The 69,267-nt window shown below is 32.7% G+C and overlaps 10 protein-coding genes, 1 non-coding gene and 1 pseudogene across 20 annotated transcripts in view; 5 read left to right on the top strand and 7 right to left on the bottom strand.

Annotated features, from left to right (window-relative positions):
• Window positions 1-228: 228 nt before the first annotated feature.
• On the bottom strand, window positions 229-3,080 carry LOC114190999 (strigolactones hydrolase CXE15-like). Its single transcript, XM_028080115.2, has 2 exons — window positions 2,283-3,080; window positions 229-669 (listed from the first exon to the last, which is right to left on the bottom strand). The coding sequence occupies exons 1-2, from the start codon at window positions 2,957-2,959 to the stop codon at window positions 360-362; spliced, it is 987 nt and encodes a 328-aa protein (XP_027935916.2). The 5' UTR covers window positions 2,960-3,080; the 3' UTR covers window positions 229-359.
• A 3,801-nt stretch (window positions 3,081-6,881) lies between these two features.
• On the bottom strand, window positions 6,882-16,999 carry LOC114185869 (FAD-linked oxidases family protein). Of its 2 annotated transcripts, XM_028073813.2 has the most exons (18): window positions 16,696-16,994; window positions 16,242-16,344; window positions 15,790-15,890; window positions 14,764-14,812; window positions 13,820-13,912; window positions 12,244-12,358; window positions 12,094-12,154; window positions 11,783-11,819; window positions 11,648-11,709; window positions 10,774-10,870; window positions 9,817-9,891; window positions 9,639-9,747; window positions 9,028-9,137; window positions 8,742-8,804; window positions 8,168-8,247; window positions 7,896-8,026; window positions 7,706-7,749; window positions 6,882-7,318 (listed from the first exon to the last, which is right to left on the bottom strand). In XM_028073813.2, the coding sequence occupies exons 1-18, from the start codon at window positions 16,914-16,916 to the stop codon at window positions 7,199-7,201; spliced, it is 1,671 nt and encodes a 556-aa protein (XP_027929614.1). In that variant the 5' UTR covers window positions 16,917-16,994; the 3' UTR covers window positions 6,882-7,198. The 2 variants fall into 2 exon arrangements, 1 of the variants encoding a protein (XP_027929614.1); XR_003604911.2 differs by lacking the exon at window positions 6,882-7,318 and having other exon boundaries at window positions 7,896-8,021; window positions 16,696-16,999.
• A 3,374-nt stretch (window positions 17,000-20,373) lies between these two features.
• Window positions 20,374-23,682, bottom strand: LOC114176874 (SPX (SYG1/Pho81/XPR1) domain-containing protein / zinc finger (C3HC4-type RING finger) protein-like protein). Of its 4 annotated transcripts, none has more exons than XM_028062095.2 (7): window positions 23,525-23,682; window positions 23,083-23,276; window positions 22,028-22,272; window positions 21,678-21,926; window positions 21,418-21,555; window positions 20,894-20,952; window positions 20,374-20,818 (listed from the first exon to the last, which is right to left on the bottom strand). In XM_028062095.2, the coding sequence occupies exons 1-7, from the start codon at window positions 23,581-23,583 to the stop codon at window positions 20,710-20,712; spliced, it is 1,053 nt and encodes a 350-aa protein (XP_027917896.1). In that variant the 5' UTR covers window positions 23,584-23,682; the 3' UTR covers window positions 20,374-20,709. The 4 variants fall into 4 exon arrangements, with proteins under 4 accessions (XP_027917896.1, XP_027918048.1, XP_027917968.1 ...); XM_028062247.2 differs by having other exon boundaries at window positions 23,372-23,665; XM_028062167.2 differs by having other exon boundaries at window positions 23,083-23,293; window positions 23,372-23,665.
• A 4,485-nt stretch (window positions 23,683-28,167) lies between these two features.
• Window positions 28,168-30,435, top strand: LOC114164283 (Sterile alpha motif (SAM) domain-containing protein). Of its 2 annotated transcripts, none has more exons than XM_028048927.2 (2): window positions 28,168-28,507; window positions 29,462-30,435. In XM_028048927.2, the coding sequence occupies exon 2, from the start codon at window positions 29,473-29,475 to the stop codon at window positions 30,259-30,261; it is 789 nt and encodes a 262-aa protein (XP_027904728.1). In that variant the 5' UTR covers window positions 28,168-28,507; window positions 29,462-29,472; the 3' UTR covers window positions 30,262-30,435. The 2 variants fall into 2 exon arrangements, with proteins under 2 accessions (XP_027904728.1, XP_027904807.1); XM_028049006.2 differs by having other exon boundaries at window positions 29,473-30,435.
• A 9,109-nt stretch (window positions 30,436-39,544) lies between these two features.
• Window positions 39,545-42,006, top strand: ANT1 (aromatic and neutral transporter 1). The gene is made up of 3 exons (XM_028085491.2): window positions 39,545-40,091; window positions 40,511-41,158; window positions 41,518-42,006. The coding sequence occupies exons 1-3, from the start codon at window positions 39,876-39,878 to the stop codon at window positions 41,899-41,901; spliced, it is 1,248 nt and encodes a 415-aa protein (XP_027941292.1). The 5' UTR covers window positions 39,545-39,875; the 3' UTR covers window positions 41,902-42,006.
• A 1,816-nt stretch (window positions 42,007-43,822) lies between these two features.
• On the bottom strand, window positions 43,823-44,247 carry LOC114176455 (small ribosomal subunit protein eS28 pseudogene; annotated as a pseudogene).
• Window positions 44,248-45,709: 1,462 nt separating this feature from the next.
• On the top strand, window positions 45,710-49,804 carry LOC114185149 (SWAP (Suppressor-of-White-APricot)/surp RNA-binding domain-containing protein). 2 transcript variants are annotated; one of them, XM_028072704.2, is made up of 4 exons: window positions 45,710-45,897; window positions 46,290-47,377; window positions 48,025-48,302; window positions 48,739-49,804. In XM_028072704.2, exons 2-4 carry the CDS (start codon window positions 46,332-46,334, stop codon window positions 49,524-49,526), a joined length of 2,112 nt encoding a protein of 703 aa, XP_027928505.1. In that variant the 5' UTR covers window positions 45,710-45,897; window positions 46,290-46,331; the 3' UTR covers window positions 49,527-49,804. The 2 variants fall into 2 exon arrangements, with proteins under 2 accessions (XP_027928505.1, XP_027928513.1); XM_028072712.2 differs by having other exon boundaries at window positions 45,724-45,897; window positions 46,324-47,377.
• A 3,480-nt stretch (window positions 49,805-53,284) lies between these two features.
• Window positions 53,285-57,369, top strand: LOC114194501 (putative glutamate carboxypeptidase AMP1). Its single transcript, XM_028084771.2, has 10 exons — window positions 53,285-54,383; window positions 54,808-55,050; window positions 55,254-55,406; window positions 55,544-55,615; window positions 55,843-55,930; window positions 56,093-56,176; window positions 56,290-56,378; window positions 56,474-56,587; window positions 56,705-56,839; window positions 56,924-57,369. Exons 1-10 carry the CDS (start codon window positions 53,442-53,444, stop codon window positions 57,101-57,103), a joined length of 2,100 nt encoding a protein of 699 aa, XP_027940572.1. The 5' UTR covers window positions 53,285-53,441; the 3' UTR covers window positions 57,104-57,369.
• A 168-nt stretch (window positions 57,370-57,537) lies between these two features.
• On the bottom strand, window positions 57,538-57,610 carry TRNAR-CCU (transfer RNA arginine (anticodon CCU)). Its single transcript has one exon. It is a non-coding gene; the product is annotated as a tRNA-Arg (tRNA).
• A 14-nt stretch (window positions 57,611-57,624) lies between these two features.
• LOC114194509 (uncharacterized) lies at window positions 57,625-60,906 on the top strand. Its single transcript, XM_028084784.2, has 9 exons — window positions 57,625-57,867; window positions 57,946-58,146; window positions 58,250-58,391; window positions 58,727-58,797; window positions 58,992-59,022; window positions 59,125-59,192; window positions 59,291-59,397; window positions 60,332-60,431; window positions 60,529-60,906. The coding sequence occupies exons 1-9, from the start codon at window positions 57,720-57,722 to the stop codon at window positions 60,621-60,623; spliced, it is 963 nt and encodes a 320-aa protein (XP_027940585.1). The 5' UTR covers window positions 57,625-57,719; the 3' UTR covers window positions 60,624-60,906.
• Window positions 60,907-62,513: 1,607 nt separating this feature from the next.
• On the bottom strand, window positions 62,514-64,387 carry LOC114179263 (uncharacterized). 2 transcript variants are annotated; one of them, XM_085665158.1, is made up of 3 exons: window positions 64,028-64,387; window positions 63,726-63,880; window positions 62,514-63,534 (listed from the first exon to the last, which is right to left on the bottom strand). In XM_085665158.1, the coding sequence occupies exons 2-3, from the start codon at window positions 63,856-63,858 to the stop codon at window positions 62,684-62,686; spliced, it is 984 nt and encodes a 327-aa protein (XP_085521284.1). In that variant the 5' UTR covers window positions 63,859-63,880; window positions 64,028-64,387; the 3' UTR covers window positions 62,514-62,683. The 2 variants fall into 2 exon arrangements, with proteins under 2 accessions (XP_085521284.1, XP_027921333.1); XM_028065532.2 differs by having other exon boundaries at window positions 62,516-63,534; window positions 64,018-64,387.
• A 2,245-nt stretch (window positions 64,388-66,632) lies between these two features.
• The window catches only part of RBL15 (RHOMBOID-like protein 15), a 9,264-nt gene continuing 6,629 nt past the window's right edge, over window positions 66,633-69,267 (bottom strand). For 2 of the 3 annotated variants that reach the window (XM_028074438.2, XM_085674004.1), the window contains exons 9-13: window positions 68,884-69,062; window positions 68,045-68,093; window positions 67,892-67,948; window positions 67,377-67,451; window positions 67,041-67,286 (exon numbers count right to left, since the gene is read on the bottom strand). In XM_028074438.2, coding sequence (XP_027930239.1) covers window positions 67,281-67,286; window positions 67,377-67,451; window positions 67,892-67,948; window positions 68,045-68,093; window positions 68,884-69,062 — 366 coding nt within the window. In that variant the 3' untranslated portion in view covers window positions 67,041-67,280. Of the gene's footprint in view, window positions 67,007-67,040; window positions 67,287-67,376; window positions 67,452-67,891; window positions 67,949-68,044; window positions 68,094-68,883; window positions 69,063-69,267 lie in introns of those variants that run through there. The other variant, XR_003605083.2, reaches the window with a different exon arrangement.

Here is a 69,267-nt window from a genome sequence, read left to right on the forward strand (position 1 = left end):
CATAGATATTCTCTAATTGAAAATTTCCCCTCCAGTCTAATATAGACTAATGTGTTTATCTAATTTTTAATTTTTGACCGGGTTAGAAGAAAAGACATGCACACATTTAATTAATTTGGAAATAGCAAACCTTAAATTTATTATTATAAGGTTAATTGAAATCTTTAACTCCCTATACAATTCAAAAGTAATAGCACTAACAGCTAAGAGAGGCACTACAATCTCCAATGAGAAACTAAACGTACACCCCATAAAATTGACGGATACAGTTCCTTCCCATAACCACTTCACTGGGATAAAAGCAATAGAGAGTAATTAACCTAATTACGTAATTATCTTTGAACCCATGATGGGTCCAATCAAGTAGAAGTTTGAAGCATGAATCGTTTAAGGATTTGGATGACTTCTTGTGCAAGATGTGAAGAGTAGGAATCATGCGTGAAAAACCCATGCTCGCACCCCTCAAACTCAAGGTATTCAATGTTTTTGCCTTGCTCTTTTAACCTTCTAGCATAATCTTCTGCTCTATCCTTAAGCAATTCATTGCCACCAACTATCACCAAAATAGGATCAAGTTTCACTTCTTCAAGATTCGGGCTTCCAGCTCCAAACGGATTCGCCAATGGATGGTCTCTCGATTCTCCCAAAGGTATCGACAACCTCCAAAATCTGTTCCAAATAATAATAACCATTTATTTATTTTTAATAATGTTGGATAGGCATAACTAAGTGTTTTGTATTGTTTAATGTTAATGTTGTACACGTCACTACGTACTACACATCTTCTTTACTTCTTAATAAGAAATACAAAGTATTATCGTTTTCATATAACTTTTAATATAAACTGTTTATTAATTGCGTCTAACTTTTTCATACATTGTATTGGTCATTACGAGATGGTAACATAAAGAAGTGTGGAAAAGGGTTTAGCCAAGTGTCACCACTAATCAATCACTTTTGCCATCTTAATTTCCGAGTGTGCGGATTTTAAAACCTAACATTTCGTATTATAAATTGTAATTATTTAGCAAATAACATCTATTATATACTCTTTTTTTTCTTACAAAATCATTAAGATCTTTTATGCGAGTAAAAATTTCATTCAAATAAAAATATTTATAATATGATGAGATAAACTCTTTAACATTATTCACATATAAAATGAACAATTGTATAGTTATTTATAATGTGGTGACGTTATTTTATTTAATAAAATTCATTTGAAAACGTTAAATGTTATGTTTCCAATTTTTACATATTAAATATACAATGTCATTACTAAATTTTAATAATTAAATATTTTATTTTGTAAATGTATTCACGTGTTGCTAATAATGAAATATGTTAACGCAAAATTTATTTAAGTGTGGCGAAATTTTAAAACACTGGTAGCGCAAGTCTTAATCATCGCATATTCCTTTCCCAACAAGTGTGGTGAAAGTGGGTCCATGCATTCATAGGCATATTCATTATAACTCTGAGCCAATTCACACACAAGTGGAACCACTTCATACCATTTCTTCATTTAATTACTTTGCACATCATGTAGTAGTGATTATGATGCTATTACTATGCTTAAAAAGTGGCTCATTTCCAATAACTTGGAAATAACACAACCCTAATACTCAAACCACAAGATTGAGAAAAATAAAAGACTTTGCACAAACACAAAAGAATTTAAGAAAGTAGGTTAATTACTCAAATAAAAAATAAACATGACACTCAAGTAGATAGAAAGTTATAAATGGCCACCCTACTTGGTGTGGATTCGAGTAAAAAAATATAGAGAAAAAAACGAATATAGTAAGCTACGTGATAGAAAATAGAGAGAGAAAAATAGGATATATGTAAAATAATAAATGAAAGTAAGTATATCATCCAATAATAAGAGAATCTGTCCAAAGCATTCCAAACTTTTAGGTCCCTAAAAGGTTTATTCAGTATTTATGCAACTTTTTAATAATTGATTTGTAATAGTTAAAATCTCATCAAAGAAAAGATCATTTTCATTTCTTTTACAAGACTCTAAATTTTTTGGTATTTCATCAATTTAAAAATGTTATATCTGAGTTTATTCGAAATTAATCTTTTGATATATACAGAATGGATTAGTTAATCTGTGAAAGTTTTATATTATAGATTAAAGTTTTGGTAAGGAAAAAGAATGAAAAGTGATATATATATATATATATATATATATATATATATATATATATATATATATATATATATATATATATGATTAGGTTGGAATGAAGGGAGAAAAAAGTGCTTAGCCTCACCTGTCCAACAGCTCCAGGTTCAACATGTGCTCTGGTGGACCTTCCTCAGACTTGGTCCGAACCTCCCCGCCAAAAAACGGCGCAAACAACACGTAACCTCGTACCCGAACCGGGTCCATCTCACTCGAACCGGACCCCAGCCGAACCGCGAGGTGGTGCGCAATGTTCCCGCCAGAAGAGTCTCCAACGATAAACACGCGGTCAAAGTCAACATCACTACTGAGCCAGGCGTCCCCGGCGTTTTCATCTTCCTTCAGCCTCAGTCCCTGCCTCTGGAGCCACCTGACGGCCTCCACCGCGTCGTCCACGGCCGACGGAAGGCGGTGTTCCGGGGCGAGGCGGTAGTCCGGCGAGAGGACGACGGCGTGGAGGCCCGAGGCGAGGCGCGTGCAACAGTTGTGAATATGGGGCCACGTGCGTGAACCGAAGCAGAAGCCTCCACCGTGAAGGAAAATCACAATAGGAAGCTTGGTGGTGTTGAGTGTTATGTGTTGGGGTTTGTAGAAACGAAGAGAGAGATTGAATCGCTTGTGGAAGAGATAGTCGTTGAAGGTTACGGAGTGATCTTGAACGGCTGAAATTTTGAATTCTATATCGTTTGAACGGAAAATAGAACCGTCGCTAAAGAGTTGGAGAAAGCCCAAACAGTCCTCTACTACGTGGGGGAGAGAACCCATTGATTCTACTGATTCTGTGTTTTGCAATTTGCTTTCTTTCTGTCCATATATATATATATATGATGATAGAGAGGGATATAGTTAATGGAAAGTGGAGATACGATTTGGATTGACGCTTAATATGATTGGAACATCCTCTGTTTGGGATAAAATAGTAAAGTTAAAATTTCCAGAAAAAAGGAGATAGTGGCTAGTGATTCGGATAGACATGATTATATAAATATTGATGTTCATAAATCGCATGCCGAGCAAATTGGATGTGTGGATGTGGCGTTAGGAATCCAAGTTTAAATTTTATATTCTTTAGAAATGAGAAAATAATTCAAGTAAATTTAAATTTTATATAGATTAGAAATGAAAAAGTAGAGTATTATATAGATAAAAATCTATATATTTATTGTTTTAAGGTTTTGGATTCTTAATAGTGTCAATATCTTATATGATTAAATTCAGGTCTCGTTGATATTGTGTCTCTCCAATAAAACTATAAAGCATTTCTCTTTTATGTAACAATAGAACTCTTCAAAGAATGATAATGTACTGAATGAGAGGCAAATACGAATGAATGCAGTGATTTTGTTTGAAAATCGATGTAAAACGTCTTGTGTAGTGATATCTGTCGTACATATCCACTAGAACAGTGATACGTGTTCGATGTTGTTTTCTTGGGAAAAGGCTGTTGTTTTTGGTTTTGAGTTTAGTTTTAGGGCACAGTGATTAAAGGGTTGAAGAAGAAAGAAATGCGAGGTGTCGATAGCAGAAGTGTGAGGCTGGAAGGAAATAATAGATAAATATCAGAAGGCAATTAAAAGTGGTGGTGATTGGTGGTTTGGTTTGGCACTTGAATAATGTGGTGTTAGTGGTGGGCCAAAACCAACACATGAAAATGGCTTATCTTTGCTATTAGCCAATAACCCATTATAATACATTACATCTTAAGATGTGTTTCAAAAATCTTAATCACTTTCTTCTTTTAACTTTTTCCTATACTCAATCACATTAACGACTTAATGCTCACATTAATCCCTTAATTGCGCTAAGGTATGATTTTCGTTTACCGGTTTAATGTAATTTATTATGCTCACCTTTAATTTTCTTTAATGTCTTCCATCTAAAAGATGTTTGTAGTAATGCGTTAACCAAGAGATACATTCTACTTGTAACATATTTTGGTTTTCTTCCTCCATGATCCACAATTGGACAATAACTTCATTAAAACTAATTTTTTTGTTTTATGCAATTCCTTGTGGGGTTTAAGTTTTCATAAGAACCTACTCATACTCCTAATTTGCTGCTATATCTACATGCTCCTCCATTAAAACGAAAACAGTGACTACATAGTTCAACCCCTTATTTAAGCTCTTGTTTAATTTTTACCCACTCTATTTTGGATTGTTTTTAACATTCATACCACTTAGTATTTATACTTGCCAAAAATAACACGGTATAAAGAAAAGAGATTTGGTTATATTTTTTATTTTTTTTTAAAAAGGTATATTTTGGACCTTTTGTTAGTAGGTAGCATTGTTCTGCATCAAGGGGTTTATTTGTTCGTCATGTTATCATACTTAAATTATCCATTTTAAGCCATGAAATGTGTGTCCATTAGGAAGGCAACCATGATTGTTAACTTTACGAGCAATAGACAAGGAACAAAACAAATAAAACATTTTTGTTTCTTTCTTAAGTATTGTCAGAGAAGGAAATTATCCTCAGATTCTGACACTGTTATGATTTAGATATGTTTCAAACAATTATTTTCTCTATGATAAGCTTAAGTTTTCTTCTAAAATCATTGTTCACTTGAAGTTCTTTGTTGAATTTATTGCGTTTTATTTCATAATCAATAACTAGTTGGCATGAGTTTTACTCCTCATTAGTGATTTACTCATTTTATTGTAGATAGATATGTGTTATGATTCATCCGAATCAATAATCATCTATTATTACCTACAAACTATACGGATATAGTTTTTTTCAGATAAAATTCTGTACCAGGAGAACAAGTCTGAAGAGAATCTTCAACTTTTAAAGCCAACCTCCTCAAATTTTGTTTTGTCATGTTCTTTCTCATCGTTATCAATGTCTCTTCTCTTCTTGTCACGGCTCACCCATTCCATTGGTCAATGGGCCATTTTCTGAGTCGCAATAAAAATAGTGTTCTACTATTTTAGTTGCATGCACCACACCTTTTCTAAAAAACAAAAGAGAAGAGGAGGAAGGACCAAGTAGGTGCCTCTATTCCTTGTGACGTATGGACCCTATTGGAAAAGTGGAGGGAGATGTGTCTCTATTGGAATGAAAATCATATGCTAAAAGAAAGGTATAATATTATTAATGATAAAACACGAGTGTCAGAGTACAAGGAAGATGAGTATCAATTGGTGACATAGTGATAGAATCATTTCTTCAAACACCTTATCCTCATCTTATTATATACAAGATAAACTTACCCAAATAGATTAGTCTGAACCATTTTGCGGTTCTAGTTGTTAACCTTAAAATTGCTCATCATTTATGCATAGTGATACAAATCCAAAATTTTCAACTTGTGTAAACCAGAATAATGCAACTCTAAACAAGGTATAACTATCGTATGTCATGATACTGCTAATATTATCTCTTACGTTATCTTGATTCTTGGACATGATTTTGAAGAATTAATTTGTGTCACATACATCATTCTAAATCTACATTAAGTAGAAAATACGTTCATGTAAATCTTGTTAAGAATAATACATCACAACTTAATGAAGTTCTACATAAATTTTCCACAATAGTTAAAAATATATTGCTAACAACTTTTTAAGTTTTTACAATTTGAAAACATCACTTGTGAACAACTATTATTAGTATAATCGGGGACCCTGTGTTGAAACATGTAAAATGTAATATTAGATATACAATTTTTTTCCACTAACACTTCTAGGAAAAAAAGTTTTTTTTTTCACGAGCTAAAATAGCTTTATTATAATAAAACAAATGGATAAATATACTTAAAAACTTTTTAATTACGGGGTGCTAATTGTAATTCATAGAGCCTAATGTCCCCCCTCAACTCACCTTTACCCCCAAATATCATTAAATTTACAGTTTAAAATATGTTCAATTGTTAAATGGTACGAGACATTGTTTAAATTAGAAGAGATTTTATACGATTTTCCCCTTCCCTTTTAATCGCAATACAAAAAAAGTATTTTTAAAATTATTTTTATCTATAAAACGAGTCAGTGAATTATGTACAATGGGAAGTTCTTTCTTTTGGCATTTTCTTTTTCTTTTTGCGTGGCCGTAAAGATGAGATTTGAAGTAAAAAATAAGCTTAGATAGTGAATTACATATATTTCCTTCTAATTTTGTATGATGATATTCCTCGGATAATAGAAACGAAAATCCGTTTGAGTTCTTTACCCTGATTAAAACTTTAGACTTTTTATATACATGTAAAATAGTTTTGTTTCTTGCATGTAAATCATTCACAATAGCTTTGCCAAATTGAATGTCAGAGCATATCACAATATTCTTTAAAAGTGTAATATATAACACGTGCGTATTGTGGTAATTATATAACTATCTACCACCAACTCATTTTTATTTATCCAAATCATTTACCTAAACTGAGAAACTTTTCACTCATTTTAAGCTATTTCAACTCTTTTTCATCAAATTCAAACAATCTCGTTTCCCCCTTTATTTCTCTTTCTTTCATTTTCCACTCCCTCATTTTTCATCCTCTCATTCAAACAAATGCTCTTTAAACATCACTGTGCAAAGGAGAGAAAAAAACTATACGAATTAAAGTTAAATTTCACTTCATTTCATTTGTGAAAAAATGAAGTTGTGTCAATGGAAAGGGGAGAATGACTATGTACCATATATATCATATGGTCTGAAATGAGGGGAGGGAGTATTATCAAGCATATTAAAGTTAAATTTCACTTCATTTCATTTGTGAAAAAATGAAGTTGTGTCAATGGAAAGGGGAGAATGACTGTGTACCATATATATCATATGGTCTGAAATGAGGGGAGGGAGTATTATTAAGCATCTTACATAGAAATATTGACATACGAGAGGACATAAACTCCAAAAATGGCCAGAAAATAACGGGGAGCAGCATGGCCTTATATAGTAAAAAATAAATTCTACGGATATGGCTTGATGCTTAGAAGCAGTGATTTTGATAAATTTATCCATGATTGTTGTACCACGAACTTACTTCTTGGAGGAACGGTACTACTAGAAACAAACATGGGGAGGAATGAGCTTTCCTGGATTCATGATATTGTTGGGATCCAGGACTGATTTTATTTTTTTCATTGTCCTCAATGCTTCCACTCCGAGTTCTTCTTCAAGATACTGCATAAAGTACACTTTCAGAGCGAAATTATAATTATAAAATATATGGAATACTACATTTGAAAATAAAATACGCTCTTACAGAACCATAAACCATCAAAACAAGATTGTCTCTCGACAATCTTTCTGGGTAAATTATGATTCATAATAACAACCACTGCGGAAAACATGATCGGCTTATTTCTTGTTTATCTTAATATAAAACAAGGCATTCATTCTGCGGCCGCCGAGCAGTCAGATTACTGTCAAAGATTGTTTTCTAAAGCTAATAGCCTAAAGACACCATATAGTTTTTAAGATTTATTAGATTAAGCAACATTCGGAAATTTCATAAGTAACGGAAACCACGCGTAGATCTTTAAAGAATCACAGATATTAGTGCAGTACCTTCATTTTTCCAGTGCCAACACCGTGTTCACCAGTACAAGTTCCTGTTTGGAAGAACCATAAGCGAATTTCAAAATTACAACGGCTTTACTGACATTATGACTTTTAGAAGAAAAACACAGAATATTAAAAGGCACCTGAAATACAGACTAACAGGCAACAGCTAGAGTCAACAAGTTAATGATAATACCTTCCAATGACAAGGCCGCATGAACCATAAATTGGTTGAGTCTCTCTGCCTCCCGCCGCTGTTCTTCTTGGCTAGGATCAAATAGAATAACAGTGTGGAAATTACCATCACCAGCATGAGCAATTACTGTGCTGGCAGGGGGACACAATACATACACGCATTGATCATTAGTGTGTTTGATCATCCACCATCATCAGGTAACATGAATTATGACCAATAGAATTTAAGTCCAGTATCCAGAATCAAATAACTCTGATCATGATCAGACTTACCAAACTAGTGGTGATGCATCCAGCTCCTTTTTAGACCTTGAAATTAAATCACCAAGGTGAGATAAAGGAACACATACATCCTGCGGGTGTTAAATTACCACCCCACAAAAAAGAAAAGAAAAAGGTCCTCAGAAAAACATAAATGCAATGGGAAGTCTAGAACAGGTGGAACTCTTCTCATTCAAAAAACTTGGAAAATCCAAACATATTCAAATGCAAGTTTAAAAACGCTTCATTTCCCATGCTTTCTCTTTCAGGTCTTCACACAAGCATTCTATTCATTTGACCTTGGGACTAACATGAAGATTACAGAGAGGCCAGGCAGCTCAGCTAAATCTTATAAAAAATTATTGTGTGAAAGAAAAAAATTGCTGTCATTCTATTTCCCCATCAACAAGTACGTGCACTGATATCCACATTGACTTGGTTTGATATGTATATCTTCACTTGAAATCAGATCAATGTATATATATTTTTATAATATGAAATTCTTTAGTTGTTTCCTATCAACTAGCATATAATTAAACACTGTAAAAAATAAATTAAGATGTATAATATTTCATTACTAACTCACTGAAATCATTGCCTCCAGATCAGGTTCCATTGCAAAGCAAGCCCAGAGTGCCTCTTTCCTTACCTGTACGAGAACAGAGCATATTGACCTAAATGTACAAGTGAATAGTAATACAGACTAATTGATAATGAGGTCAGCCTCAGTGAATAAGACAGAATAAATAGAGTAACATTGAAAGATGCTATAAAAGAACTAAGTTTACTAGCTGTGGATGGATTTGAACAAACATTGGGTTCAGGGGATGGCAGTGGAGGAAGCTAAGCATAATAAAGGAATAAACTACTACCTTCCAAAGTTCTTTTTTTGCTTCAGGCTCTTCTGCAAATACAAAATCTGAGCCATTGTGCTCAGAAACAATTTTCCGAACAATTTGTGTTTGCTCACGTGCATATGCCTCTGAAAAAAAAAAATATATATATATATATACACACACACACACACCAAGTTAGGTATTACATTTATGAAAGTATAGAGCATCCAATTTAAAGGGCAGTACATTATTGTTGACGTGAATACTGTAATTAGCTTATTCCATAGACAACATTCGACTTTTTCTCTTTCATACTAAGCCATAACTATTACATTTATCATGCTACAAGATTTGTTTTGCCCTTGATATTTTACAGTAAGCCACATATGGTGGAAGAACACAAGGCCATAAGAACCTCATATTGGAATCCCATATTTCATATGTGGGAGTAAAATCTCATACCTTGCAATTGGATCCTAACATTACCAAATCTTCCAAGAAAAATCTGAATTTTCTCATACATTTGAAGAATGTGATTTGAAATGCTATGAGTTTTGATCTATGATATTTAATATATTCAAAAAATATATTCTATGCCAAGCAACAATTTGAAATTACACCAATAAGAAGAATATGAAAGGACTAACCTGTTCCTATAAATTCAAACATTAAGGTTGGACATTCAGGCAAATTTTTCCCATTAGCAATATTGATAGCTTTCACTTGAACTTCATCCAGTAGCTCTACCCTTGACACCTAACCCCCATAAACAGCAACTCGTAATTGGATAGAGAGAAATATTGATATTCCAATCCAGAATCCTACCTGTACACCAGACCTCATTGTGGCAATAGCAACATCTGCTGCATCCTTCACAGAAGGAAAATTGCACATTGCAACCTGTGCATTTTGATTAGTCAAATAACCCATATGATTCTGATCAGATACACATAGCAACAAATACAAATGTACTCTTGCAGAATAAAACATATATGAGTTATCTGAATAAATATCCCCTCATGCACCATCTAAATAAAAAGTCACCGCCAGTGAAAATAAAGAACCATGGCTCAAAAGCATTTTTCACCCTATGGTCATATGACAATATTGTTCAAATAAACTGACTTCTTGTTTTATATCTCTAATCGCCAATTCCAAAATTTTATGAAATACAACAGGCAAGTACCAACAGACAATAAGTGAGAAAATGGAAATTCAACTCATAATACAAGTGGATCAGCTGCTAAGATTTCCTAAAAGTTGAGATTGATATGGAAAATGAACCCACAGAAACTTAATTTAACAGAACAACAACGTGAATAATTAAACTAAATCAATAGTTTTATTACTTTTATATAACTTTAGGTAATTGAAAGAGTGAACGTGTACTCTTCCAAGACCTTGGACTGGCCCAAGAGCTTGAAGTGGCCATGTACGAAAGTTGCAGGAGGAAGAAACACAAGGCAGTGGAAAAGGTATAAAGCAATTTTCAGAGGAACCTTTAGTGGGGGTAAGGGGGAGAGACGTCTAAATATTGGATGCTGCACTATTTAATCATGAACTGCTGTTTGTAAATTAAAAACATCCCAGGATAGAAACTAGAAACACAACATTACTATCCAAATTTAAAATTTAGAAGAACACAGCTTGCATTGATACATATCAAGGATCAAAACCAACATTAAAAAGAGAATGTAATATACAATTTAGTATGTTCATCCCAATAACAAAGTTCAATGGACCATATCAAATTTGAGAAAAGGATTAAGTTAATCAATGTACCACTGAATGCTGAGGAATTTTCTGAAGCCGCAGGGTTACTTCTGTTATAAGACCAAGTGTTCCTTCACTTCCAATCATCAAGCGGGTCAAGTCATACCTAAAATATATAGTTTGAAGGAAAAATTCAGTAGCTTAGCTTGCAATTACACAGTCCCAAGAGGGATTCTTTGAAGAATTTTGCAATGTATTGCATGGGAGTTGTGTTTCTTGCTCCATGAGAAAAAGGATATGTTTACAGATGTTAGGATTTCACAACGCCTGATGGTATGATCAATGTAATCATTATTAGGCTTGGATATTCTTCATATTACAAGCTATTTCTAAGATTTTGTTAAACCTTAAACCCAAATTATAAAAGTTGAAGCAGTAATAAATGTTTGGACATATGATGGCATAAGTGAAAATTTTTCAATGCAGTTTATATCCAGGTTTGACATTTAACTCTGCAGATTTTCTGATTCCTAGTGAACAAATTGACCAAGCATATTCAAGATGAAGTGTCTTGGCGAATTGTTTTGCTAATGACATTGTTTTGAGGATGGGTGCTAGAGTTGGAGTTGCAGGGAAATGCTTTGGAGACCGAGAATTTCAATTGAGAACATCAGACAAAATTTATTGATTTTATGTCATCAAATACTAGAAAAGTCATCATAATCGACGGAGGGACTGTTAAGGATGTCAAATATCGTATCCAAGAAGGATAAATGATGTAGAGAAGTGTCTTGGTCAATTTATTGTTTTGTTGATAGAATTTGCCAAATATTTTTCTCTTTCTAGTTCAATCATACTAACCCAACCTCTTGGAAAGCACACCAAAGAGTAAAAATTATAAGTGAAATGAATTAATAGCTAAAGGGAACAAAATGAAACAGACCCTGCAGCACTCTTCCTGGCACGTGATGCAGTCTTCACAATGTCTCCATTGGCAAGAACCACCTGGAATACACATTGCACAATAAATAGAGCATCACATCAATACATTAGAAACCAAAAATTGGGATTAACAAACCTTTAGACTGATGACATTATCGCGCATAGTTCCATACCTACAAAATTTTAAGGGGAACCATTATGCTCAGTAAGATGGAACATTTTTATAGTTTTTTTTAACAGTTTTCATAAGATCAGGAAATGTTGAATTAGGGAATTGCATCAACATTAAGCTTAGTTATTTTAAGCAATAAGCCTCAAGTAAAAGACCTTCAAACCAAATATTTGACCTTATAAGGAGACGAGTGGCAACAACCAAGATGAAACATTTAAACCAGCATGTACCAGTGTGTTCCAATGACAAATGATAATATGCATCAGGGTGACTACCTCACAGCTAATGAACCAGAGCAACGTGTAGCACACATGCCTCCAATGCTAGCACCAGGACCTGCTTGTAACAAATAAAAATTTAACTTAAAATATTAAGCCTCTTTGACCTTCAACTATCAGAGATATCCTGAGTCATAACCAACTAACCTGGATCAAGTGGAAAAAATAGTCCATAAGGTTCCAAATACTCATTAAGCTCCATCCATCCAATGCCAGGCTCAACAACAACATCCATGTCATCAACATGTAATGCTTTCACAGTCTAGATTATACCACTACACAGTGTAAGTATGACAGATAAAGTGAAATTCACTTATTTGCATCCCACTTAGTACCTATATGCACACATGATTATATTCTGTATTCTGCATGTGTAAATACAGGATTAAGTGTACTTACACAACACAGTGTAAGTATAACAGCTAAAGTGAAATTCACTTATTTGCATCCCACTCAGTACCTATATGCACACATGATTATATTCTGTATTCTGCATGTGCAAATACATGATTAAGTGTACTGTCTACATAACGGTGCAAGCCAATAAACAATATTACTCTAATGATACTACAATAATCATCAAAAAAATATACAGTTGCTGAATCTAACAAGAACTTCTGTACTCCAAATTCAATTAATTAGCAAGAAATAGATGCAACAGAATGGCTTTAGAGTTTTGTGATGATGATGCAAAAATTATTTCCATAATTTCTAATAACATATAAAACAATAATGCATTGATTAATGTGTTCGTAGAAAAACCTCTAGCATTCTACAATGGTGATGGTCAATGCATATTACAGTTCAGCACAACATTAAAACTATGTATTCCATGGGTTGACAAATATAATTCTTAAATTTTACAGAAAAGGAAGCATAAAAAAATAATATTTGAAAATATATAACAATTTGGATTGTCTTGAACCCAAAATACCAAAAGTTTTAAGCTATTAGGTGAGTGCACATAAATGGTTTTACATGGCATCTCTGACAAATATTATGATAAGGCAAGAAGATATTTAGGCCACAAAGAAAAAGCATATAACCTCTATGAGCTCTCAACTCTACCCTAAAGGCAACAAAATTAAGAATACATCTGAGATCAATTCAATACAAGCCTTAACTTTTATTTCAGAGGGGAAAAATACTCCTTAGAACTAAATACAAGTGTGTAAAATTGCTTCCTGTTTTGCAGACTGAAGACAACTCCACAGGCAGGTACAATAATGCACTTTCCATAAAAAAAAAAAGTCAATTCTCTTTGTATTTAACCTTATGGAGAATGGTCGGGTGAGTGCTTATAGTCTTGCATCAAAAAGAACATGCTCAATTCCAACAAAGGACGTCTTATTTGTTCACAGGAGGAGTAGAATTTTTCATGAAGGATGAGAATGAAATGGAAAAGGAAGAGTAAGATTTCTTCCAGAAAAAATGAGAACCAAAAGGGCAACGTAAAAATTGAAATCTATGGATTTAATACCCATTCCAAGCCAATAAAGGTGTCTTCAACTTTCTACAAGTCTATTGTGCCTGATTTAATCTCAAACATATCAAAGACAAGTTGTCTTCAGCAACTCTAAAGCAGACATGGGGCCAAATTGGCCTTACAAGAGTTTTGCCATAGTCCATTAGAATCAAATATATACTTCATAATTCATAATTATCGCATACCACTAATAATTATATGCAGATATTATACTATCATAATTGAACATGCACATACTTTCATTAATGACATGTCAATGCAAACCCCTCCATGAGGGGATAAGGTGTGACCCTCGATTGATGTAGCTCCACCATATGGTACAATAGGAACCTGTTCACCAAAAGTTATTTTAAATGAAACAGAGAAAAAATAAAAAACTAAATTACAGATATTAGTTTCTCAACATCACAATCATTATTTATTATTAACTTCATTGATCAAAAGGCACTCTACTAGCCTGCCATATAACTGCGTGATTTAAAATTTAAATTGTTAGGTAGTGGTCATGGCATGTCTTTTTTGTCTTTATAATGTAAGTTCAAATAATATGTCTAACTTAGCAATAAAAGAACTCAATACTACTAGAAGAAGCAGATGACATGGTTTAAACCATTTGCAGATGCTTTAATACAAGTAAACCAAAAGAAATGATAAATGTAGTACAAAAACATTGTGCAATCAGATGAACCATCTTGATGAATTAGTTGGGTGGCTAAAAAAAAAGAATTATACTTTGGATTGTGACCATTGGATGAAGCAGTCCAATGAGACCCATTATGCCTTCGAAAAACTGCTGGGGTATCACAATAGACATATATGGTTGCAACAAAGATAGAGAAGATAAATTCATAATTGAATATAAGGTGAAAGAAACATATATGTATTTGATGAAAGGATTATAGTCTTGTTTGAGAACTAGACAAAAAAAAAAAGACTGGACCAATTTCGTTATGATGAAAACAAAAATAAATTCCAAACACAACAATTCAAGTATGAAGGGGCAGGAGAAATAAAGGTTTCTTTTTAAGGGAGAAAAATAAACACAGAAGTTGTGATGAAAAAGCAGGGTCAAGAGATATATAGATTTGGTTTGATCCAAATGCCTTTATTATGAAATGTTAAGGCAAAGCAATAACCTAGAACATGCTAAACAACGTTTGTTGAGTTAGAACAACTTGAACCTTATGAATGTTACATAAGTTGACGACCTTAGATACCTCCTCTTCAGATCTGCAAATAAGAGTACAGTGCAAGAAAATAAATACATGCGGATGCTTTAACTTCTACCACAAGAATGTATCCACAATATTTTAAAAACCTCTCCTACTCTCCCTTGTTCAAGTATTAACTATTTAGAAATATGAGAAGTCTTTTTGATATATTGTAATTGTATGTAAAAAATGATAGACAGGTTAGACAAAAATTTTGAAATCAACAATATGACACATCAGAAAGTCATTACATCTCACATAAGCATTTGCACGTAACAAATGTCCTGAAATATCTTAATGAAATGGGATATTAGACATAAAAGCCCTAAATTCATGTAAATAAAAATATATAGCTCTGCAAGGGTTCAGAGGCCTGATGGAAATGAACCAATTTACCAATCTGCAAATATCCAGATTGACCAATGTTGTGCAGAAAATTATTTTAATAAAGAAATTAACCTCGTTATACCAGAACTGTCTGTTTTCAAACAGCATTCAGCATTCAGGTCAAACGTAGAAAAAATAAATACTTGTTTTAAGGTAGAAAAACACCACAAGCAAAAAGTTATAGCATCATGGCTGCATCAGCATATGATATATCAAAGTGATATTCAGGATACAGGCATCTAACATCACTGGGTCCAATTGCTCTGATGATCACCTACTATATTATAACTGTCACAATGTTACAACTCCACTTGAGAAATACAACACACTATCAGCATAGCTTAGCAGCAAGTATTTTCAATAGTTTTATTTTGATAATCGTAATGGAAAGAAAGAACAACATAATTTAAGTCTCTTCAAAACAATAATATTTGGAAGAACACTGCAACAGAAACTTCCAAGGTCTTTCTCAATGCAAGTAACAAATTGTGATATAGTTAAAATTTAATAGGGCAATGCAATCACTGCAACATTGCAAAAACAATGATCAGATGAACGACGAAGCAAACAGAAATTTCACCCAAAGCTTCAATTTCGTGTATGTCTCACCTTGGATAAACGATCACATCTGGGATATTAACAGCCTTGTGAAAGCTGTTTTGTGGTTTTCCATGGATATATCTTTCGTCATAATCAACTGATATGTTATCCTGTAGGAATGAAACATTATAACAATGCAGGTTGACAATCACAAGGTAGAAGTTCCAAAACAATTGCTCATTTAGTTTGACTTCATTCAGAACACACTAAAAGTATTCGTGAGCGCTAACTAACAACCAACCAATGAAAAAGTAAAACTAGCCTGCCTTCCAAAACACATACCAAGTTTCACAAATTAGAATGTAAGTTGTAACTAAACCACCAGACAAGAAATAGCAAGAACTACGAGAAATTTTCAAATATAATTGATCATCAAATTATAACCGACCGAATGATTTCAAAGCCTGTCTTTCCTATGAGCACATTTACAGAATATTAAGAGAAGCCAACATATGCTGTACCTGACAGATGATTTTCAACTCCTCAAGAAGCTCCCTCGGAAATTCCTTCTGCGATCCCTTAACAACGTATTGCGTGCTACCTTTGCCCCCAACATTCACACCTCTAACATCCGTGATCAAACAATTACTTGATTAATCGAGACTATTCACAACTAACTAGTAACTACTCTTTAAACCATTACAAAAACATAACAGTTCTCGTATCCACACGGAAGTATCAGAATCAGTTCATGCATGCTTAGAAGTTCCTAGTAGCATATCCTTCAAAATAAAAAACAACTACGGCCGTAACTCTATAATCTCTAAAAAAAAGACGAGAGAGTAAGCACATATAATATCATATCACTAAATCATGTTAGGTTTTCACAGCACACGTGTCGTCTGAATTCATAAGCGACGAACGAGTAATAATCGATGAATTCAAATTGAGGCATTAAATTTGGGAGAAGAGAACCTGTCGGAGTCGCAGAAGGAGGGACTGAAGTGTGGATGAAGAGCAAGTGATCCAGCGGAAAGAGCGAGAGCGAAAGGAAGCAGAGAGGTTGAGCGTGCATTCCTGGTAGAGTCGTTGTTGAAGACGGTGGGTGCGTATTTATTGTGGAGAGTGCGGTAGCGATGGAAGAACTTGGAGGAAGAAGAACGTAAGCGAAAGAACCATGACGAGAAATTTGACATGATAAGGGTAGTTCTATCTTTTCTCCCCAATTCTATTTCTAATTTTTAGCTACACTTTGTTTTTTTGTCTATTGTCTTCATCGGATCTATGTCTGTGCTGCTTCTTACTAATGATGAAGTTAATTTAAGAAAATCAATCGTTAAAACCAATCTACATTTTCACTTATTGAATTTATTTTACTTCTTATAAGAAATAAAAATTCATAATATTCTGGACAAACAATGTCTAAGCAACAAAGAATATAATTGTTTACATTCTGTCATCTTCATCCAGAAAACAAACTGGTGACATTTTCGTATTAAACAATTAGATTCTATAAGAATTTATAAAAAATAACTATCATGTTCAATATTAATGTTATTTTAGAATGAGTTAATTAATAGGATGTGATAATTGGTGGCGTGTTTTTTATTTATCTCATAAACAACAATATTTGGACAAAAGTAACCGAACATCGTTTTCCTTAAAACTAACTTTTGTAAATTACAAAAGATAACTAAGTTATTTGGAAGATTAGTCTTTGCAAATATTTTGTAATAACTGTACTGAATGACCTATCGGTACATCGGCCTAATGGGCCAAACCCAAGAGGTCACAGGCTGCTAGTTACGGATAGACCTTGTAGCAGAGTTTGAGGCGACCGACCCATCGATCAGACGAGTTAAACACCTTTGATCGTTTGAAACTACTCACCCATAAAAGATAATCCGTCAGGTCGTGTGACCATCGGTCGGTCGGTCAAGTGGAAAACTTGGATCAATCAGCCAGATTAATTCAAAAAAACAAGTCAGTAATCATGATTAGAGCTGTCAAAATGGGTTGGAATCTGCAAGCTAACCCGGCTCACCACGGGTTCGGATTAGGTTGAAATTTTTTTACAAATTTTAATACGGGTTGATTTTTTACCCGGCTCATTTAGAACCCGACTCATCCGGGTTGAACCCGTGGTGAGCGTGGTGAGCCGGGTTGGCTCACCAACCCATAGATAAAAGGATTACACAAGTGTTTTTTATTAAGTTGAGTTTTACATTTAGGACATGTTAGGTTTTTTTTTCCAACACATAAATAATTTGTATTTTTTTTTATTTTGGTTTGTATTTAGATTGTATTAAAGTTTATTTAGATTTTAATTAGAATTATAATTTAGTTTTGACTTAAAATAAAATAAAAAAAATTATATTTTTTTTAATTAAGTGAACCCGTGAGCCAACCCGTTTAACCTGCCAACTCGTGGTGGATCGAGCAGGGTTCAAATTTTTTTGGCTTGCTAAAAAGTGAGTCGGGTTGGGTTGGCTCACTAAATCATAACCTGTGGTGGGTCGAGTCAGATCGGGTCGAGTTACCCGTTTTGACAGCTCTAATCATGATTAAGAGACCATTGAGCCGTGATTAAGGAGCCCTAATTACAGGTCCACACCGAAAACTATAAATAGGGACCAAAGTAGGTTTGTGAGGATTTTTAATTCGCATTTATTGCAACAGTTATAATTATCAACCGATTGAGGAAGAAGGAAAATTGCGTGGAGTGGAAGACATAGCAGGTTACTCGGGAAGAAAGCATACAGAAGAAAGAGGGATAATTTGAGTATTAATAGTAGGTGCTTGATCCCTACACCCGAAACAATAACTAAAAAGACAATTACATGAAATTGAGAGATTAAAATTTGAGATAATGAATCACGATTTAAATAATTTTCTTAATGGAACAATTTATATGTAAATTTTCTTAGTTCAAGATTCCAAGTATTAGATACAAAACTTACGCTATATATTTTATAAGAAAAAAGAATGATATATATAATTTTAGAGAAACACAACTCTCTCCATTATAATTAGAAATATATATATATATATATATATATATATATATATATATATATATATATATATATATATTACCAATTATAGGATTTGACTTTGATCAAGATGAGTCAAAATAAAAAAGTCACACGATAAAGAAAAACTTGTAAAAAAAAAAAATCATAAAGTCAAAATTTCTATTAAAGTATTATAGATTAAAGTTAACTTGAACTTAAGTCAAGTCAATCTCAAAATGATAAACATAGATCCAAGTAGTAGTTCTTCATACCCTACCCGTTAGATAAATATTATCCATATTACCCAGACACTCATGGATATTTACAAAATTATTTAAAAAAATATTTAATCATAAATTTAAATAAAATACATCATTGTCATAAATTTTAAATAAAGTTCAAATAAACTCAAGTTCATTCAAGTCCAAATAATTATAAAAGTAAATATAAAATAACATCAACACAATAAAAAAAATTTAATTAGTGTTTAGATCAACAAACTCACTTTTTCCGATTGATTCTTGAAACAAAACCAGGTAACTTTTTAATGTTTCTACTATAAAAAGAAATTATTAAAGAGGTTATAAAAACAATTTATGGAGTGAGTATACATAAATTATACATGTAATTAATCTTAACAAACCAAAATTGTGTTCCATACTATTAAAATAATAAAACTCATACATTAGTAGTTTTCGATGTATACGAAACTCATGAAATAGTAAAATAATAAATAAAAATGCTATTAAAATGATAGAAGTCATATGATAGTAATTTTCAATTCATACGAAACTCATTAAACATTAAAATAATAAATCAGAAAATCAGTTAAATAAGAAAATCACATGAAACCATATTTTTCAATCCGTAGGAGTTAATAAAATTCAATTCTTAAGAGTTAATAAACCTCAATTGTCACATACTATTGTCACATACTAAGTATTTTTATTTGGTTAACTTTATCATTTAACAACAAGCATCCCATAAACGTTTATATAGGGTTTGATGTATATGCCTAATTTCAAAGAGAAGAGAGAGAAGAATGTCAAGGGTGTTTATGCGGGAAGAAAACAATGTACCAATACCTGAAACTAGAAGAATGAAGATAGAAGACAAAATGTATAGCTTAAAAAAAATTAGATCAGAATGTTTAACAGATACAAATTTAGATTGAATTCATGTCAAATTGATCAAGTTATGGTGTGGTGTACTGTTACTCTACTTATTTATTTTTTATTTCTATTCTTCCGCTAGAAAATGCGTCTCCTTTCTTATTCTTTAAGAGAGATTTTTCTTTTCAGAGATAATATTTCTTACCGTTGGTTGAGGACTTGTTTTTCTACGTAATTTAAAGCTTTAGTTTCATTTGCTAGTGTGGAAACAACGCAAACACATATTGTGTGAAAACAGGTGGAAAGATGGAGAGCAATCAAGTAATACAAGTTAGGCAAGAAAGAGATTAGAAACCGAGTGACTAATTTTATTGGTATTATAGTTACCTAAAATTTGGTCTTTGAATCCTAAATTCAATTATAAAGGAATTTTAAATGCTATAATTAAAGTTCTAAGATTCAATTTTAACCCTAAACAAACTAATAATCAAAACGCTGATAACCTCTCTTCATTACTCTAAGAAATGTTTATATCAAATTTCAAGTTTAAATATAATCAGAATAACATGTACTTGATAACTTCCTTTGATATGAAAACAAAAAATTGACTGTCAATTAGACTGTTACAGGCTTTGCCTTAAATTTTTGAAAAGTGACAGCTGAGGATGCCACTTTGTCTTTATTTACTATTTCCCTCTTCATTCTAATGGCTAAGGTATTAGGAATTAACTATATAAATCCTACCTCACCTAACAGTTCAGTCAAGGCCAAACGCAAACTCAAAGTCTTGTAATTCTTCCAGGGATTTCTGTATCTGTTAACAGTATTCTACTCAGATGTTTCCATTGCTCAAGTATAAAAGCCTAGCGCAATCCAATTGCATATGTGGACTGTAAATTCCAGTATTCCTTGGATTGCTTCAATGTCTCAACTCGTTCACTAGCTAGCCTCTCTCTCCAGTAATCTCTGCACCTGCAAAAAAAATCTTGAATATGAATGCGATGCCTCTATGCACATAAGAAGAAAGATAATGTTACCATGTAATACCTTCTTTTCACAAGTAGATCAAGTTCTACCATACGCACAGCCTTAGAATAACCGCCAACCTGTATTAAGAAGAGCATTTGTCCTTTACAAAAGTATGTTTTCATAATTCAAAATTTTAAAATATAAAGCAAATCAGAATATGCTTTAGAGCCCCAAGGAATAGGATAAATGACATAATCACTACACTTTTGTCATAAGGAAGCCATAGGGAAAAGTGAAAATATTCTATGTTTTGAGAAGACAAAGAATAGAATCTGCTGATCAATGTTATCCAAGATAGGCTACTGCGCATCTACTTATCTTATAGTTACGTACTCTTAAAATGAAGATATTTATGAGTTTGAAAAACCTATTTATACAGTTATTTGGAAAAGGAAAGCAAGGTCCATAAAGAACCTTCACCAAACTGACACCTATGGAGTTGCATAATTGCATCATTGACTTCTATGCTGGCTTTAATTGTTTACCAACATGAGTTTTATTTTTTTAATCCGATATATCAATGCCGAGTAAAAAATACACACCTCTCTGCATATAGGACACTTCGACTCTGGACTGGCAGCTTTAAGGCCTTGAAAAATCATCACAGAGGCAGCTGAGCAAGCACATGACTTACAGAAGATATGACCACAACTCAAAGCATAAGGGTTGAAAACAAGATCCTATCATATCACAATCCAAACATTTATAAGAAATAATGATGTGTGTGTGTGTGTGAGAGAGAGAGAGAGAGAGAGAGATCTTTTCCCTTATTTTCTAGTGTAGCATACAATTAGGAACTTACCAGACAAATTGCACAAGTTAGAGTATACTCGAGCTTAATAGAATCAGGAAGAACCAATGTCATTACATCTCTATTTAAGTTTAGATCACAAGAAAAGTGACCATAGACTCCATCAAGCTCACAACTATCAAGTCCAGTAGAATTCAGATAAAAAGCACCCAATTCAATTATCCAAGGAGAGTGCAAAAGTTCAATGTGTTCAGCATGCATCCTAGATTTGAAGTTCTCCCCATTAACAGAGCAGTGTACCTGACGCCAAATAGAAAAGGATAGAGTGAACCCAAAAACTAAAACAGAGAAGTATAAATGAAAAGAGTTAACATTAGGCAATCATCTCAGATGTTGCATACTTTATCATATTTCTTAAGTATTTTCCTCATTGCAATAGCATTCATGGCAATGTACTCAATTAGAATCCTCCCTTCTTGAGTAAGGGTTTGCCTATCACTTCTAAAGCACTGCCGCAAACGCAATACATATCTGTGTAGTCCTGAAGAAATGTGAAGATGAAGGAGATGCTGAACTCTTGAACTAAAGTACCCCACCACATCAGATGCTTCCTTCATCAACTCAGAGAAGAACTGTTGGTCACATACTACAAGTGGAAAACAAAAATGTTCATAATTAGACTACAGAAAGTAATACACTTCAGTTAAATTGAAAGAGACATCAACATATTCAATGAGTACTTTGACTATATCAAGTTATAAATCTAGTTGAAAAATATATAAGTAAACAATTTCACTCAAAAAATTAGAAGAACACAATAAACATTAGAGGAGGGTCAACAACACATTCTCTAACATACTCTTCAAGCACATTTTCTCCTATTATATAATGCCCTTACTAAAAACTACAAAATGAAAAATGGGGTTTATTAATTAGGGATTTCAAATCCATACAAATTGGTGATTTCCAACTAATTTTAGCCAATGGTAAATAGTGTACTAGAAAAAACAGAGAGTGTTGCTAACATTTCTTCGACCATCTTAATGAAAGTAACTTTCAACCTTATAAACAACCATGGACAGCATTAACATCCTCCCACAGGCCATCCCTATTTTTTAGAAGCTATTCTCATTATAAAAAGTTAAAGCCAGTAATATCTATCACTTGTTCTTGGATCTTGAGAAAACAGGAAAAACATGAAATACAATCACTCTCATTTTTTATTCCTTAACCTAAAGATCTATTGTATTAAATATTCCACAGTCTCAACAGGACATCAACCCTCGATTTGGTCCCTGCTAACGACATGAGCATGTGCCCTACCTCGTAACCTAGCATGACGCCAGACAAGTGTGTTTCACATGACCATATATACAACACACACAAAAACGAGAACTTGCAACTCGGGGTGGCCCCAAACACGAAGTAAAAACTCAAAACCAAAAGAAACACTTACATGGGCAAGACTGACACTGACACAGCAGGTCCTTATCTGAAGAGGTGTCTTTCTTGCAAGTCTTCAACACTTTTTTCAACCTGCTGTATTCAACGTGAGCACATTTCTCGCCCAAGAACCACTCCCGCTCTTCCTGCAGGTACTCTCTGAATGCACACCCGAATTTCATCTCCCCCTTTTTCCACTTCCAGATCCTAATCGAATAAAGAAACTTCACATAACAATTAATCAATTAATTAATCAAGAACAGTGATTCTGGAAAATACGTCTGGTTAATTCTACAACGTACCAGAGCGAGCTGATTCGACTATGTGTGAGGAAATTGAGAGATAAAAGATAAAAGATAAAAAATAGAATTATGATATATAGCTATCGGTGGTGGGTGAGTAACCGGGGAAGAATGTAACTGGTGGCGAGATAAGCGGTGGTGGATTTTGGTTACCAGGAGTTTCTCCGGAGCAAGACGAAAAAATTTATGCTGTGAGTACGAGAATCAAACATCGGAGGGATCTTGTGCCGTCTCAGGCTTCATCCAGAACAAAGCAACGTGAGTTTGAAGCCACCGAGACCCGCGCATATTTCGGAATTTTTGTTTTTTATTTCTTTTCCTGGACCACCGAAACAACCATCAAATATCTCTTACGTGGTCTCCAAGTGTTTTTTTTAATATTCACCAATAAATATTTTCCTTTAGATATTTTACGGTAATTTTCGATCATTTATTAGTCATAAACACCGGTTGTAACTTATAACATCTCAATTAGGCTGGTCAAAAGAAAACAATAAATTTGAGATATGAAACTTATCAAAAAATATTAATATTAAATCATTTTTAAAATATTAAATTATATAAATATTATATTAAATTTATTTTTTCTGTCAAAGATTCAATAAAATACTAATTACCTCTTTTATTGAAAAAGATCTTCAAAGTTATGGCAGCACAACAAAACTGAAAAAGTTAAAATTAGATTTCTAAAATAACCTCTTTAATTTTTTAATTAAATTGCTAATAAATTTATACTTTATTTAAAAAAAATATATTACTGTAAAATCTCAATAATTTAAGTGTTAACCCGTGTCTTGAAGTATTGGTTATAAATAATTAATATACTTCAAATTCTATAAAAGTATACAGATAATTATAATATTAAATAAATTTCCATCTAACTATCATAAATTTATTTTATTTAAAGAATAAAATTGTCCATAAATAAATAAAACTCAAATTAATAATTTATTTAATGTCTATCTATAAAAGGTTAAAAAATAATTAAATAATAAAATAATTATATTTTAATGTTGCTAAAATTAAAATATAATCAAGTGTAAGAAAATAAAATTAACTTAAAGGAATAACAAAGTTTAGTTTATAACAAAAAAAAAAGATAAAAATCTCTTTGAAATTTATAATTTTTTTAAAAATTTATGTGATTAAAATATTGCATTTTTATGTGAATTGTTTTTATTTTTTTCATAATATTTTTTGTTATTTTTTCAAATTATTTTTCTTTTTTATGTTTTAATTTTATTTTAATTTTTAATAATATAAAAATATAATTATTTTATTATTTAATTATGTTTCAAATAAATTATTAATTACAAATGTATTTATTTATAAAAATATTTATCTTTTAAATAAAATAAAATAATATTTACGATGATTAGCTCAATATTTATTCAATATTAAATTTAATTATATATTTTAATAAAATTTAAAGCACATTAATTATTATTAATAAATACTTTAAAACAAATATTTAAGAAAATTTAATATGCATTAAAGTCTATAACAATTCATAATTAATTGTAATATTAAATAAAATATAACCATTTTATTTTATTTAAAAGATAAAAATATTTATAAATATTCTACAATTATTATAATATTTTAATTTAATATTTACCGATAAAAGTTAAAAAATAATTATATTTTAATATTATTAAAAATTAAAATATAATTAAATATAAAAAAGTTTAAATTATCATAAAAATTAACAAAAAATAGTATTCAACATTTAAAAAATTTACAGAAATAATAATTGAATTTTCAAAATTCTTATTTTTATTATTTAAAAATTTTAAAAAATACATTTATCTTTATAATCAATTATATATATTTATACTATTTTAATTAATAAAATTAATTATTTCAATTTTTAAAATAAAAATAATAAAATCAATACATATTTATTACTCTTTAACCGTGCCTTTGAACCAATTAACCCTCGCCTTAAAATAATAATTAATGTTCTCATTATTAAAAGGAAGTAGACTACTAGCAGCATCATTAAACGAAGTATAGTGGTTGGGATTATATAATAATAACTTCTCTTTTCAACGTGTGTATTGAATGCTTTTAATGATGCTTATTGAATGCACTAATTCCGTGTTAGTTTTTTATTCTGGGGAGTAAGATGTATTTAATGTTATTAAATTCATATGTATGAAAACTAAGACTTAAAGTATGTATATTTTAGTAGAATATATTAATATATTAATATTGTAATCATTTTAATTATAAATTTTGTACTAGTTTAATTTCTTTTTTTAAATATCAAATTGATTTTATTTATTTATTTATTTTTAATTTGTCTAATTTTTTAAAAGTTGATGTAATTAATATAATTTTAATATAAATTTTAATGAAATTTTTTTATTCATTTTAATAAATTTAACAAAAATAATCGAATTCTATAATTTTTACAAAATAAGATCAAATTAATACTAAAATAAAGTTGAATAATTAACTTAATACTTTTAAACGAAAGGTTTAAATACTTTTTTGGTTCTCATTTTTGTACTATTTGTTGTAGATGGTCCTCATTTTGACATAATGTTTAAAATGGTCATCATTTTGACCCAATGTTTAAAATGATCATCATTTTCGCAATTCGTGTTTTATTTGGTCCTTTTTCTGTAACGATGTTTAAATCATTAACGGAGCATTGTACAAGTGACACGGTTTGCATTAGGGTGTGTTACGCATACTGTACATATGACTAATTAACGTTCATTTTTCTTTCTCATAAGACTTCACCATTAACTGGAAAGATGATGGATTGATATATTTCTTCGTAGGTAAATCTCCTAAAGCAGGTTGATATGAAGTCCTCAACATTGACATTGATGAAAATATAAGTACACAATGAATCTGAATGCTCAACATTGCAGCTGTAGGAAATGGCTTCTGACTGTTATCCATTGCTGCCAGCCATATGTACAGTACACGTAACACACCCTAATACAAACCGTGCCACATATACAATACTCTGTTAATGATTTAAATGGCGTTACAATACTCTCTCAATGATTTAAACGACATTACAGAGAAGGACAAAATAAAACACGAATTGCGAAAATGAAAATCATTTTAAACATTCGGTAAAAATGATGACCATTTTAAACATTCTTTCAATATATACAATATTATTTTATTTTCATTTTCCCAACACGCCTATAAGATATATAATCTCATATTTTTATTGTCAATTAAACAATTTAACAAATTATGATAAATAATAGAAATCAAATTCCACATATATATACTTTAATATGAATTGAGCGATTTAATTTAATTTTTTATATAGAAAATGATTTTTTGACAAATATTTTGGTGATAAAGTTGATAAAGTTATAAATAGAGTAATTTTTTTTTGTGAAAGTTAAAAAATTAAAATAATAAATTTTAAGATTATTTTATCAAAAATGATTTTTTTATCAAAATTTCTCAAATAAAACTTTATCAAAGTATTATTTTCATTTTTATATTTTTTATCTATTACTTTTAATCTATGTAACGGTAACTTGAATTCAATATTATTAATTGTTAAAATAAAAGCACTTCACTGTATAAATTATTTACAAAAATCTAAAATATAATTTGCTTACTTTTTATATGTATATTTTTTTTTATTTATTATAAATTTTAATCAGCTTAAATAAATATATTTTATGAAATCACTAAAGATTTAGTGTTTAAGATGATGGATGAAGATGAATGAAATTTATTTTCTTCAGGAAATTAGAACTCATTGATACATATGGATTTGAGAGCAAATAAAATATTATCATTGGATAAAAATGGATAAACATAAAAAGATGAGAGGAAAATACACCTCAACAATATATATTTAATTAAATACCTTTTAGATTTTCTAAATTCCAAATATGTTTTTATTTTTTAATAATAATAACTAATAATAATAAATTAATATTAACTATATTAATAATAATAATAATAACAAAATAATAATATAATATTAAAACTAATAATAAAAAATAATAATAATAATAATAATAATAATAATAATAACTAGGATACACATTGTATATGCATTTTTTAAATATATGTGATATTATATTAGTAGATGATGATAATGTAATGTTATTAAGTTATTTATAACAATATATAAAGAAGATTCCCTCTTTTATATCAAAACACAAATTTTATCCTTTAAAATATAATTATTTATAAAATTTTTAAAAATTAACTGTTACTTTTACAATTTTTTTTATAAAATTGTCTGTCTCTATTATTATATTTTTCTCTATTTATCAACAGTTATTCTCTCATCCTGATATATTTTACTTTATTTTTAATAAATATAATTTTTATTAAAAATGAGATAATAACTGTTGATAAATAGATAAAAAGAGGAGACCAGAGATAGACAATTTTATAAAAAAGTTTGTAAAAGTAACTGTCAATTTTCGATCAATTTTCAAACATTTTATAAATAATTATTTTTTAAATAATAAAATTGGTATTTTAAAATATGAACACAAAAAATAATCTCATTATATATCATTATAGATAAAAATAATTTATTTTATATTAATTTTAAAATTTAATTAATCGATATTCCTAATAAAATTTGTTAATTTGATCTCAACTTTTAACAAAATTTTAATTTTAAAAAAATTAAAATATTTAAAAAAGTAACTATCCAAATAATTAAATATAATTTTAACTATAAAATAATTTATAATCTAACTATTTTTATACTAAAATATTATTTTATATCTATTAAATTATTCAAAAAATTTATCTTTAAATCTTTTTACTTACACCTCTTCGTCCATCAAACAGTCGACCTCACTTTCTCAACTACATCTCCCAGATCCATATATTGGGTCTACCACAAATCAAACACACCCTGAGAGTTTTTCTTTATCTTCATATTTTTTCGTTGACAACTTTATATACTACAATGACAAAATTAATCTCTCCTCACGTCATCGGCCAAAAGATTTGTTGAGGCAAAGCTAATTCGATCATAAACCCTAATTTCCTTCTCCACAGGTGCGATTCCCAAATTGCTGAGTTCTAAAGCGAATATTAGGGCACGAAAGTTTTGAAGCCGAGGAGGAAAGAGAAGAAGGAAGAGCTTAGTTCTGTTTTCGTTCAAAGACTTTGTTCCAGGTCTTTACCCTTTCTTCTTTTCGTCTATCTAAATTTCACCCAATGTTTGAATGTTTATGTGCAATTTTTCATTCTTTTCTATCCATGGATTTCCAAGTCGCGGGTTTATGTATTTCACTGGAATAGAATGTGGCTTTGCAAGTCGTGTGATACATACTTCGTGATCCTGACGTGTCGTGCATTGTAACAGACAACAAATGAACCAACTGAAGTTTCAGTAATTCATGCATATTACGAGACAATACACACCAACTATCATGATTGCGTGCAAGAAAATCAAGCATCCCTTGTTGTTAATTAGTTGATAATAAATATGATTTAGCTTGTGCTACAGGTTTTTGAGGACAAAGGTATCATAAATTTTGTTTCTAGGTTGATAGAAAGACTCAACCAATCTGTAACTTATTGCTGAGAGAATTTTTCTGATATTTCTCTGAAAAATATTGCTGCATTTCATTTGCATCTGCACCTTATGGACTTGATTGTTATTCTCCGGCTGAATTTGAATTTCAAAGAGGATACAGTTAACTTTGCAATTTCATCTGTGTGCTCATTTGAATCCGGATCAGGTTTCTTACACGCATAATTGAATACCAAAGTAGGTACTATTAGAGTATCTATTATGTACGGAGTTATTTGTATTATGTACTGGAGATTACTACCTGAGTTTAATTTGTGTTTGGCATTACCGGTGTTAAAAAAGCCTAGCATTGTCACTTAATCTGAAGTGATAGTTGATATGACAATATGATTTTTAAGGTACATTTTAGAAGTTAACAAATTTTATGCACATGACAGTTCACATTGAATATCATTATAAACATCATTTACATGTATACACTAATTGTTCTTATTCTTTAAGTATTTATTTTCATTTATATGATGACTTCTGACCAAATGAACCTAGAGTTTTGTTAGTGGTTTAATGCTATACAACCTACTAATGGTGTGCAGGTTCTTGGCAGATGATGAAAACAAAGCAGAAGCGCACAGGAAAAGTCCCAAGTAAAAAAAGTGGTACTTCTTCGCATGACCCTGTTGATTCTCGAGATCGTGACAAAGAGCATGAGGATAGTGATTGGGTTATAGTGAAAAAGCAGAGAGTAACCATTCTGGTGCCTGCTGTGCCTCTCAGTGAGAGATCGTTAATAGCAAACCAAGGACCAAATCATACGCAACTTATGCCTCCTGAATTGGCAAGTAACCATGTGCAGCTTCCCATGGAGACATCTACTCTACATCCTTCAGATAATGAACATGAAAAAACCTTTTTATTGGCTGCTCAAAAAGAGACTCGTACCGAGAATAGAGCACCTCCTATCTTACCTAGACCAACTGTGGTCAATCCATCATCTTCAGATCAGAGAACAGAATCAGAAAATCCACGTCAAATGAGTGGTTTGAAGTCACATAAAGTACTTGGAATTTCTAATACGTCAAAAGTTATTAAGCAGCCCAGAACACTACTTGCACCAAGAAGGCCCTCCAACCTGGAAACTTTGAATAAAAACTTGAGAGCATCAAATTTGGTGAGGAAGCTTGAAAGAGCTGGTGGACTGAGCAAGTGGTTGATATCACTTGGACTGGGGCAGTTTGTGAGAATTTTTCAGGGTAAAGGTCTCAGTAAGTATCAGCTGGTAAATCTAACTATGAAAAAACTCAAGGATATGGGTGCCAATGCAGTGGGACCTCGCAGGAAACTGATCCATGCCATGGACTGTGTTTGTCAGCCATATTGCTTTGAGGCATTGTAAAAGGTTTTAGAATTTTGAAACTATATACAAAAATGTTCCAAGACACGGTACAAATGCAAAACTTTTGTTTCTAGATGTTGTTATAGCTTACAGTACTCGATTCTCAGCGCTTGTTGAGATCTATGCATATATTATATTAGCTTTTAGACGCATTCTAAACAATGCTTCCTTTTAGATTGGTGCGTCCATTCACTTCAATCTGTCATTGCTTGTTGTAAGTAGTTTTACTTCTGGAAGAACACCAGAAATGAGTAAATAGATTAATTCTTTATATATTTTTTCCAAAGCTTCTAAAACAAGATTTTAAGACTTAACTAAGTTAGAAAAACCATATCTTGCACTCAAGGGACCTAATTCACAAACAAAACACATCATTGTTAATTTATTGTAGCAACTAGGGGTGATCATGATCCAATCTACATTCATTTTGGATTCAAATAATTGGATTAGATTTTCGATCTAAATCTATTTTTTCAAAAAAAGTTGATTGAATTTTTTAAAAATCTAGATCCAAATATTTAGATCAAGTTTAAATCCAGATCTAAATATTTGGATCAAGTTCAAAATCCAAAATCCATTTTTCATAAAATAAATTCAAATTAAATTTTTTAAAACGGCTAAATTTTGGCGAGTGCTGACTCGACCAAATTTTGGTCATGACCAACTCGACTGAATTTGGCCAAATTTAGGTCAGGACCGACTCGCCTAAATATAACCAAATTTCGGTCGCGATCGACTCTGCCAAATACGACCAAATTCAAGTTAGGACCAACTCAGTCAAATTTTAGTTGAGCCAAACGCAACCGAATTTTGACCGGAGCCGACTCGACTGAATTCAGCCGAATTTTGGTTGTGGCCGACTCAATTGAATACGACCAAATTTCGATCGTGACTGACTCATTTGAATACAACCAAATTTCATCCTAGGTCGTCTCAGCCGAATACGACCAAATTTGGGTCAGGGCTGACTCGGTCAAATCTCAATCGGGGCCAACTCGATTGAATTCAACTGAATTTTAACTGGAGCCAACTAGGCTAAATACAGCCAAATTTTGGTCGCGGTTGTCTTGGTCGAATACAGTCAAATTTTGTCTAGGTCAACTCAGCCTAATGTAGTCAAATTTGGTTCAGGGAGAAATCAACCGAATACTTCCAAATTTTGTCCAGAACTAGCTGAGCCAAATTTCGATTGGGACCGACTTGACAAAATTTGGCCTAATTCAGCCAAATTTTGTATAGGATCACGTCAACTCAATCAAATACGACTAAATTTGGACTAGTCCGTCTCAACCTTTAGCCTAACCTAACCAAAAATATAAACTGAAAATTTGGATTGGATATTTTGGATTATCCATTTTAAAATTCTAGATTTAGAGTATGAATATACAATCCATAAAATATATAAAATATAGATTAGATTGATATCCAGATCCAATAAAATGGATTGGATTATTGCAAAAATGGATTGATCATGAAAATTAGATATTTTGCCCATCCTTAGTTTAACTTTTCAGATCCTCCTCTGCTTCCTTCCGCTCATTTAAGAGTTCAATAATTATAAATTATTGTTGTTATCTTCATAATGTTTATAATTTTTATTTTTAGGTGTTAAATAAACATTAATTATTACTTTTACCCTCATATTTTTATATGTATTTAATCTCTTTTTATTAATACATTTTTTTACAATAGTATAATTTAAATTTGTTAGTACAAATTTATGGATACATTAACAATTCTTTTATTATACTTCTAAAATTTTTAATTAAATTGTAAGGTTTAAAGTTTATGAATATAAATTTTAAGGTTTAGTGTTTACGGACGTCTCACGTCTCTCACGTCGCCATCTCACGTCCGACATCCCATGTTTCATGTCCCACGTCCCACGTCTCACGTCTCACGTCTCACATCCCACGTCCCACGTCTCACGTCCCATGTCCCACGTCCCATGTTCCATGTTCCACGTCTCACGTCGCACGTCTCACGTCCCACATCCCATGTCTCATGTCCCACGTCTCACGTCTCATGTCTCACGTCCCATGTCTCACGTCTCATGTCTCATGTCCCACGTCCTACATCTCACGTCTCACGTTTTACATCCCACGTCCCACGTCCTATGTTTCACGTCTCACGCCTCACGTCTCACGTATCACGTCCACGTCCCACGTCTCACGTCCCACGTCCCATGTTTCATGTTTCACGTCTCACATCGCACGTCTCATGTCCCACATCCCATGTCCCATGTCCCACGTCCCACGTCTCACGTCTCATGTCTCACGTCTCATGTCTCATGTCTCATGTCTCATGTCTCACGTCTCATGTCTCATGTCTCACGTCTCACGTTTTACGTCCCACGTCCCACGTCTCAGGTCCCACATCCTATGTCTCACGTCTTACGCCCCACGTTTCACGTCTCACGTATCACGTCCACGTCCCACGTCTCACGTAGCACGTCTCACGTCCCACGTCGCACGTCTCACATTATTGCACTGAAATACTTGATTTTTTCATAAAATAATGGTGTTTTGGTTTACTCGTTACAATATAGCTAAGGTTCTTCTTTGCTGTTTATTCTTCTTTAGATAATAGTTTCTTATTGATCGAAAGAAGGAAGAGAAAAGACATTATATTATCGAAAATAAGAAAGCTAACCTGATGCAACAATAGTAATTTGAAGCTTTTGCAGATGTCTGCTATCATTACATAGATGATTTTAGAAAAGTGTTTAGATGTTGGCAGACAATATTTTTTTATTGGTTTTATGTTCTGACATTCAATATGCGAAGAGATGTGTCACAAAATTCTAATCAAGGATGAGCAAAAAATCTATTTTTTATTATCCAATCTATTTTTTCTATGATCTAATCCATTTAATATCTATTTTATTAAAAATTCAATCCATTTAAAATCCATTTTATTGGATATGAATATCAATCTGATATATATTTTATGAATTGGATATCCATTCTCTAAATCTAGATTTTCAAATGGGATAATCCAAAATATCCAATCCAAATTTTCAGTTTATATTTTTTGTTAGGTTAGGCTAAAAGTTGAGACCGACTAATCCAAATTTAGTCGTATTTGATTGAGTTGGCGTGACCCTATACAAAATTTGGACGAATTTTGTCAAGTCGGTCTCGATCAAAATTTGGCCCAGCTGGTCCTGGACAAATTTTGAAAGTACTCGGTTGAGTTCACCCCGACCCAAATTTGACTGCATTGGGCTGAGTCGACCTAGACATAATTTGACCGTATTCGACCGAGACAACTGCGACCAAAATTTGGCTGTATTCAGCCTAGTTGGCCCCAGTCAAAATTTGGTCGAATTCAATCGAGTTGGCCTCGATTGAGATTTGGTTGAGTCGGCCCTGACCCAAATTTGGTCATATTTGGCTGAGACGACCTAGGGTGAAATTTGGCCGTATTCAAATGAGTCGGTCACGATCAAAATTTGGCCGTATTCAACTGAATCGGCCACGACCGAAATTTGGCCGAATTCAGTCAAGTCGGCTCCAGTCAAAATTCGGTCGTGTTGGCCTCGACCCAAATTTGACCGAGTTGGTCCTGGCCTGAATTTGGTCATATTTGGTAGAGTCGATCGCGACCAAAATTTGGTCATATTTAGGTGAGTCGGTCCTAACCTAAATTTGGCCAAATTCAGTCAAGTTGGTCATGACCAAAATTTGGTCAAGTCGGCACTTGCCCAAATTTAACTGTATTCGATCGACTAAGTCCCAAACGAAATTTGACTATATTCAACTTAGTTGGTCGTGATCGAAAATTGGCCATATTCAGTCGAGTCGATCCCGACCGACGAATTTAGTGGAGTCAACCCTGATGGAAATTTGACTGATCAGGCCCTAACCCAAATGTGGTCATAATTGGCCAAGTCGGCTCTGGCCAAAATTTGGTCGTATTAGGCAAAATTGACCCTGGCCAAAATTCAGTCGAATCCAGTCAAGTCAATCTCGCCTGAAATTTTGTCAAGTCGACCTTAGCCCAAATTTGGTCACGTCATCCCCGACTGAAATTTGTTTGAAAGTCATACAAGTTTATCCCATGTTGAAATTTGGCCTTGTTAGCCTCGACAAAAAATCTGTCAAATTCTATGATGTAAGCCCTATCGAAAATTTAATCCACATCCATTTTGGATTCAAATAATGGATGTGGATCCAAATTTGTGTCCATAGGGCTGACACCAAAGAATTTGACAGATTTAGCTGAATACTTCCAAATTTTGTCCAGGACCAATTGAGTCAAATCTCGATCAGGACCGACTTGACAGAATTTGGCCTAATTCGGCCAAATTTTGTACAGGGTCACGCCAACTCAATCAAATACAATTAAATTTGGGCTAGTCCATCTCAACTCAACCTTTAGCCTAATCTAACAAAAAATATAAAGTGAAATTTTGGATTGGATATTTTGAATTATCCATTTTGAAAATCTAGATTTCGAGAATAGATATCTAATCCATAAAATATATAAAATGTAGATTAGATTGATATCCATATCCAATAAAATGAATTTTAAATGGATTGAATTTTTAATAGAATAAATATTAAATAAATTGTATCATATAAAAAATGGATTAGATCATAAAAATTGAATTTTTTGTCCATCCTTATTAGCAACATTTAATATAGTTTATTCATATCTCACATGTATAGTTTATACATTGATATGATCTTCAGGGATCATTACGATTTTGAGTTTTTTTTTTTGTATTTTTTATCATTTTAATTAATTATGAGAGTTAATGATTCATGTCATGGAAATTAAACAGGACATTAGCATATATTAAAGATTGTTTATTGATAATTGATGCAAAATATATATTAAAATTCTTAAAATATAGAAAATTAATTTGATTTTTTTTTGTATAAATTGATGGTACTGAGAAACACAAATAACATAAATTAGAGCTTTATTAAAAGTATTAAACTGTATTTACTTTTTTATATACAAAATGTAATTTTATAAGATACTGTTCGTAATATTTACAATTTAAAACTATTGTCATTTTTAAAGTAATGTTTTCATAATTAAAAAACAAAAAGAACTAAAGGCCACTTGAGATTAGTTATGTTGTCAATTGGTGATTGAATGAATCACCATTGCTTAAAATGTTGAAATTGTTTGATTGAATGAATATTGTAATATTATTTGCTCAATTGGTTTTTATATATGATGGAACTCATTGTGAACTCAGAATTAACCATTACCTCGATCGATTAGGTTTTGTTCTTAGTAATATTAAGTACAATTTTTATAATTAATTTTATTGATTTTCATACTACATGGAGATAATTAGATGAAGCTATTTAATAGTGCCTTATGCAATTATTATTTCATTTACGTGACACAATTTGGTTTTTGGCAATGATGGGGCATATGTCCCATTCATTTATGGTGTTGAATGAGACAAATTCAACTCTAACCTACTTCTTGCATTCTTCTTCACACATTATTTGGTTAAAGTCTACAAACACTTATTTTCTTCCTAAGTATTTTTGCATAAATGATTTCTAAAACAAACTACTGTAAGTCATAAAAAAAATATAATAATAGTTTTTAAGTATTGAAAAATCTATGAAATTGGTCTTAGTAATATATATAACAACTTTAAGACTAAATTTATATTTAAAAATGACTGTATAATTTTTTTATTACTTCATAAACTAAAAAAAAAGATAAAATAATATTCGAGAGGCTAAATGGATGATTTTGAAATGACAAGAAGAATAAAATAGAAGTACCAATCGCTTTAGTATTATTAATAATGATGATATTATCTTATCGTTTGAAAAGAAATGAAAGAAAATTATTTATTTTGTCATTTTATCTTTATTTTTTGTAGTTTATTTATTCCATTTGTTATTATTGTTTTTTTTAAATAATTTCAAGAAAATGCTTCTTTCATATTCATACTTTAAAATCAATTTCTTTGAGTGTGGGATTCCTTTCTTGTCGACCACGTGTTACGTGTGAAATTAAAATACTTTATAATTAGTTAACAAAATATTACGGGCATTACAAGTATATGATTGTTATCTTGATGAAGTAATTAGATAATAGAAACCTTCAAATAACTAACTACGAAGTGTGTAAGTTGAATTAGTTATTGTGCTGATTAAAATATTGGATTTAATTTGGTTTCTCCATATATAAGTATATCAAATAAATGGTATTGATTTCTCCAAACACATCTTCTATTGAAAAATAAATTGAGTAATAAATTTTTAGAAGTTAATGCTTGAGGAAAAGAAAAATGGTTGTTGCCATGATGCATGCATCGAATTTTCAAGTGCATTAATAGTAATAATTTAACACATTCTACTATTTGTTGTTTTTCTTTATTTGAAGCTTGATTAAGTTACTACCAATTTTGTTTTATGAGAATCAAATTGAAAAACTATGTCAAAGAAAAAACAATGTAAGTTTTTGCATGTATGATACTTATAATATATATTTATATTGAATATTGCATCTTTTTAAAATCAATTATTATTAAAATATTACATATTAAATAAAATAATGTATCGTGTTGCGTTTTATACATAGTACAAAAATATAGACTGACATACCAAGTGTATTATATATATATATATATATATATATATATATATATATATATATATAATTGTCCAAGCTAGCTGTAAGATGCCACTCAATAAAAAAACACCTTAACACGTGAAAGTCATTTGTCTAAATAACCTTCGCAAAACAAAGAAAGAATTGTCCAAGTGATGTCTTATAAAGGTATTTAAAAATTAAATTAAATAGTATTTTTTATTGGCAAATTAAACACCATGCTAATCAAATTTATGAATAACATATTAAATAAAATAAATATGTAACCTTTTATATCACAATACATTAATTTATTATTAATTATATAAAATATAATAATTAATTAAAGAGACACATTTAAATAAACAAAAATTAAGTAGAATTTCAAACATACACCAGACTAAATAACATTACATGGTACTCATTACAAAAAATATACATCAGATGAGAAATTCTTCAATATGTTCTTATGGCGCATTAAGTCGCCACCATGTATCATATCATTCATTAGCTGCAGGAATTATCATAATCTGTTTGTAAATTAAATTAAATTACAACTCTTTAGGTTTTCGTTGGTGACATTAGTTACATTAAACTTATATGTAGAGTATTAAAACTTATCTTTTATATCTTTTTATTAACTTTTATATGTTTTTTATTATAATTACTTATCATTTTTAATTAGGTTGGTGACAACTTCATTTTTTACATTATTAATTTTTTTAATGATATTTAAATAATTTAAACGTTTAATTTATTCATTTACGGGTAAATATTATATTTTTTAACTATTATATTTATAATAATATTCGATGAGATAAGTAGACGCTTTAATTACACTATCTTATTAATTACATTATCTTGTGAAAAATAAATTGATTCAACCCACTAAATAAACATATAAAATAAATTAGAAAAATAAAATAATTTTAAATAAATAAAACCTTAACCTATCATATCCGTGGTGAGTTAAACTAAATTATAAAGTATTTATCTCATCACTCATTTTTAATTCAATCTATAGTTAATTAACCACATTAACATACTTTGACACTGTTACTATCCTTTTAAAATATTTTAATAATATTTGTCAATAATGTTTACTTAATATTTTTTTATTTAATTTTTTTTTAAATCTTTGAATTTTATAAATATTTGTTATAGAAAGATAAAACATATTTAGTTATTATTTAGATTTAAGATGGAAATCTTATAAATATTTAACATTTTATCACATTCTTTAATATACTGTAGATAAATAAAATAAAACATAAATAAAATAAAACAGCAAATTCCTTCCACATATCTCTTATATTTTAAAAAATTCTAAAAATATCAACAATATTAAATACTATACTAAATTTTTTCGACAAATTAACAGCATGAGCAATTATACTAATAGCATTTTCAACGGTTAATTTGCTTATAATTATAACGACTCATATTTAGTAAATTGGATATGGCTTTAATTCAAAAGGACATGTCATTCAAATAGATGATAAGATAATAGAAAAAAAAATAAAATTTTCTAATATGTGTCTGTATTACCTAAATACTTTGATTACATAGTTAATGCTTGCATATTTAGAATGTGTTATACAATTAATATTTTAATAAATAGTTTACAGGCTGAACTAATTCTTATATTTTATCAATTAAGTAGTTTTAGCTTTTATAATTTCGATTGCTTAAAGCCAGTTTGCATACTTTTAAAAGCAATAAAATTCAATGCAAGTGTTTACCCTTTTTACCCTTCTAACACAAATTTTATTCAATGACATAAATGGGGTGACAGTGTTCACAATAAGATTCGACATGATTTTAAAATTTAACTATTTATTTTATTTATTGATATGTTTTCTCAGAATATTCTGACTTTAATTGATACTTAATATTTAATCGTATTATTTGTATTTTACAAATAAAAATATTTTAGAGAAAATATTAGAAAATTTGTAGATCTTGTTATAGTTAACTAATTCACTTAACATGTGTGAATTCATACACACTAGTAAACAAATAATATTTCTTTCATTAAAAAGTAATATAAATAGAGTTGGTGTTCGTAACAGTGACTATTAATCATTGACATATATGGTGGGTTCCCACGATGATAATGGTACTTGTTCATAAAGTTTATATATAATTTTTAATGAGAGTTTTTTTATTTAATTAAATTCAACATAAATGTATTCGGTGAGTTTGGATTTTTTATTAATATTTCTTTCATGTTTTTTTATTATGTCTTCGATAATTATTAATTTTAAAATTTTAAATATATTAAAATTATCTTTAAGATATTAAAACAGTATAATATTTTTAATGTTTAACAAACAACAATATGAAAAAAGAAAACTCAGAAAAAAAAATGGAATTTGTATTTGGTTCAACAATCCATGTGGATCCCTTAAACAAATCTCATTAGGTCATCTAAAGTTCAACCCGACAAAAAAATCACTATCATCTGATCTCTACTCCCATTTTTCTAAATAATATTAGTTTATTCATAAACATATTATTTGATTTTATTTGTGAATATAACAAATTTAACTGAATTGTTTTAACATAGGCTTTTCTTCAATTACTTTAAATATTTATCTACGCCAATTATAATAGATAATCCATGTTTTTGGTTTCTATATTATTATCCTTAACAACATGATAACGCAAGAGCTAATAATAAACTTGGATTGAGCCGAAAAATTTAAACTTAGATACTCGTTTCATGCTCTAGCAAACAGCAAGGTTTCGTAAGAACAGAACTCATTACCACTGCTTAACGATGAATTGGGTGTTTTCTGTGTTGTCGACCCATTAAATTGAAAGTGACAACGTAGGGTAACACTGTCAATGGTCAAATATTCATTATTTATAGATCCACACCCGTCATCACCAACAACATCGATTCCTAATAGTCCTTTTGGATTTTCCGTTCTCCTGTCATATTGTCTCTGACAGGAGCGACACGTGTCCTGCATGGTGGACTCGTTTTCAGTCACTCGTTAAGACTCGGGGTAGATCGCGTGCGGAGAAGAAACATGGAGGGGGACAAAAAAAACATGGCTTCTCCTCTGCTGGAGCCTGTGCCTTCAAAGAGGGCTTCCAAGCTTCAAACTTTGGGAAACATCATAGTCACCGTTGTCGGAACTGGAGTTCTTGGATTGCCCTTTGCCTTTCGGATCGCTGGGTGGGTCGCTGGATCGCTTGGGGTTGCTGTCGTCGGCTTATCCACTTACTATTGCATGCTCCTTCTTGTGGGTGATTCAATCGTTGCACAAAAATCTTTCTTTTTCCTTTACTTTAATATGTTAGAGCACAGTACTTTATCCTCATCTAACAGTTACGTATGTTTCACCTTTTGAATCATTTCTGCTGATAAGACGAGTTAAATGGCAGTGTAAAATCTAAATTTTCGATTTTTTCTTTCTTCTTGGTTTTGGGTATGAATAATTGCAATTTGGCATTGACTATTGCTGTTTTTGCCGTACATAAATGGGATACCTTTAATTATCCCTTTTATACTTTTTTTTGTTTAGTGTGGGATGCACTGTGCCATTGACTTCCCCACTGGAAAAGGAAAAAATGGGCGTGAACTAAAGTTACTTGGTACATGTTTTATTTTATGATTGTTGTTCCTGTCTTTTTAAGGTTTTGTTTTTATTCTTGGGCACAGGTTAATTGCAGAGACAAATTGGCGTCCGAAGAGCCACTAGGAGAATCAAACACATATGGAGACTTGGGTTATAGGTCTTTTGGAACCCTAGGTCGGTTTGTGACAGAAGTTATAATTGTGGTAGCACAATGTGCTGGATCTATTGCTTATTTTGTGTTTATTGGACAAAACCTTCATTCTGTATTTGAAAGCCAAAACCTATCAATGGCCTCCTACATATTTATGCTGGTACCTGTTGAGATTGGATTGTCTTGGATAGGGAGCTTATCTGCTTTGGCTCCTTTCAGCATTTTTGCTGACGTGTGCAATGTCTTGGCTATGGGAATTGTGGTGAAGGAGGATGTGCAAAGGACCTTTGGGGAGGGGTTTTCATTTGGAGAAAGGACAGCAATCACATCCAACATTGGGGGATTGCCCTTTGCAGCAGGCATGGCAGTGTTTTGTTTTGAGGGGTTTGGAATGACACTGGCCCTAGAGAATTCTATGCAGGATAGACGTAAGTTCCCAATTTTGCTTGCTCAGACATTTGGTGGGATAACTCTTGTGTACATTCTTTTTGGGTTTTGTGGTTACATGGCTTTTGGTGAAGAAACCAGAGACATTGTGACCCTCAATCTCCCAAGGAATTGGTCATCTCTTTCAGTGCAGGTAGTAAAAAGATCTAAACTTCAAGCTCTTCAGTTACTCTTAAATTGTTTTCTTGCTGTTAGCTAATCAATATTGTTCCTGTTTCCTGTTTGAAACCCTGTTGCTGGAAGGTGTTTGATATCATCTGATGATGATGTAATATAAATATCACTTTTAATTTGTGTCAGTTAATCTATTTTACATGAAATCATCATTCCTTAATCACATACACATCCCATATTGTAATTTGTCCTTAGACATGTCTACTACCATAGTACAGTTTGCAGAATACCATTTCATATTGCATGAAAAGCCAAGCCATGGCTCTATTATCTTCAAATCTTGTGTTGTATTTTATATAACATTTTGTATGATGCCAGGTAGGATTGTGTGTTGGGCTTGCATTCACACTTCCAATCATGTTACACCCAATTAATGAGATTGTGGAAGGGAAACTCAAAATCATTCTCAGAAACAACAATGATTCAACAGGACCAGGAAAAATTTGCATATGCATCAGCCGAGCGATTGTGGTGGTTGGACTGGCAGTGATAGCTTCATTCGTGCCAGAATTTGGTGTATTTGCCTCATTTGTGGGGAGTACCTTATGTGCAATGCTCTCATTTGTTTTACCAGCCACATTTCACCTAAAGCTACTTGGTTCTTCTCTACCCTTCTGGCGTAAAGCCTTAGATTTCATTGTATTATTTTCTGGATTATTTTTTGCTATTTATGGGACTTACAACACAATAGTTGGAGTTTGATGTATAACATGTATTTTAGTTAGTAGAACCTTTTGTACAACTCAATTCATTGTTTTTAAGCGTTAGAACTTACAGTAAAGCAAGCGTGCACAATCGTCTGATTCAGAGTTCTTGCGTGAGTTGTCCTCCTCTTTGCTCTTTTCAGTCCCACAGAACCCTAATTGTCCTTCACCTAATTGTAAAATTCATTATTCTTTTAATCTATAAAGAGGAAAAGGGAGAGGGAGGTTCAAAGCATCACTTTCTTGATTCATGGATAACATTTTTTCTGAACTCAACTAGTTTATTATTTGAAATGACTGATTACATAGATTGTTTATAATGGATGTGAAGAGGTAAACAATAATGGACTTAAGTGTTTTTTCTTTATTTAGTCATGTTGATTGCTGCCATTACCTAGATTTAAGAGAAAATAAAATGAAGTGGTATATCTGAAAAGCTTTTATCATAATCAAATGTAAAAGTAATATTATTTGAATAGTGTAAAGAAGCTGGAATTATATGAACTGGTTTGCTGTGAACGGGGAAAGTTTATATCGACCAGTTTTACGTTGATTACAAGTAAATTATTAGACCACAAGACCATAGGCAGAGTTATAATTAAATGTGGTTGAGAAAAATGATACATTCAGATGTGAGGGAAGAAGAAAGAAAAAACGTATTAACTTTTGTAGGTGAAGTTTTTAACTAAGGTAAACTGCCCCGCATCATAAATAAATAAATCTGAAGCAAAATTAATCTACAATTTGGCTTATGTAGTCATAAAATTACAGCAGCCACTTGCAGCTAGAATTGCAATAATAATCTGAAATGTTTATTATAGTTATTCGAGACAAAAAGCTCATATTTGGTTCGTATCCCAAAAAGTAATACCTTTGTATATCAGTTGTTTGGCATAAACTTCCAAAGTAAATGTTACAGTAAGCAACCTCCTATAATAAAAGACCAACTTCTAACATATGATCAGTTGTTGGTGAAGGGAATCAATCAACAAGAGTGAAAAGATATTGATTTCGACTTTAAATTTTTGTTGTCGAAGGGAAGGAGAATTGTTTTTCCTTAGTCTGGTACATTCTTGTGACATCCATAATTGAGAAATAGAATACAATATTTTTCTTATGCTACTTTGTATATTAAACTTTCTAGAAATCTTTAATGAATCTTTTACACTATATAATCTAAAAAAGAAATTTTAAACAAATCTTCTAAATTATAGTCTGAAAAAATAAAATTGTGTTTAGATAGCATAATTTATAATTATAAAACTGAAACTCCGGATTGAACTTTCAAGAAAAATCACACCTCATTAATTCCGAAAGAGTTAATTCAATTTTTTTTGATCATGGAAGAGTCGATTTGAATTTTTTGTTCATTCCCGTAGAGTTGCTTCGGAAATAATTTTCTTTTTATTTCAGAGTAGTTGATCCGGAAAATTCATCTGCAGAAATATTTGTTGCTAGCCAAAGAATATTTTAAAAAGTTCAATCTACACGTATTAAGAACGGAAAACTAAATAAAGACCATTGTCCAGAACGTCCAAGATCAACTGCATCTTCAGAAACCAGAAGAATGGTCAATTAATCAATTTTCAAATGATTTCAATAAATGCAGGTAAAAGGGCAACGAGTTTCAGAACAATACCACATTCTTCTTTAAAAGTTGACCATACAGTGATCTCTACATTCTGGCAAGTATGAACCTTTTTTCAGATAGTTAAAATCCAAAATCATTGTTCTCAGAACAAAGCTTACTCTATCAAGTCACAATGTTCGGACTACGTTTTATTAAGAATTTCTATCGAAAGTGCTCATAAGACACAAATCAAAATAACAGTCACAAGTTCACAACAATACCACCACCATTTTCCAGATTGTAATGATAAGCAGTTAAGAGATTCTAAACTTTTGAACAGAACAGAAAATGATGCAGTAGGAATAGCTAACTATTAATGGAAGCCAAATCATATAAGAATCCATAATTCATATATTAAGACAACCATACTTCAATCTTGAAACTTAGATTTAAAACAACAAAATTCAGACCATAATTTGAATGGAAACAGATCCAAAACAAAAAGATAGGCTGACATAACCTTTGACGTCCGCTAACTACCACAAAAATAAAATCACTGTTTTGATGTAAAACATCTAGCGCAATCTTCTTGCTTCCCTCTCAGATTCGAGTAGGGTGAGAATGTCTCCTTCTCTCACAGGTCCTTTCACATTCCTCATGATGTGACGATTCTGATCATCCAAAAACTTCACTCTAACCTGAGTCACCTGCCCTCTGGATCCAGTACGACCCATAACTTTAACAACAAGAGCATGCTTCACCTGAGACTCCATCCTGCTCATACAAAAACAACGCTTTTGAGATGAAACTGGACACAATTGGGTTTATTGTATCACATGTATCAATGCGCGTATGACAGATAAACCATAACAATCCTAAATGAAAATAAAAATTGAATTCACCCAAACTAACATGAAATGTCAAAAGTATATTCACACAACAACACACAACTCCCCCTGGGTTTAGGTAAAGAATAAATTTTAACATCACGCATATAGAGGGAAAAAAAAAGCAAACCTGGTCCAGACCTAATATAAATAATAATTTTTCACCAAATATATGTAGGCTTTGTTCCACAAATTCTAACCTACACCAGATTCTTTCGTTGGAGGAGGGCTTAATGAATGTTAAATTCAACATAAGATCCACCAAACCAAACAGTTGACGATTTTAAACAGTAAATGATTTCCGAATGTCAAACTTCCCCAAATGGAGAAGATTAAGGAATATAACAAATGACAAAAAGTATATAAATAAATCCAACTTAACATTGGTTAAATCACTCGGTTATACTCTAATTTACCAAACGAGCCCCAAACTTGCCTAAAAAAAGTATAAAATCAGTCAAAACTATACGATCCAACGGAAATCAAGAACAAGAAATGCACCACAAATTCCATCTCTCGTAGAAGGGAATAATTCCGGAACAAGGTCGCAGACGCAGTAACAGATAACAATACACTTCACCGTATTTCGAAATTCAAATTAAAGAAAAGCAATTCATAAAGAAATTTCAAATCACGCAAACAGGAAGCTATCGAAGCGAGATAAATACGTAAAAGAAATAACTAATTAGAGAAAAGGGATGAGTTGTAGACGATGAGTTCTCACCTGAAATAGAAGACGAGTGAAGAAAGTGGCTAGGGTTTTGGAATGCTTGCTAACACTTTCACGAGACCAGAGGAAGGGTTCTGTACCTCACCAACACATATATGACCCAGTTAATCGCACAATGACATTTCTACCCATCATGTGTTTTTGTGGTGAGTAATATAAAATAATGCTATATTTTTTAATATTTTGTATATAATAATATAACTAATGTTTAGTTTTTAATATATTTTGAAATTTGGTAATTTTTATTTTGAGTTAACATCAAAGCAAAAATATATTAAACGATATAAACAATTTAAATATTATCATAAAATATGTTAAAACATAAAATAAATAATAAATTTTAGTTAAAATTTTTAAAAATAGATTAATTTTAAATTTTACTGAAAGAAAAATATATTTAACCCTAAAAATTAGTCGAGAGAAATAATTTCTTAAAATTATAGATACACGGAGATTTTACCTATTTTCAGACTTTAATAAATTAATTTTGCTCAAAATTAATTTGAGGAAGGATGTATTTAATATTTCAGTAAAAAATTGAAACAAAAATGCGTATAGAATGTAGGAAGAAAAAAAAAATGGTGCAAATAAAACCCACTTTTAACAATCATCGGTTCTATTTACCCACACTTTGTAATGGGCTTTGATTGGCTACAAGAAAAAACGAAACGGGCTTCTTGTTTAGTGTCTTCAACATCGGCGAGCCCCAGAGTATAATCCAGCTTGGCTTTGTCGACGGTGCGGGTTCACCCTTGGGGATCCCCTTTGCCAAACTCTGCAGCGCCATTTTCAGCATCTTACTTGCAGGTACATATTCTGTGTTTGCTTATTAGCGTTCTTAATTTGAACCTGGAATTTGAAATCCCTTGATTTGGCTTTAAGCTTTAGGCTAGGTTTTACAATTGACAGCGTTTATACTTCGAGTTTCGACTATCTTTTATTTTTTTATGTTCGTTGGTTTGGCTCAATTCAAGGAATAAACTTCAGCTGAACTTGTTAATCACTAGAATATAAGCAAAGGAACCCTATCGAGCCAATTATGTTTTTCAGAAATGATTATTTAATTTCATGTCCAGTGTTGCAGTTCTTTTAAGTTCGGTAATGCATATGTCAGGTTTAGAGTATATAATAGGATCAATGGTAACCACCTGTATATGATAACGAAGGTGAAGGAGTTTTAAAGTTTTCTCTGGTTGTAGGTACATTAATTAAGATAATACTTCTGAAGTGCAGTTGAGGTTATGGAACGTCAGGGTCATGATTATACAGCTGCATCTGCTATGGCATATGCTCAGCAACAGAGGCAAGCTGCTAATATGCAGCAGCAACAACAACAACAACAGTTTGGATTTCATCCTCAGCATCAGCAGTTTCCTTCATCAATGCACGGTCCTCCTTTTATACCCCCAGGTCCAGGTCCTGCACACCCTCCTATGCAACAATTCCCGTATCATCATGCCTTGCAGCAGCAGCAGCAACCACTTCCACAATTACACCCTCATGCCCCTCCCCCGCCCCATCTCCTTCTTCAGCAGCAGCACCAAGGACCGCCTGCATTCCCTTCACATTATCCTCCTTCTCTTGTTCCATCTCCTTTTTATGATTCTGCCCCACCCCCAGTCGCCCCCCCTTCTGATCCGGATCTCCACAAGCGAATAGACAAGCTTGTTGAGTATGCAGTGAAAAACGGCCCCGATTTTGAAGCTATGATATGTGAAAAGCAGCGTGATAATCCTTCATATAGTTTCCTCTTTGGTGGGGAAGGCCACGGTTACTACCGTTATAAGCTCTGGTTATCAACTCGTCCACCGGGTGGTCCATTCAACCCACCTTTCCCATCATCTTCCATGCCCATGATCCACCCCCCTCCAAATCCAATGATGAATCCGTCTCCTCTAAATGCCTCTCCAATGAATCCTGCAGGAATAGGGTCTTCACCTTCAATGCTAGGCCCACCTCCTTTCCAACAGTTCTATGATCAACAACACCACCATCAGCATTCTCAATCTTTTGGTCTCCCTGGGCGGCCTGAGTATGATCAGTCATCCAAGTCTTTCAAAGGACCCTCTGGGCCACTTCCACCTGATGTCGCAATGGAGCTCAATAACGTTCTTAACAATTTAAATGGTACAAAAGAATCCATCAAAGGTGCGAAACTTTGGTTCATGCAGAGATCTCCATTTGCACCATCCCTAGCAGAGGCTCTTAGAGACAGGGTCTTTGCATTGGATGATGTCGAGAGACAGTTACACATAATTTACCTTGCCAATGACATCCTTTTTGACAGGTAGCATAACTTATTATTTCAACATTGAGCTTACTTATTCTTTTTTCTCCTTCCCATTCAGAAACATAATTTGGTTGACTATCATCTGATAAACTCTTACTAATGTGCTTCTAATAATCAGAAAGAATGGATTGTGCGTACATGGTATTTTCCCTCTCTGTTATGTCAAAATAAGCTTGGTTATTAGTATAGATTTTTCACCACCATCAGTTTTTGTCTGATTGGTGTATTAATTTCCTGATAATGCAATAAAAATCATGTTTAATAGGACTTACAACTGTTGCCTAACAATATCCGTACTCACATTTTCATTTTCTCCAAATTTGTTATTTTCCTCCAACTCTCTTGGAAAATATCTGAAATCTCATGAAAATAGGCAAAAGAATATGCAGTCATTCTATGAATGCACTTTTCAAGACAACATGTGAGTGTATTCTTATCTCGGGGTTTTGTTAACCGTTTCTATACTTTTCTATTGATTAATTATATAAAAATAGAGCATTTTTTGCCGTCAAATTGTACTTTTTTGCATGTTTTTGGCTCGCCTAGATGTTTGCCCTCTTGCTTAGATAATCCTCTTGGCATTGATGTTAGAGTTTATGATTCTACTTTTCATCATCATTGACTTTTGTATCACGACTTCACAGCTTAAATCGGAGAACAAATGGCAATGACCTTGACAGTGAAGCTCTTGCCTTTAAACCTGTTTTAGGCTCCATGCTTGCAAGAATTTATCATAACCCGCAGAGCAATGAGGAATACAGGAAAAGATTGCAGCAAATGGTGGAGTTCTGGGCCTCTAAAACGGTATACGATCAGGATACTATATCTTTACTTAAGGGTGAGATGATTGGTGGGCTTCAAACAAGTCCTTTTCCTGGGGCTTCAAAGGATTTATCTTCTGCTTCAGCAGAATCAGTTGCAGGTTAGCTTCTCTTTTTTAATCAGAATGTTTCATGGCTTGCAGAATTCAGTGAAATCCTCTCTCGTGAGGTAGACCATTTCCTAGAGGTGTGGGGAATAAAAACAACAACAATGCCCCTCTTGTTTTAAGGAATTTCACTCAAATGACTTGTAGGAGCGGGAAGGGGTTGATTTCAGTAACTTCTGTTGTCCCAAGTGTTGTAAATTTATATATACATTGCAAGCTATTTTTTTTTTCTTGCATGTTTTCATTTAGTTTTTAATAAATGACTTAGCAGGATGTTGTGATTAATGCTCACTCACACGGGCCATCAATGAACTTGAGACAACTTAGTTCTCTTAACATTTTGTTGACGCTAACAAGAAATTTATTACTAGTATATTTATCATTTGATTTAGGGAAGTATTTATAGTTTCTTCTCCTCTCCCTGTTGCAGGAGTTTTGCAGACACCTAACCATGCTGCTCAGCAATGGCAAGGTGATAGGTTAGGCTCTGGTTCAAATGTCTTAGATCAAGATCGTACTGATAAGCATGCAGCTCCAGCACAGTCACTATCTGTACCCCTAGCAGCTCAGCAGTTTCTTCCAAATGCTGCTCCTCCTAGTGCCTTTCCTGGGTCCATGGCTATTCCATCTTCTGTTCAACCTGCTAACCAAGCACCTGGTGGTGTTCATTTATTGCCCCCTCAATCATCCAGCACCGGTGAACAATTGCCACCATATCCATTATTCCCACCTGGTCTCATTCCTGGAATGGTTAGAAAGATGCAGATCGGTAGTGGGGTTCCATATTCTCCATTGAGCCCTTTGGATATCCCAACCATCATACCGCCATCAACTGTGCCACCATCAGAAATTCTTCAAAGAGTGTCAAAATTCTTTAAGGAAATTGGAGAGGTAAATCCTTCTGAGGGTCCTATGAATTCTGATTCAAGAGATGAAGATGATGAATATGATAGAGAATTTGAGAGGGAGCCAGCAGTACGAAAGGGAGGTGCTTGTATACCTCCACCTCCAAACTTGCAGGTTGATCCAGAGACAGGGACCTATGTTGATGGGACAGTAGAACGGAAACCTGGATCCAGTGGCTCGGGCAGGTTAGGGCTGGGGGCCACAGCTAATCCCAACGAGGTGAGTCAGTATGATGATGTATATACATCTTACAGGAAGCAGAGAAGCACCAATTACCATTCATCAATGAGTGCTAGAGCCGCAGCAAGATGAAAGCTTCAGTTACCTTTTCATCCGAAGTTTTGGATTGCTGTATGTTAGAGTGGGTCTGTCAGCTTTGTGTTTATTAACATTTCCTTTGAAGTCTGTAGTTAAAGCTGAGGCTTTTGTTTGTTATGTTGTGCCAATGGTCCAATGTATTTTGTCTACTGGATTCATGGACGTTTGGATCCATCATTCATTGAACAAAACTGAATATCCTAAAAACTTTAAAGGCACTCATGATAAATTGGTTAAAAATGAAATGTAATCCCATTCTCTTCTTTGCTAAAGTTTGATTTTGCTATACGGTTTAATGGAGTTTCTGTCTTCAATCTCTATACCATTTATTCATCCTAGTCTCCTTTTCATATTTAACGGATTCTGTTTAATTGTTTGATTCAACATGTTTGAGTGAGTTGTGCTTTTATTGCTTTTTCCAGTTCCAGAGAACCTTAATTATCCTTATAGCTTATATACAGAAACAAATTAAAAAGGGGTTGTCATAGCATCACTTTCTTCAGTTGTGCAGTGAATTTTGCATCCCAATGTTGACTATGGCTTCCTTCACGATCGTGATCAAGCAGGATAACTAATGAATTGGCTCAACTTGGGCATAAAAATCACTGAGACTTGACCTGAAACTGACTTGTTAACAGCAACAGCTAATTCCTTAACGTTAATGGGAGCCACGTGGTTTATGTTTTGTCATGTCTGCGTTTGGCTATGGAGTTCAGCCACTGGGCTGGGTGGGACACAAAAGGCTGTCACTCGCAATGATCTTAACTCAATCTTATCTACCTAGGCTGCCCTCGCGTAACGCCATGCAGTCCTTTTCTTTAACTGTTCGAGTCATGCACTAACGGCGAAGGCTTACCAGATCGCACCAAAAAATGCCATAATTCTGCCACCCACTTGACCTTAAACCCCATTCGGTTAGCGAATAAGATAACTCCAGTAAGCTTGTGGCACCTAGCAAATCAGAATTCCGTTAAATAGCTTCAAATCTTAAAAGGCCCCACGTGGAGAGTTGTGTTTCGGCTCTGGGGAATCTTAGGGAACATCCTGGGTCTCCCCTAGGTTCCTCTGCCCTAAGAAAACCCCATTTTATAATCATCGCTTCTTCGTCTCTCTTCCCTCCTTTTCCCCCAATAGACATAATGGATGCTCCCAACACCTAATGCTCTCCCCACTCACACAGGCGTGGACATCCACTCTCCCTTTCCTATATGGATCTCATCTCCTAGTGGAACACAAACAAGACATTGATTCTCATTCTTTTTTCGCACCAACCAGACACACATCAGTTTTCAAAAACTTATATCAAAAAGAAAAAGGCAAAGCTTTCATGTCTATGTCTGCTTCTGCATCACCTTTTTTTGATTATTTATAGCCACATCTTCAGGTTTTATTCTTAGGATCTATATATATAAAGTAGAGTATCGTTGAGTTGAAAATAAATTTTACTTGTACAAGTAGTTGATTATAACTTTATTACTCGTCAAAAAATATTCTTATAAAAAAGTGCTTAATTGATTCTGTATACAAAAAATTGTCAAAATACTAATTTTTATTTAAAATAACTGTCGTCTGTCAAAAAGAATTGATAAAATATCTCAAAATTTTTTCCTGCGTCATTTTGTAAATAGTTTTTGACCTTTAAAACTTGTCTGAACCTTAATAATTCTTTAGAATAAGATGTATTGAAAGTAAATATTATTAGTCAGAATATAATTCTGTAATTCATATATTACTATTATTATATATTTTTATAAATTAGTCATAAATTGACTGCATTAAAAAATTTATAAAGTACTTTTCTATTTTTTAGATGCATCTCACTCGAAAATCTAATGGAAAAGTATATATATTATTTGAAAAAGATGTTATAGATACCCAATATTTTGATGTGAGTAGTGACAAAAAGCTTGATGGTTAGACCAGCTTGGATTGTTCTGGGGACAAATTGACATTGTGACTCAAACCTCCACCGTGCATGGATCCACACACAGTACACCCTCCCTCACTGTCATCCACCTCTTCACAACCCTTATAATAATCACAAAACGCATCATTTTTCCCTGCTAGAAAGACCACCATCCTATATAAAAAGTCATTCCAAATAGTGCTAATTGTTAGAACTATGATGCTTGATTTAGTCTCACATCGCTTAGAATAGTGAGATGTGGTTCTCTATTTTACTATATAAGAAACTCTATGTAAAACTTTAAGATACACCAGAAATACAAATACTTTCTAGTGCAGTCGTGGACGTAGGCATACACATTGTATGCCGAACCACGTTAAATTCTCTGTGTCTATTTTTCTCTCCTTTATTCTTTCTTTTATTGTCTTGTTCCTAACAATTGGTATCAGAGCCGTGGTTGGGCAGCTTCTGTTGGAGGGTTAAGCTCAGATCTCATTGGTGTTGTTCTCCCTAGTGAAACTCCCTCTGAAAACCTGACAAGTGGTATCAGAGCAGAGTCAAGCCCGAGTCAGAGTTTGGGTCAGAACCTGAACAGATAGTAGAGTCAGTAACTCCTGAATTACCGACTAGAAGGTCTAGCAGAACAATTGATGCTGGTGAGCCAGAGCATTTTGCTGAGGCTATGCAGGGAGGTGAATCTATTAAGTGGGAGATAGCAATGGAAGATGAGATAAAGTCTCTTCAGAAGAATAAGAAGGTTTTGAAGTACAAGGCAAAGAGAATCTTGTATGCAAGCTTCATAAAAGTTTGTATGGGTTGAACTAAGCACCGCGACAATGGTATAAGAAGTTTAATGAGTTTATGAGAAACTCAGGATTTCACACATGTGAAGAAGATCATTGTTGTTATGTGAAGAAACAATTGTCAGAAAATTTTGAAATGAAGGATCTTGGTCCAGCCAAGCAAATTCTTGGTATGAGAATTTCCAGGGATAGATCTAAAGGTATTCTAAATTTATCTCAGGAAAAATATATTAAAAAATTGCTTAGTAAGTTCAATGTTGGAAATGCTAAAACCAGGAATACACATTTGGGAACTCACTTAAAGTTCTCAAAAAGGCAATCTTCTCATACAGAGGAAGAAGAACATCACATGTCTAAAGTGCCATATGCATCTGCAGTAGGGAGCTTGATGTATGCTATGGTTTGCACCAGACCTATCTCACTTTACAGGGGTTTTCTTATGCAGATTTGGAAGGTGATTTGGATGGTAGAAAGAGCACAACAGATTATATTTTTACGTTGGGTGTCAAACAGTAAAAGAGATAGATGATATGGTTGAAGAATCTTCTAAAAGAATTAGGAAAAGGGCAAGATGAACCTTCATCAGTGACAGTCAAAATGCCATTTGTCTTGCTAAAAATCCAATTCTTCACCCCAGATGCAACACATTGAATTGAAGTATCATTTTATCATAAACTTGATAAATGATGGAAATTTGATTTTGTTGAGATTCCAGGTGCAGAGAATGCATCTGATATGTTGCCAAAGACTGTCACAACAACTAAGTTGAGGCTTTGCATTGCCTCAACTGATCTTCGAGAAAATTGATGATGAAGGCACTACACTAGGTGGTAATGTAAATCAAACCCCAAGTGGGAGAATGGTTAGAATTATGGTGCTTGATTTAGTCCCACATCGCTTAGAATAGTGAGATGTAGTTTTCTATTTTACTATATAAGAGACTCTATGTAAAGCTTTAAGATATACCAGAAATACAAAAAATACTTCCTAGTTTAGTCCTGGACGTAACCATATACATTATACACCAAACCACATTAAATTCTCTATGTCTATTTTTCTGTCTTTTATTTTTTCCTTTATTGTCTTGTTACTAAGAGTGATCACAAGAGCAACAACGATATAATGATAATCAAGAGTGAAGAACTCAACTCATTCTTTCTTCCTTGAACAGAGTCTACTCTCTTTCTTCTTCTTCCCAAAATGATGCCTAAACCCGTGAACGTTTTGGCAACAAAGCCCTCACCTTTGAGTACCATGGTGGTGGTGCTGATACTCTGCATTCTGGGTTTCTACGCTCTGCATTTCCCTCACTCTTCTACACCTTCCTCCTCCTCCTCCTCTCAAAACCTCTCTCAGGTGGAAAAACTTTTTCTCTCCGCTTCCTCAAACTCCACCATTTCTTCCTACCTCCGCGCTCTCACCCTGCACCCTCACCTCGCCGGAACAAAACCCGGCTCCGACGTCGCCAGCTATGTCCTCAACCACTTCACTTCATTGGGACTCAAGACCCACACGGCGACCTACACCACGCTTCTCTCTTTCCCGGTTCACTCCTCCCTCTCAGCGCATTTTAGCGAAGGCGGCCCCTCGGTGAGCCTCCGCCTCACGGAGCCGGCAGCCGCGGGCGTGGTTCAGGCCTACCACGCGTACTCGCCGTCGGGTGCGGTGCAGGCGCGTGCGGTGTTCGCGAACTACGGGAGGGAGAGGGACTACCGCGCGCTGGGCGCTATGGGAGTGAACGTGAGCGGGTGCGTGGTGGTTGTGCGGAAGGGCGGGGAGATGGGGCGCGGCACAGTAGTGGAGAGAGCGGAGGCGCACGGGGCGGCGGCGGTGTTGGTTTACGGCGAGGGTGACACGTGGCGGAAGGGGTTTGAGAGGGGGCACGTGATGAGGGGAGGAATAGGGGACCCACTCACTCCTGGTTGGGCTGGGGTTGAGGGTGGCGAGACACTGGGATTGGAAGATAGGGAAGTCTTGAAAAGGTTCCCCAAAATTCCATCTATGCCTTTATCAGCTGAGGTGGCAGACTCTATTTTGTCCTCTCTTGGGGGTGCTCCTGTGCCTCTTCAATGGAGGGGCACCCTAAGGTCTAAGGTCAGACATGTTGGTCCTGGCCCCACCATCCTCAATTTCACTTACCAGGTGAGTTGAATGCAGTGTAGTAGAGTCTCTCTCAACCCAAAAGCCTCGTTAAACTTTTTAGTGTTTTTGGCTTTGAAAAGTAGTTTTCTTTTGCTTCTTTACATTCTATTTTTTTGTCAGTAAAAGTTATTGGCCCTACCTGTGAAACAAACCAAACAGTTCTTCAAACATTTTTTTTGGTTTAGCCAATACTTTTCAAATGCGAAAAATATGGTAGACAAGACAATCTTGAAGCGAAGCATGCTATGCTTGTTGATCGGCTATCCTTCTATTTTGTGGGGAACCTTAAAATTTTCTGATACTTTATCATCAGTTGAAATATACTTGAAAGATAATAAACACGAGTGAGTGTGACTTTTTGTTTAATGATTTCCATTTATGTAGTGTTTGGGGTGTATGTTTTTATCCATTTTCATTTTTTCAGGGTGAAAAGAAGGTGGCCAACATTGAAAATGTTTTTGCTGTCATAAAGGGGTCAGAAGAACCTGATCGATATGTTCTGCTGGGGAACCACAGAGATGCATGGACGTATGGTGCTGTTGATCCCAGCAGTGGGACAGCTGCACTACTTGACATTGCTCGTCGGTTTTCTGTTCTATTGGGTTTGGGGTGGAAGCCAAGGAGGACAATAATTCTCTGCAGTTGGGATGCTGAGGAATTTGGGATGGTAAGTAATTTTCCTTCTTCACAACTAATTTTCCTTCATAGTAACGTGGTGTCAGTGGTTGTTGATAAGCTAGTAACATGTAATTTTACTTCAATGTGTTATCAGTTGCCTTCTTCAGCATTCAGATATACTCACTATTAATTTCAATGATGCTGTCCTTTCCTTTAACATTCTCTCTAAATCAAGTTTATCTGTTTGTGTAGATAGGATCAACTGAATGGGTTGAACAAAACCTTCTTAATCTGGCTTCCAAAGCTGTAGCATACCTTAATGTGGACTGTGCTGTTCAGGGCCCTGGTTTCTTTGTTGGCTCAACTCCTCAGCTAGACAGTCTTATTCTTGAGGTCACAAAAAAGGTATTCATTTGAAGTTTTATTATCATTTTTAAATGCATGTGTAAACATACATATAGTTAAATCTTAACGCATGTATCATGTTAGCTCCTTGTAGTTCAGTAATTCTGATCTTTAATCAGCTTTTGCTTTAATTTCAGGTCAAGGATCCTGATTCTGAGGGTGTATCACTATATGAGAATTGGGTTGCTGCTTCTGCTGGAAGCAATAACGTAATGCTTTTTGTCACTGCTGGCCAAGTATTTGTTTGCACTTGCCTAACATATGTTTTTGAGACTGTGATCTCTTGATTATCTCTATTTCTTTTTAATTCTACATGACAGATTTGTTTTAGTAGTAGGACATGATATCTGAGGTTTTAGTAATGAAAACACTTAAATTTGTAGTTGTATTAGGACTATCCTCATTGCTTAACACCTTTTGTTTTCTTGAATTACAGATTCAGAGGCTCAGTGGAGTTGATTCTGATTTTGCTCCATTTGTGCAACATGCGGGGGTTCCATCCATTGATATGTATTATGGAAGAGGTACGTACCTCATCTCTAGAAGATTCTGTCTGATTTATGTGAAGTCTTGTAATACAAAATTAAATGATTTGTAACCCAATATGCTTCTAATAAATATGCTATATATCCATAGACTTTGATATCTTATAATCTGTGATGCAATAATCTCTATCCGATTTCCAGATTTCCCTGTCTATCACACTGCATTCGACTCCTATAACTGGATGGCAGAGTATGCAGATCCATTCTTCCACCGCCATGTTGCTGGTTAGATTTTTCTTTTAACTGCATAATATGGTGTGCACATTTCTATTTTTTAGTTAACTGTTAATCCATGTGGCAGCCATAAGATGTAACTCTTTTGTTCTTTGTTGCACTAGTTACGGGAGTTTGGGGGCTTCTAGCACTTCACTTAGCTGGCGATCCCATTCTTCCTTTCAATTACGTTTCATATGCAAATGAGTTACAGGTGCTCCTTTATGTTCATCTCTTTGTAACATTAATGTTCTCTTAGTTGCAAATCATTCATATATTGATTATATAATCTTTCCCTGCTTTGGTTAGCTATACAAAAACATGTTGAGCAACTTGGTAGATCAGAAAATTTCCTTACATCCATTAACTCTTTCAATTGAAGAATTTGCTTCTGCTGCCAAAGAAGCTGATGATGAATCAAAGGTAAACCAAAGTAGCTGCTACAGGTTTTATTTAATGATACATCTTATGCAGCAAACACTCCAAATTGTTTCTTATTGCCTTGTATTTATGCTTGTCTTTCTTTGTTTTGACCTGCAGAAACTGAGATTGCAGGAAACAGAAGGTTGTGTTTTGGATATCAAAAAACGAGCTTTGAATGATAGACTAATGCTTGCTGAAAAAGGGTTCTTGGATGCAGATGGACTTCAAGGAAAGCAGTGGTTCAAGCATCTCGTGAGTGTGTCTGTTAATTACGAATATAATATGCCATCATCGTTGTATTTTGTGAATGAAAACCCGACATTTTGTTATATACAGGTGTATGGGCCTTCAAGCAACAATGAAAGGCTCAATTTCTTCCCTGGGATTTCTGATTCTATTACTGGTTCTACGGGTGTTACTGAAACAGAAAGGCTAGCATCAATTCAACATGAGATCTGGAGGGTTGCCAGAGCCATTCGTCGAGCTGCTTCTGCACTCACAGGAGAATTCACTTGAAAGCACACGCACAAAATAAAAAAAAAACTAATCAAGTTAGAGAAGATGGATGAAACCATATACGTTTTGAGTGTAAATATTACTAGTGTTTCTTTCAGCTGTTACAGGAGCAGGGTTGCTAGTCACATTTTGAGGTATATAACTGTATATTAAGGTTTCAGATAGGATATATATATGTATGCCTCTGCCAGCAGTTTGAAGACATGTATGTACACACAGTGATAGCAGAATGTGTTTGTAATGAATAATCTACACAAAATTTTCTACGTTCTGTTTAAAACCAAGGAATTTAGCTATGAATTGAAACGAAAAAGCGTCAAATAAATCAAATGTTGCTATCTGTCAATAAAATACCACTAATTGTAGTTTGAGCGAGTCTTTGTTTTCAAGTTCCAAAACCCCATCTTTTTTCAAGAAACTAAAAGCACAAAATACGCGCCAGGTAGGGGTCGAACCTACGACCTTCTGCTTAGGAAACAGACGCTCTATCCACTGAGCTACAAGCGCTTGATGAAATGTTAACGTATAATAAATTATATAAATATAATCTAATAATAAGATATCCCGCCACATTCTTTTTGACTGAGAAATTCAAAATGACGGGTATAAATTAGAAATGGAAATGCAATTGGGAGAGAGGAAGAAGACGATGGCAGAGGATCCGATTTCCAGCTTCTGCAACGCATTGGCTGCTTTCTGCAACCACCTCCACTCCTCTTCCGATGCTCTCAAGCAATCCATCGATCGCCGACCTATTCCTCTCGGTACTCTTCTCTCTTTTTCTAATTCCTGTGTTTGCGTGCTAAGCAAATTCAATTCAAATTCTTCCATTATCGTAACAGATTCCGCGTCGTCTATCTTCACGCAATGCCTGAATCGCCGCGTATCCGCCGCCACCGCCGACCTCGATATACTCGACTCCATGTCCTTCGGCACTGTCTCTTTCGAAGAGCTCCTAGGTCACTGCAACGAACTTTACAAGAAGAACCGCTCCGATCTGCTTCAACTCCAAGAGCGTCTCCAGAGCCGCGGTTACACTCCTGGTACTTCCATACCACAAAAAAAAAAAAAACACACCTAATATAACCTAACCTCTTTCTGCTTCGTGATTCTCCGTTCTTGTTGAATTTTATTTTCTTGATTCAGTTCCGGATATTGAGGAGGAAGAGGATGAAGTCGAGGACATACAACATCAGGATCCGGAAGACAAATTGGATAGTCCGTCTTCTTTCTATGGACCACTCTCCGCTGCCGATCCTAGCTTCAAAAGTTTCGAAGAAGATGCTTTGTATCCTTATCTTATCCTTCATTTACTTTCTTTCGCTAAATCTCAATTTAATACGATTTCCAGCTTCTAAATAGATTTAACATGGAATGAAAATACATAGGAAAAGGATTTTATCAGAATCAGATGAAGTACGGTAATTAGATTGATTTTAGGCTCGGAATCACATGCGATTGTCTTTTCAATTTTTTATTCATTTTATTTAATTTGGTACTTTTATTTCCCTAAATTTTTGTGTAAGGCCCTGAAAATTGGTTAACTATTAATATGATAATAGTTCAGTTGAGTCATTGCTCAGTTTATGATAATAGCTATTTGCTTCCCTTAATTCTCTTCAGACTTGATGAATCTTTGAGTTTGAAAAAGTTTGGGCTGTCAGATGCATATCTAGCCACCTTAGCATCTGAAGGTAGTGAATGTCACTTGCTCCATAAACATGCTTGTTAAGTTGCAAGTTTTTTTATTTTAAGGTTTATCCATTTTTCCCAGTAATAGTACTGGTAATATTGTTGATTACATGAAAACTAACCTTAGCTTCTCAAACTAATTAATTGTGCGTGGCTAATTCCGTTTTTTCCACTATTTTTTCATCTACGCATTCAGGTGATTTGTCATCACACGAACCTGACAATAAGTAAGTTCAAAATTATGGATAGCATTTAACTGTTGCCGGATTTTCTGCATTTCTATTGATAATTCCTACACGATTCTCATTCCCAAAGCTATGGGTGAACAGATTACAAGAATTTAGGCAGCAAGATCAACCCGTTGTGTCATCTGAAGGAAGCAAGTTCTTACCTATTGGTAATTGAATAATTTCCTGTTTCAAGTGTTTTAACCTTCAGCATATGGAGTTCTTTTATCAGTTTTTTTTTTTCCTACCCCAATTAAAATTGTGTCAGAGAATGAGAATTTAAAGACAGCCGAAGTTCCGAGTCCCAGGTTACAGATATTGAAGAGCGAATTTGAATGTCTTCCTGCTTACATGAAGGGTCTAGCGTCATGGGAGGTGAGGCATTTTATGCGGTGATTTTGAGATAACTAAAAAATTATTGTAGTAATGGATTATCATTAGAATACTTTTTTTTAAAATAAATTTGTTAAAAAAGTGATTTTGAAATAATTAGTTTTATTTGGATAAAAAATATTGTTTACATAACAAAAAAGTATGTGTAAAACATGGAAAAAAGTTGTTGGAAAATAATCATGAGATACAACTTTTCATATTCATAAAATTAACTTTTTTTTTCAAGGAATATATAACTTACTTACAGATGTTAGTTATTGTTTTAAACATATACCTGAAATTAGAAAGTTTTTATAGCAAAGCCAGCTGAAATCTCTAAAATTTTCCATTTTCTAAACATGCTTTCTCGATTGATTATACACTAAGGTTGTTGATTCTTCCTCTTGGATGCCCATTTTTTGCATGTAATCTTGACATTTGTATCGTTTTCACCATTATTATCTACACATTTAAAATAAAAAATAATGTGGCAATTTTATTGTTGTTAGGGAAATGAATAAAGGAAATATTTTCCTTAAAGAAATATTGTCTATCACTTACCTACCACAAATGCACAGTACTTAAAAGGTCTAAACTTACACCAGTCATGTAGAAGTTCCAGGAGATCTATTATCTTGGCATATTTTTTGGTGCTTTTCTGAGAAGGACAAAATGCTACTATAATTTACTGTATTATACAAGTCTTCATTTCTTTAAGCATATACGGCTTTTAGATTCTAGATACTGTGACAAAATACTAAGGTCTAAGGGCGGAAGTTCAGTAATGTACCTAACTTATGCCATTATTTACCTTGGTTTTGGTTAAGCCCCAAAATATAAAATCAACGATAATTTGACTTGGCAATCACGTGTTCATAAGAATTTTCTTATTAACCTTGAGATTTTTTATGTGTTCTTGTGCAACTTGATCTACTAGGATCTACTTGGAGCTGTTGACAAGATTAATTCCAGCCTAAGCAAGAAGACCAATGGATGCAGCTACTTCCACCAAGATGAAATCCCCTCATTTGAATTAGGTAGTATTGTGATTTATTCTCACTCATGACGAAATCTTTCAGTGTCATCCTTTAGTCACACGTATAACCTCAAATATGCTGCTGTCTGTGTATTCAGGGCCTAAAACAAGATCATACTTGCTACTTCTGGTGCGCATGAACCGATTGGTTGTTGAGACTATTGATGGTATACTATCGTACAGAGTATTGTAGATACGAGATCCAACGGAGAACCGTTTTTCATCTCCTAATTCACTTTTTCGTTGACATTCATATTCCAAGAAGCACGAAGCCTGAAAACGAACTCAGCAAATAGTGAGCACTCGTTTTAAGTGTTAGGGTATTCTGTACTTTCATAATTCTTTCTACTTTCCGTCTTCTTGTATTTGATGTGAGGCTATGATACAAGCCACATGCTTGGAAAAAGTATAAAATTACATTTGTAATTTATAATATATTTCAAGGGAGAACACCCTCTGAGGAATTTTTTTAATAATTTTCATCTTATTTTAATCCGCGATTTTATTTCTTCCACTTTAAAATAACATAAATTTGATCTAATTATCATTTTACATATATGTTTTGTTTCTTTTACTTTAATTGAATTAAAGTTTAGATCTAACATATTCATTCAAGCTATAAAAAATAATTTGAATGAATAAAATATTTAAGAAAACTGTAGATAAAACTGAGAATTGAATCATATTTTTGAAAACGTTTATATTACACGTCCAAATTAATAATTTATAAAAAATAATTAATAATACTGGCATGATTTGAGCGAACTATGATGTCATGGATCCGAATGACTATTTGATGAAGAGATTGTATTTAAGCTTCATTTGTCCGTCAACCAATTTTATTACTGGACTTTTACTTGTGCTGGTTGACTATAGACTGATAAAATATTGTATAAAAATAGAATAACGATGTCAAAAAATTATTAAAAAGAATCTAGTACAAGAGTGGAATAATGAAAATATTGAAAAAAGAAATTACTGTTTTAAACAAAAAATTCATGAATTAAATGAATATTTCAGTGCTTTCCATCTTAACCGATTTAAATATTTGATCCGCAACAAAATTTTACTATAGATGAAAAGAATAATTCAAACTCATACACACACACTGACTCAATTTTCAAAATCACCCTAATTTTAAATCAAGATACTACTATAGTCATGCAAATAAGATATTTCAAAATTACCTGGCAATTTCTTTCTACAGCAGTGTAACCTATTTCTTCACCTACCCATCACAAAAATATCATAAAACGTAAATGTGAAAAAAAAAAAATCTTAGGAACTGGCACCAAAAGCATTTACCCCACAATTTGCAAGAAACTGAAACTGAAACTGAAAGAACCTTCAGAAGAAAAACAAAAAAAGTTAGGTAATCACTAATTGGCATAACCAAATTCAGCATTCAAGTCCATCTGTCTGAAATATTTTTCTTGACTTTGTGAAAGTTCTCCCTACTACCTTAAATTTTCTACATCTTTGAACCAATCCTCAATGCATACCCAAAGATGTAAATGTCCATTGTATAAATTTCAATAATCTAACAAATAAATGAGCTATCAATTATTAAGAATAAGTCTAAGAATATATTTCATTAAAAAAATAACAAAAATTATGCGTAAACTTTTTTCTGTCAATAATAACTCATATTTACCATTTTAGGTCCAAGTTAGCTTAATCTAAAAATTATATCAGATTAAGAAACATCTATATCTATAGTAATTCGTGAGTCACTTTTATATCCAACCACCCACATCTAATATTCTCACAAATGTAAACCTAAATAACTTCAACTTAACTATCACATTTTCCCTCACCAAAAAGCTTCTCTCCAATAAGCTAAATATTATACTATAAGTCTTACAGAAAAAAGCTAATGGACAAACATGGTTAAGTAAAAATATTAAAGAATACAATGACTATAACAATATCAATCGAAAATTTTAAGTTGATATACTCTAATATTAATTATTTATACATTTTTTTTGACTATTTTCATTACGAATAATGATACTATAATTTTTATTTTTGACTTGCATACTTTATTTATTTATTGACATGGCTTAGCGTGGATCATTAATTAATATATCACTATTTTTTATTTTACAGAATCAATAACTCACATTATCTCAAGTAAAAGATAATTGTCAAAAATTAGAAATTATAGTATAACTTTCCTTCTATAGTATTTTTCGAAACTTTTCATTAATTTAAAAAAAAAATGTCCTATTTTAGTGCTTTTGCCATATGCGTCTAAAACATAGCATAACCTAAATCAGCATTAAAATCCAACTCTACGAAACCTTTTTTGGCCTCAACCAGTGCCCTCCTTGTTACCTCAAACTCAGCTTCTGCAGCCGCCAATTCTCCCCTCAGCTTCTTCATTTTGATCTCCAAAGCAACAACACTGTCTTTCAGTTTGTTCACAACTTCTGTCTTTTCCAAATGAGCTTTCATACCCAATGCAGATTCAACATAAGGCTCCAACCAAGACAACTGAAATCCAGAATGTTTTACAAGTTCCTCCCACAAACCATGAAGACGATTGCATGCATCTTCATTCATGTCCTTCACCTTACTTGTCTTCAGCAAGTATAGAACTTGACCTAAGGATGTGAATGCCCATAGTCTGAACCATCTTGAACTTTTCCTCTGGCTTCTTATCAGAGAAGGATGCCATATGCATGCCTCTTCCAACAGAGGAACAAAAGCTGCTTCTTCTTTCCCTAAACTCCCCAAATCTAGAAGATCTTTTAGTGTCAAATCTGAACTTTGAACTTCCCCTTCTGTTTGACTAGACCCACAACTGGTTGAACTATGTGTCTCACTCTCATCTGATGTTTCTGTTTCTGTTTCTTTATCATCTTCCTGCTCTATGGATTCTGAATTTCTTCTTGCTTCATCACCTAACTTGGATTTGGAAGTTGGAGAGTTTGTGTTCAAGGTGTTAACTTCAAGAGAACTAAGATCAGAGACACAAACATGAGCTTCAATGATGCATGTGTCGTTCACAAGATACCCTTGCTTTGAGTCGAAGAATACACTTCGGTTCACAAAAAATGAGCCCCAGCTACGATATCCGCCATTGAACTTCTGCTGAGTTTCTGAAAAGATTTCAGGTTAAGGACAAAGAGAATGATTCTATAACGAATGAAACAAATCCAACAAATAACAATTCAGATATCACTGACGTGATTTTAGAAAAGGGTTTACTACAAAGACAAACAACAACGAAACCATCGATGCAAATTTATACACAAAACCATTGATGCAAGATAAATCAATTAAGAATTACCCTTTACAACTGACTTATTCCCATCCAGTTGATTAATCAGAGATAACTTGAAATATGTGTTTCTGTCCCATCCGTAGGGTGGTAAAGAATCTGCAACCATCAGATATAACGAAAAATGGTCGACATTTTTCATTAATGGATACAAACGAATACGCCTGAAAGGTGATTAAGACGAATAACATAGTTAATAATAAAAACTAAAACCTAAAATTAAGTTCAAAACAAGAAAGAACATAGAAGCTAAAAGCAAATAGCACAAGACTTTATCATCTTGAAATCCATTTGACAGTACCATTTATAACCTCGGATTCGGAAGGCCTTGGATTGTAGTTTCTTGGTGTTTTGTTTTGAGAAATTTTGAATCTTCCACGTGAATGTCTCAAAACGAATACTTGTTTCCCTCTGGGTGTCCATTCTAGTGAAGATGGAAAACAATAAAAGGGGTTGACTTGAGAAGCACCAAAAGCACAGAGAGAAAAGAAGTGTGCCCAGAAGTGAAAGTTTTAAGCCATTGAAATTTGAAGTGTGCAGAAAAATATTTTACCACCAAAATTCGTTACCATGGGATGAGGTATAATTAAGCAGTTCATAGATGTCAGAATTTAAGAAATAAGAGCGGAATCATGTAAGTGAAGTCAAGTCAACCCTTTTGTCTTGAGAGGAAGAAGATGGATTTTTACTTTGAAATTTCAGAGACATATAATTAATAGCGGGAAAAGGACCGTTTTACCAATAATGTACACAGATGGGTACCAAATGAAATTTCTGACCATAACAAAGAAAATAACACAAATAAATGAATAAATATATCTATAATAATAATATAGATATTCTCTTTACGTATATATTTTATTTTTATTTTTATTATTTTTATTTTTAATTATTATTTTAAAAATTAATTATTTTATAAATAATTTAATTTTAAATGTTATTTTAAAAATTTCTTTCTAATTATTATTTTTAAAAAAATTTCTATTTTTAACCGTTATTTTAAAATTTTTTATCGTATACATATTTTATTTTTTTAATTTTATATTTAACAACTATTTTAAAAATTAATTTATTTGTTATTAATTTTAACTTCATTTTTTATAAAAATTAAAAAATACAAAGACATAATAGCTGTATGTGTATTCACAAGTATCAAATAACAAATAGTATATAAACTCATTTAAACATTTAACTTATCCATTATTCATTCGTATTATCATAATATAATTGTTAAGTTACTATTTTAGTTGAAGTATTATTTTTCATTTTGCTACTTGTTAGAAATGGAAAATGTACGGTCTCAAAACAAGAAAACTCACAAATTTAAACATATTGTCTAAGCTTTTTTTTATAGATATATAAATATGAAAGAGATTTAGTTTTTTTTTTTATCCATTTGAAAGAAAAATAAAAGAATAATCTTAAATTTAAACAAATACTTATTTTATAAAATTTAGGTGATATAAATCAAATCCATTTCAATTTTTACATATACTAATTTAACACATAAATTCTAGTATATATATATATATATATATATATATATATATATATATATATATATATATATATATATATATATATTATATAAACGGTATACATTTTTTAAATACTTAGGTGTCTTTTTTAATTAGATAATGATATCTTTTAACAAATAAAAATAATATATTTATTTAATAAAATGCTTAATTGTATACCTGTACTCAAAACTAAATAAAGAATTTCTTCAGTTAAAAATAATCACTACATAAATTTTTTAAATAATTCTAACAAAAAAAATATATTTTCATAGAACTGTATATTAATGTGATAAAAATATCGATATACAATAAACGCATGTATTTCTGCTATAACATATTCTAAAGTAATATTATTTTTAACTTTTTAAATTATAATTATTATTTTTAGAAATAAATTGATCTGGTTTAAAACTATTATTTGGTTCACAAAAGGATATTTATACAATCAAAGAGTATAGCACGAAAAAATTTAAAAATACGATTCTATAATATTTTTTTTTTCTCGAAGTCGTATCTTTATCAAAGAAAACTATCTGTATTATATTCTTATTAGGAGAAAACAGATCAAATACAAAAAATAATTAAATAATAATGTTCACAATACAATTAACTTGCCTTTAGAAGTAGACGGCAACATGCTATTTTCTTATTTGATTTCATCATGCTTTGTCATTTCTTTTAATATCACTTAATTTAAAAATTTTGAGTTCTAGTCTCTTGTCATAATTGTGTTAAATTTAAGTTGGAGAAAACTTTTTACTTTTTTTTTTCTTTTTTCTCCTTTCCAGAACTAAAGTAGGTTAATTCGATGAGTAGAAAAAATAAGCTGTCTATATGATAATTTATTTCGTGAACTTTTAATTTCACCCATGTATGTATATCTGTCAATTTATATTTCCTGTACTTATTTGCAAAATTATATTGTGTATTTTAAGTTAAATTTCCAATATTTTTTTTAAATAGTGCATCGATTCAATACTCAAAATATTTTCTGAAATTGAGATTCTCCTTTTATTAAAATATCTCATTAATCTTTTACGGATGAAATTGATGCTTCACCTAAAATTCGTTTTTATTGAGTCACCGCGAAATATAGAATTTTCTTTAAGAGTCTACATCTCTACTAATTTGTCCACTATAGTCCATTATAGAATATTGAGTGCAAAATTTATTGAGTTGATAGTACTGTTCATTTTATAAATATCCTGAAATTGCAATCTAGAATAAAACTCAAGTCAATGGTTCGAGATGCACAATGTAGTCAACCAAATTGACGAAATGACAGATATATCCTTAGTTCACAATTTGCCAATAGTTTTTAAAATATTATAAAATAAAGAAATGTTATTTTACCAAGTTAAAGCTAATTTATATAGTTAATTTTGTTCTCAAAAAGTTAAACTACTCGAGATATTCATTATTAAAAAACATTATTGACACATTCCATCGTAATTTTCAATATATCTTACAACATTATCGATAAAAGTCATTTATGTCAACCATGACTAACAAGAGCAAAAAGAATTATTGAAACTGAGTTCTTGGGTACCACAACACTACAAACAATTTTTTTCTTCCCATAAATTAAACCATTATCGTCGTAGGTATCATCTAATTTTTTTAGTCCATGGCCAAATTAATTATGCTGAAACACTAGATTTGTGTTTTTCTGCGAGCCAGCAACAATAATTTAGTGATTTAGAAATGGATACAAGTTTTACTGCTCCCTCACTGGCATTAGAAGCATTATCAATGCATGTGTGTATAAACCTGTTAAAGAGGAAAATAAAAAGAGGGGAAAATCAAAGCACAACCAAATGTTTAAATTTTTCAATTAAACATCATATTCCTTGATATTGCTTGTGTAATTTACATATGTTCAATTCTGCTTAATTGGAGTTAGCATGGTTATGTGGTGTGAACGAACTGTTAGTGGTAGGTAGGTTCCAAAGATTAAACAGACAGTAATTGAACAAAGTGCAGCGACATACTCAACTAACAGTGTCAGGGAAGTCTCTACGAGAATCCAACAGAAGTTTTCTTTTCAACTCTGCAAACAAGCCCAAGAATTTTTAAGAGAGAATAAATAAACACGTAAACGTGAAGAATTATAGATAAAAAAAGAATGATGAACTAGGACCTGCTGGCTCATGAGTATTTCCACTGCAACATTGAGATTACCATCAGCAGCTGCAAGCGCCACTTCCACTTGCGTCTGAAACAGCCAAGACAAAATTGCATTAAAAATATAGAGCTAAGCCTTAGGCTTTAATCTACATTTGATGCACAAGCATCGGAAAGATATCTCACTACATCTGAAAAAACAATTTGAGGTGTAGATGTTTTATTTCAGATATCACTTATCAAACAAACTTTGACCTATTCAGCCAAATTCAATACACATACATACACATCACTCCTGCTACAGTAATTATAATTATATCGATCATCATAACGAGACCAGTAAGAGACAGGAGAGAAGGATTCACAAGGCGACCAAACAAAAATAAATTTAAACACGTGATCTCTTTGAATGAGAAAAACGTTCTCAGAGGAGCAAGCATAATATGCAAGGAGCCAATCACAAACTGGGAAGTTTTAAAAAGTTTCAAGCCATTTTCTAACCATAGAAAAGATAAGGAAACTGATTTTTACCCTATCAAAGCCCATTGATACAAGTTTTTTAATCCCTTCTTCCGAAACGACTGCACCCTGCATTTATCGGGGGGGAAAATATCAAACGTTAACCATGCAAATTAACTAAACGAAAACAGGAGAGTTTAAATCATGGTATGTATGTAGAGGAACCTGGTGCTGTGGAACAGCAGTCGTTGGAGCTACATTCACAGCTGAATGCCTAAATTGAATTAGAAAATAAAGTATGATCATTAATACAGAAACACAAACTTCTGAACAATATAATTTATTAATCCTACTGAAATATAGCAGTTTAACTTGAATAGTCAATGCATGACATCTACTGAACTTTGGTATTAATGATTATACATTTGTGTAACTCCCATTTCTGGTTATACTAACTATAAGACCTTGTCCATGTCTATATATCCTACCCTAAACATCACATGTTTATGGACATGTTATTGTCATGTCCAATAATTTTGGAAATATAAGTTGAATAGTTTATGGAGCCTTTTCTTTGCAATTCATCTAATGTTAAACATATTTATGCTAGAAAATTATTTAAAATTGCTTACAGTTAAAATTGTGCTTAAGTATGTGTTATATTTATAGAGCATTTGAATACATATTTATAACCTACTAGATAAGTCTACTCTCATTCTTCTGCTTTTTGAATATTACTTTCAAAGTTATACATAACTTCACCAATATGTATTACGTAGATTAATTTAGGCTAGAGAACATGACAACCTAAACTTACTGTTACATGTCAAACAGGGAACCCATTTACAAGCATGTAACTTATATTGGGTTCATTCAAGTTGAATATTGTCATTCCTCGTAAGAGGAAAAAAAAAATTATCAGTCTATGCCTAATACTGTAGGTATTATTCTAGGTTCAAACTTCATAAGAAATGATGATTCAAGTCAGCCAGCATACTAAAATTTTACTTTAAATAAGCAACCACCATATAAGCTATCAATTATGCTCAAACCATCTACCGTACCTTCCTTCTGATAACTGATGAGTGTTACTAGGAGTGGATGAAACTAAAGGACTATTGGGACTACTATCATCCAAAAGTCTTTCTTGAAGATTTGAATCTGAATGAAGATGAGAAGGAGCTTGACCTTGACCAGAACCAAGGGTCCTTCCCCTCCCAGGGAACCTACTGTCCTCAGTTGACTGTAAGATATCACATAATACAATCAAATGTTTATAAGTCGAAGATTACAAATCACCAGAATATAGGCATGAATACATAAAAGAAACTAATAGACAATGACTTGCATTAAGGTAGGGATATTATTCTAACTTCAAATTTCTTGGTCCAATTTGACATAACTGCAATTTAGTGACTACTGGACCAAAACCGCTGTTGTTAATCATC

Source organism: Vigna unguiculata, chromosome 1 (genome assembly GCF_037176805.1).
Source record: "Vigna unguiculata cultivar grain cowpea cultivar isolate G323 ecotype 2 chromosome 1, ASM3717680v1, whole genome shotgun sequence".
NCBI classification, from domain to species: Eukaryota; Viridiplantae; Streptophyta; class Magnoliopsida; order Fabales; family Fabaceae; genus Vigna; species Vigna unguiculata.

Coding starts and splice junctions, on each gene's coding strand:
- LOC114190999 (XM_028080115.2), bottom strand. CDS start 2,959: ATGGGTTCTCTCCCCCACGTAGTAGAGGACTGTTTGGGCTTTCTCCAA. Junction 670..2,282: donor AACCTGGAGCTGTTGGACAG/GTGAGGCTAAGC, acceptor TATTTGGAACAG/ATTTTGGAGGTTGTCGATAC.
- LOC114185869 (XM_028073813.2), bottom strand. CDS start 16,916: ATGTCAAATTTCTCGTCATGGTTCTTTCGCTTACGTTCTTCTTCCTCC. Junction 15,891..16,241: donor AGTTGAAAATCATCTGTCAG/GTACAGCATATG, acceptor TCATTCCTACAG/GATAACATATCAGTTGATTA. Junction 14,813..15,789: donor GATGTGATCGTTTATCCAAG/GTGAGACATACA, acceptor TCTTATTTGCAG/ATCTGAAGAGGAGGTATCTA.
- LOC114176874 (XM_028062095.2), bottom strand. CDS start 23,583: ATGTTTGATTCTCGTACTCACAGCATAAATTTTTTCGTCTTGCTCCGG. Junction 22,273..23,082: donor TCAGTGTCAGTCTTGCCCAT/GTAAGTGTTTCT, acceptor TTCCACTTGTAG/TATGTGACCAACAGTTCTTC. Junction 20,819..20,893: donor GATCTACTTGTGAAAAGAAG/GTATTACATGGT, acceptor TTTTTTTTGCAG/GTGCAGAGATTACTGGAGAG.
- LOC114164283 (XM_028048927.2), top strand. CDS start 29,473: ATGATGAAAACAAAGCAGAAGCGCACAGGAAAAGTCCCAAGTAAAAAA.
- ANT1 (XM_028085491.2), top strand. CDS start 39,876: ATGGAGGGGGACAAAAAAAACATGGCTTCTCCTCTGCTGGAGCCTGTG. Junction 40,092..40,510: donor ACTATTGCATGCTCCTTCTT/GTGGGTGATTCA, acceptor TCTTGGGCACAG/GTTAATTGCAGAGACAAATT. Junction 41,159..41,517: donor GGTCATCTCTTTCAGTGCAG/GTAGTAAAAAGA, acceptor GTATGATGCCAG/GTAGGATTGTGTGTTGGGCT.
- LOC114185149 (XM_028072704.2), top strand. CDS start 46,332: ATGGAACGTCAGGGTCATGATTATACAGCTGCATCTGCTATGGCATAT. Junction 47,378..48,024: donor AATGACATCCTTTTTGACAG/GTAGCATAACTT, acceptor ACGACTTCACAG/CTTAAATCGGAGAACAAATG. Junction 48,303..48,738: donor TTCAGCAGAATCAGTTGCAG/GTTAGCTTCTCT, acceptor TCCCTGTTGCAG/GAGTTTTGCAGACACCTAAC.
- LOC114194501 (XM_028084771.2), top strand. CDS start 53,442: ATGATGCCTAAACCCGTGAACGTTTTGGCAACAAAGCCCTCACCTTTG. Junction 54,384..54,807: donor TCCTCAATTTCACTTACCAG/GTGAGTTGAATG, acceptor TCATTTTTTCAG/GGTGAAAAGAAGGTGGCCAA. Junction 56,840..56,923: donor AGCAGTGGTTCAAGCATCTC/GTGAGTGTGTCT, acceptor TGTTATATACAG/GTGTATGGGCCTTCAAGCAA.
- LOC114194509 (XM_028084784.2), top strand. CDS start 57,720: ATGGAAATGCAATTGGGAGAGAGGAAGAAGACGATGGCAGAGGATCCG. Junction 57,868..57,945: donor TCGCCGACCTATTCCTCTCG/GTACTCTTCTCT, acceptor TTATCGTAACAG/ATTCCGCGTCGTCTATCTTC. Junction 60,432..60,528: donor AATCCCCTCATTTGAATTAG/GTAGTATTGTGA, acceptor CTGTGTATTCAG/GGCCTAAAACAAGATCATAC.
- LOC114179263 (XM_028065532.2), bottom strand. CDS start 64,139: ATGGACACCCAGAGGGAAACAAGTATTCGTTTTGAGACATTCACGTGG. Junction 63,881..64,017: donor CGAATCCGAGGTTATAAATG/GTACTGTCAAAT, acceptor ATCACCTTTCAG/GCGTATTCGTTTGTATCCAT. Junction 63,535..63,725: donor GAATAAGTCAGTTGTAAAGG/GTAATTCTTAAT, acceptor AAATCTTTTCAG/AAACTCAGCAGAAGTTCAAT.